The 60,948-nt window shown below is 43.0% G+C and overlaps 1 protein-coding gene across 1 annotated transcript; it reads right to left on the bottom strand.

Annotated features, from left to right (window-relative positions):
- Window positions 1–7,692: 7,692 nt before the first annotated feature.
- KDR (kinase insert domain receptor) lies at window positions 7,693–55,744 on the bottom strand. The gene is made up of 30 exons (XM_025921387.2): window positions 55,391–55,744; window positions 51,066–51,159; window positions 48,338–48,534; window positions 44,714–44,844; window positions 44,315–44,483; window positions 43,587–43,726; window positions 42,727–42,904; window positions 41,185–41,299; window positions 40,929–41,092; window positions 38,401–38,557; window positions 37,404–37,527; window positions 36,752–36,860; window positions 35,305–35,646; window positions 33,074–33,220; window positions 32,616–32,747; window positions 28,316–28,422; window positions 27,747–27,882; window positions 27,271–27,375; window positions 25,836–25,949; window positions 25,183–25,271; window positions 23,990–24,143; window positions 21,992–22,089; window positions 19,461–19,583; window positions 19,198–19,309; window positions 18,906–19,005; window positions 18,412–18,517; window positions 17,159–17,310; window positions 12,010–12,109; window positions 11,189–11,274; window positions 7,693–9,373 (listed from the first exon to the last, which is right to left on the bottom strand). Exons 1-30 carry the CDS (start codon window positions 55,455–55,457, stop codon window positions 9,151–9,153), a joined length of 4,071 nt encoding a protein of 1,356 aa, XP_025777172.2. The 5' UTR covers window positions 55,458–55,744; the 3' UTR covers window positions 7,693–9,150.
- Window positions 55,745–60,948: the final 5,204 nt, after the last annotated feature.

The raw sequence follows: 60,948 nt of genomic DNA, 5'->3' as shown, positions 1-60,948 counted from the left end.
TAAATGTGGTTACACGAATGGAGCATCAGCATCCAAGTGGATCTGACCAGCTTGGAGACAGCGGGATGACTCCCTCCCTTGGTCTCCACGTATTTGCTTAGTTACACAGCTTAAAATTTTCCTCACCTCTTTGAAAATCCCAACATACCCTGAAAACACAGTCAATAAAAAGCCCTGCATGTTTTTGCCCCTGCTGGTGCCTAGGTGTGTGAGCTAAAGTGCTAAAAATCAATTTGCTGAGGACCAGTTGGCTGAAATTCTATTTACCAAATGACTGATGTTATCTTTGCATTCCAAATATTGAACCTACTATTGTCAGGCACTTTTCAAGGCCCTGGAGATAAAGCCGTGAAGAAAAAAGACAAAAATGTCTGTCTGGATGGAAGTAACATTCTTAATATAATGGAATCACGCCAGCCACTTTTGAGTTCTTCTGGTTCCTTTTGAATGTCATTTCAACAATGCTTCAACTGGCATATAAACCTTAATTTGGCATTTCTAGCAATTGGTAAGAAAATCTCATCACTTCCTACCGATATGATTAGCTTGGATCCCTTCACAGAATTTTCATATTAATGGCAATATATAATAGAATCCTTGCTGAAATCGGTGAGTTTGAATGAATAATTGAAAAACAGTTAAATATATCCATGGGAAATTTAAGCCTATGCCCATCAACTTTTCAAAAATTGAGCATTCTACAAAATTCTGCTATGAAGACAGAGTAACAACCAGTCCATTACAGCGTCACAGAAATCACCTATACAAATCTTCCATATAAATTGTTGTCAACTTTATAAGTAACACTGAAAGATTTGCGTTTAATGGTACATATAGCTTGATGAGTTAATCATTGGGCAAACCGATCATTTGACAAACTGAGTTTTAGCATATTGGTCATTCATTGTCTAACCAATTTTGCCAAACTGATACTTGTTAACCAATTTAAAGCTGTCACTGAGCTATGGTGCCCCAGCCCAAACATGGTGCAGAAAAATCAAATTGACTTATTTGACTCAGCCTTTCAATTCTGACCGGTGACTTCTTTCCGAATCCTGACTCTATCACATTACAGTCTTCCCAGGCACTTGTCATCCAGCGATTTGTTCGTCATGCTATGAGAATCCTTATGCAAGCTTTAAAACATAACGTACCAGGGAGAGCAGTGAGTACCATTAGACCCTCGTCGAGTTTGTCGATGGCAAATTAACTAAAAGTTTTTGAGAAACGTCATTCGGCAAGTTATCAATCTACCTAACTTACCTATCACCAGCATCATCGTAAGAATAAAATAATGGTAACCTTTATTGAATGCCTTCCACCTATCAGGTAGGGTGATAGGTGCTTTGCACACATATCTCCTTCAAGCTTCATCCAGATGAGGAAAGTAAGGCTAAAGAGGTGAAGTAAATCACCCAAGGCCATACAGCTACTAAGTAACACACTTTCTTTCCTCGTCCTCTGGCAGTTAGAAGTTTATTGCAACACGAAGCTTTTACATTTAGTCATTGTCTCCTGGATTTATCTTATAGATAAGGCTGCCTAAAAGATGGGAATATTGAAGTCAGCACATATTAACTAAGACATTTAAAGGTACCATGTCACCTTAACATGTACCTTTCGTTTGGTCAGTTGATTTATCAGAGGATGGGTCAGCTCACCGCCTTCCATCAAGATAGAAGATTCCATCCTAGTTTCTATCTCAAATGTGAACATGTCCCCAAGGTATAAGTAGCCTGGATTTAATCCTGGCATGACCTTGCCTGCTGGGGCGTCACATCTTAACTGCCAATCTTCGATTGTGACATGTTGATAATAGCACCTAACACAAGGGCCTATGGCAAGGATTTAATGAGGTAATATCTGAGGAGTGTATTGCTTCATGCTGGGCCCACGGTAGATGATAAAGGTTGGTTCTCTGTTCTTCCAGCTACTCGGGTCTGAGCGACTGCAGGGCTACTTGAAATATCTATCACCATGAAGCAGAGAAGCATAATGAGAGTTAAATCCATTAATATATATTTATCTAGAAATTCTGTTCCGTCATGACTAAACTTACTGTAATACCTATGTCATCCAAAATTAATTCTCACTGTACTTTAAGTTAACATTAGTAACTAATTCTGTCAGATCTGACTCAGGAATGTTTTCTGGCATGACATCCTGGTGCCTTGGTCTTCAGTCAAAGAAGAAAAGCTCTCCTCTGGTGCAAACGACTACGAGAACGAAAGCTGGGCAGAACACAGAAATTCACTGATGAATAAGGTGATAAGAGAAGAATGAGGATCTTTTTTTCTGTCTTCGTGACAGATCCTCAAGGCAATTTGCCAACCATACCACACAGGAGAGAGGGGGGGAAAGGCACAATCATCTATTCGATGATTGAATAAAAAGAAAATTCACTTCTATGGACTTCAAGCACAGGCTACTTAAAAGCTTCTCGGGGCAGTTTATCCAGGAGTACACTTTGATCTGTGAAACAGATGTGCTTATGAAATGTTGCATGTTACCTGATAATAGTTTGAAATGCCCAAGAAGAAGTCATTATATAAAATAATCCCTCTTGAAGAATTCCTAGTAAAACTAACAACAGTGATGGAATGTATTCTCTCTGTACTTTGCATTTTCACCTACTGGAAAAGTTTATAATGTAGAGCGGTAGTATAAAGGACAATGCAATGTTACTTATGATGAAACCAAAGATTCCTTCTGTGTTGCTATACAATGCCTGCCAACATGGAATTCTGGAGCCCTATCAGAATCTCATCTCGCTTTACAAGCCAAATGCAAATTTTGCAACATGAGGCGAACCAGACAAATATAAACCTAATTTCTTCAGCCTTCTGTGATGGCTTCTTACCTGGTTTTTCTCTTGCGTACCCTGACTCTAAAGTCAGGTTGAGTTCCCCCTCCCCCACCATGGTGGAATCAATGTATTATAATACCTAAAAAGGTTTTTGAACTCAGGTCTTTACTCAAGAAGGACTGAATAAAGAATGTGCCAATAATGAGAACTGTACTCAATTTAAGGCGAGATCATAGGGATATGCAGAGAGCTGTGGAGTAAGATTGGGGTTCCTCCTCTCAATGGTCCTGTTGATAACTCTTGACCCATGTAGCTAAGGGAATAGTTCGGACCACTGCCTGCTTAGGTGATCTGCACATCACAAATGCCTACCAAATGTTCCTGGAAACCATCAGTGAGGATCCCTTTATGTATCCTACCCGGTCTCCCTTGTGATGCCTCCATCTTTCTTTAAGGTCCTTTTGAAATACACGAGTTAATATTAATAAACTTTTAAAAAAAGAGTATCGGACGCATTGTAAGCTTCTTGTAAGTATAGTTAAATACAAACAAGTAAATAAAATATTACTCGCTTTAAAAATTTAGTAGCAAGGTACTTGAATCTTGGTACTTGATTTCTATGCAAGGGTTCGATTTGCTTGCCCCCAACATGTGCTGCAAGATACCATCTGCTAATTTTCTTGTCAGTGAGAGGGGACAAAGGTGAGATATCATCGCTCACCCTATATCTAGTCAGAATTCCCTATTTTGCATCTGGGTTTTCATTTCCATTCAAGTTCTCTCTGTGGCAACGAATGGAATGTTTTCAACCTCCTTTGTCGGGATAAGGCATGTCAGCTTCAGAGATGCTCCATGATAGCACAGAGGGTTCTGGATGAGTCCTTCTGTGCCCCATATCCTGTGAGCTCCACATGGGCTCAGGCAGTTGAGAGAACCTGTAACGCTGAAGAAGCCACCCACGTTCCTGAGGTTATTCTCCCTAAATGTCACTTCCTGAAGAAGGGAGAGGACGAACACAGCAAAGAATGGAACAATACTGGAGCAAAGTCCGGTTTTCTTCTTCCCTGCCCTTTTTCTGCTGCAATGTATCTAAAAGTTGAGCTTCAAACAATTAAGGTATGAGGGTACGCGCTCATTGGTGTTAGTAAGCACGTCTGTTATCGGTTAAGTACTCTGGTCCTAGGTTCTAAAGTCCTTGAAATAAACCAATGAAGTCAAAGTTAAAAAAACCAAATCACAGATTTTCATTCCTTTTTTTAACCAAACACATTTGAGTGAAACTACTCAATTTAATGGTGCCAAGAAGTTACCCAGAGGTCACCCGTAGTATTGTGAAGAAAATAAAATCTAAGGCACAATTTGATGTCTTCTCACTAATATTTGTTTGATATGAATCACAGTTTACCATAATAGTTGCCTTCTCCGTGGTCGTCCCTAGACTACTTTTTTCTAACTCAGAGCCCTTATTTCTGAGCAGACCTCTGCTGGGACTGGTATGTTCTACTAGGGTCGCTCCAGAGCTTCTGGCCACCCTGGCTGTTGACTTCTCTCTGGGTCCTCCTCCTAGATTCTTCCACTTCTCTGTATGCTCATCAAACCCAGAGTAAATGACTTTTTTTTTTTTTTTGCCTTTTTAAATTTCTTTATCACCTAAGAGAATTCTGTAACATATTCCAAAACAACTGGACTTAAAACTGCTTTCAAAAAGACTGCCCAGGGGGCGCCTGGGTGGCGCAGTCGGTTAAGCGTCCGACTTCAGCCGGGTCACGATCTCGCGGTCCGTGAGTTCGAGCCCCGCGTCGGGCTCTGGGCTGATGGCTCGGAGCCTGGAGCCTGTTTCCGATTCTGTGTCTCCCTCTCTCTCTGCCCCTCCCCCGTTCATGCGCTGTCTCTCTCTGTCCCAAAAATAAATAAACGTTGAAAAAAAAAATTAAAAAAAAAAAAAAAAAGACTGCCCAGGGGTGCCTGGGTGGCTGTCAGTTAAGCATCCGACTTCGGCTCAGGTCATGATCTCACAGTTCATGAGTTCAAGACCCGCTTTGGGCTCTGTGCTGACAGCTCAGAGCCTGGAGACTGCTTTGGATTATGTCTCTCTCTCTCTCTCTCTCTCTCTCTCTCTCTCTCTTTCTCTGCCCCTCCCCCGCTCCCACTCTGTTCCTCTCTCTCTCAAAATTAAATAAACATTAAAAAATTAAAAAAAAAAGGACTGCCCAGATTTTCACTTATGTATAAGCCCTTATGTGGAAGAAATTCATGTAGAAAATGCAATGTTTCCCTCCCTCTCTGTTTTTCTTATTTTTCCTTTCCTTCCCCTGTGTTCATCTGTTATATTTCTCAAATTCCACATATGAGTGAAATCATATAAGAGACTCTTAAATACTGAGAACAAACTCAGGGTTGCTGGAAGGAGGGTGGGTGGGGGGGTGGGTTAAATAGGTGATAGGCATTAAGAAGGGCACTTTTCAGGATGAGCACTGGGTGTCATATGTAAGAGATGAATCACCGGGTTCTACTCCTGAAGCCAAGACTGCACTGCATGTTAAATAACTTGAATTTAAATTTTAAAAAAAGAGAGGGAAAAAAAAGAAAATGCAATGTTATAAAAACAGATTAGAACCCCCTTTGAGTGGTGCTTACTACGTATGGGAGAAAGCATAGACATTATATGCCTACTGCCCCTACAGGAAAAGGGCATGCAAACGTGCAAAGATGTATCTGAAAAGCCAGTCTCTCAAAGGCTTTAATTTTCTGGGTTTGCCTACATTGTATCATCTTGGAGACTGATACGTGAGCGAGAGGTAAAAAGACTTGCTGGGGGAAACAGGAAAATAGGGTTAACTACGAAGTTGTGGGTTTGGGACTTTTACTTTTCTTTCATTGAAGAAGACAAAGGAATGTGCCTTCATAGGAAAACTTAGTGGGGTAATGAACTTAAATCCCCCACAGCTCTCTCTGTCCTGCCATGATGTAAGAGAAAGGCTGCAGGGGGTGGAGCCAGAGGGAGCAGAGCAGAGGAAGGTTAGTGGAAAGAGAGAAACAGAAGGTGAAGGGCCAGAGGAGTTTGAAAGGAGGCAGAAGAACAAAGCAAGAAAAGGGAGAGAAGGCGAGGGGCCAGAAGCCAAGCGGGGACGGAGCCGCACCTAAAATACACCAAATGTCTCCAATTCAAGCTCTGAAAATAAGACCATGAAGGAAGCACTTTAAAAGGCAACAAGGGGGGGCGCCTGGGGGGCGCCTGGGTGGCGCAGTCGGTTGAGCGTCCGACTTCAGCCAGGTCACGATCTCGCGGTCCGTGAGTTCGAGCCCCGCGTCGGGCTCTGGGCTGGTGGCTCAGAGCCTGGAGCCTGTTTCCGATTCTGTGTCTCCCTCTCTCTCTGCCCCTCCCCCGTTCATGCTCTGTCTCTCTCTGTCCCAAAAATAAATAAATGTTGAAAAAAAAATTAAGAAAAAAAAAAGGCAACAAGGTTCTCTTCAATACAGGGGCAAATGAGGAGAGAAAAGGAGCTGAGAACAAGGGTCTTGGAAGACAGAGAGAGGAAGGAGAGCGCCAAACCTCACCTCCTAATCATTCTGCCTGAGGTGCTGAAAGCATTTCTTTATAAAGTGTGAAGTTTCAGCTGAATCCAAATTCCAGGCATTGGAGACAGCGCCAGGGGCTGCTTATGAGAAACAGAATCTCTTTTTTTCCTAAAATGAAGAAAATTCTCTTTTCCTATGAGGTCGTCTCTATCTTGAACCGCCTAGACTCTTCTTCCATTCCATTACTGGATGACACCGTCCTAACGGGAAAGATGAGGTCAGGCCTGATGGATAGCGAAACAAAGTCTGTCAGAGACCCTAACCCACTAATCCCGGCCAACAGCCCACATCTGTAAGCTCTGCCCCGGGAGTCACAGACACCCATGGCCACCCTCTTCTCCACCATAAAGCTGTACAGAATGCCTCCATGAGATGATAGGGTTTGAAAATGGTACAACGTGTATTTCCCCAACCATGGAGGAAAAGAGGTTATTTAATCAAGAGGTATATTTAATGTGGTCCTGCCATGATTGATGACCGCTTGAAGAAAACAGAGCTAGATTCCTACCTCACTCCATATACAAAAATGAATGCCACACGGACATAAGTGTGATAGGAGGACATTGAGAACTTATTTTAGCATTGAGAAAAACTTCTGCACTAAGATTAAAAAACCCAGAAGCCACAAAAAATGATAGGTGTATTTGACTATCTAAACATTACAACTCTTGTATTAAAAAATACCTCAAAGAGTAGGGACACTCATGGATGCCAGTGATTTTTAGATAATCACACAATGAATTCAGGTAAAATAATCACTCAAAATGGCGGCATTGGGTCTGATGTCCGGACACTTTAAGTATAGAGTAAAACACCATTGAAAACGACAAGTAGGCTCCATACTTCCCGCCAGTGCCTGGGTCTGGCCACCTGTCTCAGGATCTCTCACTCTCTGATTTTCATGGTTGGCTTTAGTGACAGGCACAGGGTTTACTGGAAGGCCACAAATACTGTTAGAGTGCTTAGAACATATCTCTCCATCCATGTTTTAAGAATCTCGAAAATGCTCAGAATATAATGAGAGTTCACATGTGCGTGAATTATTTGTGCAATGAAAGAGGAAGGGGTAAAGGCAGAAGTACTTTCCCTCCAAACAGCTGCGATCATATTACACTGTTGTGTTATTTTTTTACTGAGAATACATTTATTGGTTTCAAAAATATAAACTACTTTACGAAAATATCCTTTATAAGAATAAGGAAATAAGCAAAAATGAAAAACCACACGGCAACTATCTCTGACGCCCCCTCCTCCACTTTAGAAGTGAGCAAAATGAGAAGAACAGAAACACAACCTTGCAAAGGGACTCATTGGAGTTTTTCAGTTTTTTTTTTTTTAATAAAATGGCATCTATTGCCGAAAGCATTATGGCCTTTGTTATGCTACATAATACTGATATAAAATGTGAATAGTACAAAGTTCCTCATATATAATATACGGTTTTAATATATTACATTTGTTTCTACATAAACAGACTATAAATATATGTGCCACAGCATGTTTTACAGTCATGGTTCCAGCATCTCACACTATGATACCAAATGAAAAATACATTTTCTTTTTTAAAAAGGAAAGAACAAGGGCAGAAACCAGTAGAAATAGCTTTACATGTTAGAAGCCTAAATAATACAAGAGATGGGGTTAAACCTTTGGTGATAAAATAATTTTGAAATCTGGCTAACAGTCATTCAGAGAGTGAACAAACCAAATCAGCTTTGACTAGAGTGTAGAGGCCAAATTACTAAAATGCTGACCGATCAGGGGTGCGAAGAGAGGGAAGGGTCAGGGAGGGGAGAAGGAACAAAAGAGTAAAATCCTTCCTGAAGCTTTGACACCACAGCTTGATACGGAACCTACTGCATTCAGGCTCAGACATATCGCATCAGGACAGATAGGTGGGTATTCATCCAGAAGAAACCAGAAGCTGGTTTATACAGTCAGAACGCTTCCACACGACAGGGAGCCTCCGTCTGAATGTCCTTTCTTTGTGGCATTCTGAATAAAGGATCGGCCTGGGAGACAAGGAGCCAGAGCTGCGTCATTTCCTTCCTGGAGCTCGGCCAGGAGACACGTAAGAGTCCGGAAGGAACTCTCATTAGGAGTCGGAAACAGCCCAAGGAGCTCTCATTTAGCCCAACGGGGAAGAGCACGCAACCTTCTAAAACCAGTAACCTCGTCTGAAGCCTTTACATTTCCTAACAGACCCCGTGCCCACCTCCACCAGGGCCGACACAATGCATCTGAAAGCTCCGGTCCGCTCTCAGAGCAAGCCAACATCTTCCTTTCTGCCAACCCAAACCCCACACGTAAGACTTGGCTGAGGACCCATACGTGTCCCAAACAGAGCTTCTCGGACAGACTCAGCCCTCAAGATCTTTCCCATCTTCAACACCTAAAGCACTCACATCACCTGGTTTATCTTCTGGTTTTACAGAGACGGGTCCTGCCACTTCATGAAAGATGCAGCCACTCCTTGAACTCCTTTTGTTATAACCCACGGAGAGACCCAGAGTAAGAGGCATCAGACATGCTTTCTCAACGCATAAACAGAAAGTCAACACTGGGAGAAAACACAAACACATTCTTGAGTCACAAACATCTTCTTAGGAAATGCCTAGGGGACTGGCTCCCTGCAGTCTGAGGTCCTTTTTTAGGAAATGAAAATCAAATGTGGCTACTTCCTGGTGGTGGAAAGAACAACACTTGAAGATCTGAGCAGCACCTCTCATGTGATTTCCAGGAGTGGGGGACGTGGGTGCCTCCTTTTAAACAGGAGGAGAGCCCAACGCGGGTCCAGAGTCAGGCTGGAGAATCTGGGCTGCACTGCCAGCTTGTGGTCCAATCTCCACCAGCTTTAAAAGTTCTGCCTCCTCGCTGGAGTACACAGTGGTGTCTGTGTCGTCCGAGTGATACCCGGACTGGTAGCCACTCGTGTGGTTTGAGCCTTCGGATGCCACGGACTCCTTGCTTTTGCTGGGCATCAGTCCACTGTGGAAGACATGGAAACCAAATGAGTTGGCGGAGAGAAGGCAGTCCTTGCCCCTCGCATCCTAACCCCGTTCTCGACCCCGGGGGGGGGCTGTAATCTCCCTGGAGACACCGACCCCTATCTTTCCCACTTGCTAATCAGCGTATCAGGTTCACTCGGACAATGTCTATTTTCAGGTACTAGCATGAGCTAGTAGTTTCAGATAAGTCCTCCTATTCAGGTCCAAGTCTTTCAAGGCTGCGAGGAGATGAAAGGCAGTTCTCCTGAGTTATGCAAAGGCTCCAACCAACGGAACGTTTTTATGGCCTTGCAGATTGACAGGTTTGTATACAATGATAGGAGCCAAAGGGACTCTTTCATGATGGGAAAGGAAATTGGGAGGTTCTGAAAGTCCACTTCTGTTTTCCTCACACTGTCAATTAGGGATTACAAGGCATGTGCACGGTGTTAATAAAGTTCTTGAGCAACTTTAAACTTGAATACGTCGAAGCGTGTGTGTGCAATCAAGCCAGACTGTCAAAACCTGCTTTTTACTCCTCAAAACCACATTCTTTGGAAGGACTGGGGGCCTGGATCACTCAGCAGCAACTAGAGAATGTTTTCAGTGGCATGGCATCACGACAAACCATAATCATGTCCAAGCCTAAAAGCGTAAAACTTCAGGATTTACATTTTCTCAAACCATTCTGAGGTACGGGTCTTTTCCCCCCTGAATACGTGTTTTACCAAATTATCCGTGTTAAAAACTACCAAAAAAATATTTCATTCACTCTATGTTCATATATGGTTTGAAAGTTATTTCAAATAACTAGAAATACAATTTCTCTTTCAATCCAACCTCAGTCAAATGAGGTTAATGCCTCAAACAATGGCATCGTAGCTGGCACACAGTCACTGCTGAATAAACACATTTTAAATCAATGAGTGAAACACATGATTGGCTCGAACAATTTCTTACCTTGGGCCTAAATCCAACAAAAAATTGCACAGTGGCTCATTTTATTTTTGTTTTCTTTAAGTGAACATCCCTCATAACCCGTAGGTATTCCCATTTTATAAAATGGTTCTATTACAAGTAGATCAAAGTCTTCTCTACTCTTACCTAGAGTGAGCTCATTCACAAATAGGTAACTGCTCTTCATCTCGCTATTTTTACACAGATTTTCATTGATTTGTTAGGTTAAAAGCAGATACGTCTATTCAAAACAACTACAAATTCCTACAAAACCACACGGGGAAAATCATATTCAAAATGAAATTTTGTATTTTCCCCACAAATTAGCCAATAATAACAATAAGCCAAATAAGCCAGCCAATAATATTTAAGTATCTCAAACAAATAGATACTGGCTTATTTTTTATACATACTTTTTTTTTTTTAATTTAATTTAATTTTTTTTTCTTTTTTATATACATCATACTTCTAAAGACAGATGCACTCACTTATGTACAGGTTTGAAAATTCTTCGGAGTCCACAAAGATTTTTATCATCTCAATTTGATGGATTGCATCCAATGATCTTTGTTATTTAGCCAGTACCATACAAACCACTGACCACATAAATATAAAAATACCCTGGTATTCATAAATTCTCATAAAAACTGACCAAATACCCTAATGAATTTCAGATTCTTTTTTAGGTATGCCAGGTAATTTATTTGTTTGATTAGTTTCAGTTCTTTATTGGTTCAGCTGATGCAAATCTGACTACCTACCAAAGACACAAAAAGGGAAAACTGTCTCTACAAAAAGTCCTAAGTTCCTTCCAAAAATTCCTGTTGAGCTTTGTCTTTTCTATGTGGCTGAGCCTTACCTAAAAGATGGAGCTAATTTGGTTCTGTCTTCCAAGGTTTTCAGCTCTTCTGATGCAAGAACCATACCACTGTCCGTCTGGTTGTCCTTTTTAAGAGACAATGAGATGGCACAATTGATGAGTGTGCACACTGACCAATTAATTAAACTGATTTATTTATTTTTTTTTAATATTTATTTATTTTTGGAAGACAGAGAGACAGAGTGCAAGCAGGGGTGGGGCAGGGAGAGAGGGAGACACAGAATCTGAAGCAGGCTCCAGGCTCTGAGCTGTCAGCACAGAGCCCGATGCGAGGCTCGAACCCACGAAGCGTGGGACCATGACCTGGGCCGAAGTCAGACGCTTAACCGACTGAGCCACCCAGGAGCTCCAATTAAATTGATTTCTTAACCCATCTATCAGACAATACTCTCCAGGGTTCAACAGAGGGAGGTGAAGATATCATAGCCCAAAACTGTACAAGCTACAAGGAGCACAACCACTTCCTAGTAGAGTAAACCCAGGCCCGGAAGAAAAGAATTTAGGAAGAAGCAGCTGAGGAAACCTGTTTCCATCCCTCTTTTCTCAACGATACTATTTACACTTGAGTGGAATTGTGCATGGCACTAGACTGTCTAGAAACTTGGGCCAGGGACTGTACTTAGGTAAAAAGCAAGGGGGGCGCTGATCAGTGCCACCTCCATAATGAGCCCATGACACATACCCTCAAGGACAGCCTTATAATGAGGCCCCAAGACTCTTAACGCTTAGGCTAATATTTATCTAGCTAACATTTCATCCTTTGTATTGTTTTTAAGACTATTTTTAAAAGATGTACTTACATCTGGGATTACTTTTACTTCTGGTTCTTCCAACGGGATATCTTCAAATGTTTTTACACTCACGGGCCGGCTCTTTCGCTTACTGTTCTGCAGATACTGACTGCAAAAGAACAAATATTTATATTTTAGTGGTGGTATATTTGGCTGCAGATACCAAAAGTGATACCTAAGTTCATTATCTTTCAACCACAAGTTTAATAGCAACCTTCAAAACATCCTTTGGAAAAAGAAACACAAAACAAAACAAAAATCTTTCTCTGCTAGCGCACATTGAAGGCTTAATTTCCTGTAAAAGCCTATTTAAAAGTATAATATAAGTGAGGGGCCTAGATGAGCTCCCGTTCCTTTGAATCATATTTCTAAGGACCAGGGCTGGACTAAAGACAACATCAGCAAAGCAAGTGATCAACTGCCTTCTGCTTGGCTTCCTGATGGCCTGAGGTTCCTCCACCGGGCTCTCAACACACTGCCGAGCGTTACACATCTTTCTGGCCATCTCCAGAAACGTTTTTCTAGGTAACGCTCACAGAGCAACCATTCAGTGAAAGATGGGCAGAGGAGACACCTGAAGATCTTACTGAATCTCACCTGGGTTCCGGAAAGGACACTGAACCCAGCAGGATCTGGAGTCAACCTCCTCCTTCTGCATGTAATTGAGGCTTAGTGCGTAGATGGGATGGCGGGCTGTCTCACAATCCCCTATTTTCAGCCCACAGAACTGTTGGTCTTGGGAAAAGGCAGTGTGGTTTAAGAGTCATGAGATATTGTGTCTATTTCAAAGTCTACCACTGACTACACATACTTGGGAAAGTCGTGAATATTTCTCTGCCTCGGTGGCTCTGCCTCTAAAATGTGTTGGTAATAGCTTTCTCTCCCTCACTCACAAAGATATCTGGAGGACTGATGAGGTGGGTGGCAAATGTTCTCAGAAGGAACGACGCCCTATCAGCCAAAGCTTGTTTTCCTCCTTGAATTCCAAAGGATAACAGCTTCCTTCAGGAGTTCAAAGAATGGGACTTGTCAGACACCATATCACCTGTTTTCTGGGGGTGCTCCTTCCCTACCATGTGGCTTTGGGTGAGTCTTGAGTGATCCTGTTAAGATCACCGACAGCCCAAGTGGAGAGAAAGGAAGTCCGTCTGTTTCACAGCAAGGGACAGCAAATTCACTCTTCACGCTTGTCCCTGCATACTGCCCACCCCCCCGCCCACCAGGCAGGCTCCTGGACATGTTACGTATTCTTTGTGTCTTCTGTGACCAAGTGGAGTGAGGACTTGCTTGAGCCAAAGGAGGAGAATGGAAATCGAGTCTCCCTCCCCTGCCCCAGGAGGCTGGTTCCTCCCCTTACGGAGAGAAGAGAATGAGGTTCACCAGTGACATCTTCCCTCAGGAAACTCCACCTAAAGGAGGACCTAATAAATAAGGAGAGAGAGAAAAGCCCACCTCTCCTGAGTCCAGTCCGGACTATTGCCAAAAACTATTGGTACCATATAGTTAATCATTCATTTGCTCATTCCCTGATCCAGGAATCCTTTACTGAGAATCTACCACATGCCAGGCACTGTGCTAAAATGCTCCTCAACTGTTATCTCATAGCACCTTCATAAATGGTACCTGTCAGGGGTGGGTATTATTATCCCAAGTTCTGATGAGGAAACCGAAGCATCAAAAGGTTAAGGAACTTGTTCAAAATCACAAAACTAAAATATCTGGATTATTATTTTGAGGGTTATAAGCAGCCACTGAAAGATTTGAAGCCTGAGACTAACAAAGTCAGATGCGCCCTTTAGAAAGATGGCTCTGGGTACAGGAAGGTGAAAACAGAGGCCATGAGACCAATTAGGGGGCTCTTTTCCACGTATCTAGGAGAAAGTAGGGCAGCCTAAGAAAGGTGATGCCGACAGGGTTTGGAGAAGTAGACATATCCCAGAGATATTCAGGATATAGAATCAACTAGAGAGGGTAAGCTTGGGCAATAATGCAGCTGTCTTGGAAAAAAGTCGAGGAAGCTGAGACTTAGGGAGGAAATGGCTAGAATTGGGATATGAAATTGGCCTTCAGATTCTAAAGCCCATTGTTTCGTTTTGTTTTGCTACCCTACTCCACACTGACTCCCTTGGAAAAGTAGCAGGAAGGAAAAAGTAGAAAAGAACAATGGACGTGATTGTTCGAGTCTTTGTTGAGCACCTACTATGTGCACAGCACTGCTCTCTCCCACGCACCCACTGACCACGCGGTGGGAACAGGGCGGGGGAGCGGACAGAGAGAAGGTGGAGAAAGGACAGTTTCATTTCAAGCAATTTGATCTCACAGCCAAATTCAGGAACATCTAGCCAGGAGGCAGTCCCAGACATCAATCCACAGGAGCGCTTAATCATCACCAGCAATTAACCAAAATGAAGAAAAATGGTATGTGCCAAAACCTTTCTCTGGGAGAGAAAAGAAATCTTTGATAAGCTGCTTGGAGTAGGAGGTGAAACTCCCTGGGGAAATGATGGAGCAAGCACAGATGGTCCCCAAACTGCCCTCATGGAAAGATGAGTCCAATTAATATGTGTTTTCTTGCAGAAGGCATGCAAACTTGGGGCCAGAGCTGATCCACACGGGAAATTAGAGGCAAAGCTGAGTCTAGACACCAGCGATCCGTCCCGCTCCCCCCTCCCCCACACACCTCTCAGCCTCTTCCCCAAATAAATGTTGAACAAATATTTTTAAATAATTTAAAGGGGCCACGGATCAGGAGGTCGGTGCCCACAGCAGTGCCTCTGTCCAGCTCTATTCATAATGCAAGGAGGCTGAAAACTATAAAGAGGAAACGAATGAGAAAGACTCCTCAGCTTTCCGACCTGACTGGAAATGTGAAAAAGGAGAGAGAACAAGTCCGCCGAGAAGCACCCCAGCCTCATCTCTGGTCTTCCCCCGGGGAAGCAGAACCCAAAGAGAGCCTCAGCATGAGGTGTGCCATGTGCAGATGCCTCCATTCTGGGTTTCTTTTAACCCCGATGATTCGACTGTGACTGTGGAGTCTTGTTTTTACAAAAGGAAAAAAGGTGGAGGCAGCTGAGAGGGGGTGCCGACAAAAGATTCCAATTTCCATTTTATTTTTCAAATTATGGCTGGCTAAAAGAGAAACTGGACTGGAAAAGACCAATTCGAAAATCACAGACAGAAAATAGGAGCCAGGCCTATGCTCAGAGTGTGGTGTCACATTTGTCCATGCTTCTGGGGATAAGTGTTAGCAGCCCTGACTTAGATCCGGCATTGCGTTCGGCACTTCCATTACACCAACATGACCTCATCGACTCTTGGCACCATATGCAAAGCGTCCAAGCGAGCCAAGAGGCTGCCGGCTCAGGTCCTCACTCCACCTGGTCACAAAAAACCCAAGGAATATGGCTGATGATCAAATGGCTTTCTGATCGGGCAGAAGGCAGTGATGTTGCAGGAATAACTACCACCCCCAGAAGGCCAGCCAAGCTTGAACTAGAGGGTTTTGGTGTTGTTTTGTTTTGTTTTTTAAGTTTATTTATTTTGGGGGGGGGGGAGGCAGGAGGGGCAGAGAGACAGGGAGAAACAGACGGTCTCTCCACGTTGTCAGCACAGAGGGCTCGATCCCATCACCTGTGAGATCGTGACCTGGGCTGAAACCAAGAGTCAGACGCTTAATCGACTGAGCCACCCAAGCTCTTTGAACTAAAGGTTTTTAAGCGTGAGAGTGGAATTACTGGTTTTCAGTTCATTAATTTTTCTCTCTGAGGGTCCCACTGGGTGTGGCAGACAATAGGACTCAGACAGGTATCAGAGGAACTGGATTTGTCTGGGAGATGCGATTTTAAGCAGCTTGCTTAATCGCTATCGTGCACTGAGTGCTCTGAGTGCCAGCCACTTAGAAATACAATATACCATGTAATTCTCAAAATAATAATTTTTGAACACCAGTGTCTTCACCTGGGTCCCAGTGAAGATGTGCGCCAGGTCACTAAGAGACATACTTGGGGTCCAACCAGTTCTACCTGCCTCTAAAATCTGGATCTTTAACCACCAAGTTTTCTTTCCACCAAGCGATTGCCCTGAGCCTCACATTCAACATCTACATCAAGAAAAGATCATAGTTTCTACCTTGCCTAACGCTGAGAGTCATCCCGTGAGCAAAATCTGATAATGTAAGGAAAAGTTCTTCGAGAAATGCTGAAAGTTCTTGACACAGATTCAACGGGCAGCTCTCCTGTCAGCTTCTACCCACTCCGGCAGTGTTCCCACCACGCTGTGGGATCCCACGGGTCAAGGGGTCCAGGGGGCCTCCTCCCCCACCCCCTGGCAGCCTGGCGGACCTAGAGCTCCGCGCCCCCTCCCTGCAGCCACAGCACACTCAAGAGGGCAGGCTGGACTGTGCTGTCAGGGGGTCCAGTGACAGGAAGAAAACACCCACAAGAGTGGGAAAAGAAACAAAGCAAAGACACGACGTCCCAGGCTTAGGAAAAGACAATTTGACTATTATATGGCAGAAACCATACCGACTCTTGCCTCATGCACAGGTGCTGGGAGAGAGAAGAAAGGAAGCTGCCTTCAGAACCCCTTTACAAATCAGGCGAGGACTGCAGTGCATGTGTTTCAAATAAGCCCGGAAGTCCCATTATGCAAATAAAATGCTGAAAATCAGACTAGGGAGGGGCTTCGGAAGATGTGCTGTCCAGTCAAATTCAGGACACATCCCCCTGGCAGACTGCACCCTAGCCAGAGAGGCACAAGCGTGTTTTCATATATGCATAAAACTCTTCCTTCCTGAATCTTTCCTAAGCCGTTTAATTCACATTAATAAAAGAGTACATGGGGATAATTTAAATACAGATGTCTATATAAAACTGGCCTCTTTTTCTGGAGATTAACAAACTATGGCATTCCAGCTATTTGCAGCTGCAGGGCTTAGAATTCTAACGGAACAGCTATGGCAGCAATGTGGACCACAGATGGGAAGAAACTCACCTACCCCGGCCCTCTTCAAGGAGCACTTCCCTTTATAGCAGACTTGGGGCTAAGGTTAAATGTGGAAGTGGGGTGCAGCAGCTTTAGAAAACGCCTTCCTTCCATCCCCTCCCCAAAGAACCTTGACATGCCAGCTCCCCTAGGGGATGTTGACCATATACAGTACCTGATTCCTGCTGTGTTGTCATAATGGAATTTGGGGTCACACACTTCCTCTTCCTCCATACAGGAAACAGGTGAGGTAGGCAGAGAGAGTCCAGAATCCTCTTCCATGCTCAAAGTCTCTGATATCGGGAGAACAATATAGTCTTTGCCATCCTGAAACAACAAACACAGCGATGCTATTGTTATGTCTTCAGCCCCTCAAGAGCCTTTTCATGAGAAACAAAGGCCAAGGGGGCTTCTCGGTTAGCGGGCAGGTCGCTTTCATACCTGAATGCAGAACTTTAAGACAACATTCAAAATGGTTTGTCAAAAACAAAAGGGCACTTGAAAGGGACACGTATATGAAAGTACGGTGAAAGAGATAACGTAAAAACAAGATGAGTAAGGGAGCCACAGAGGACTGTGGTTACAAGGAAGACAAAGCAGGCTGGGGCCATACGCGTAGCGGCAAAGCACGGAGAGCTGAGGAATCATTTCTTCACAAAGCCCTACCTACGCGAGCCAGGTCTTTTAAAGGGCAGATCATCCAATTTTAGCCTCTACATTTCAAGGCAATGGAAAATCTGATGACAGGCTAGAGAAAAGCAATAAATGTGCAGGAAAATGGGTCTTCTGAGAAAAGGTTGCACAATTTAACATTATTTCATCAAGAGAAAGAAATAAAGGGCAATTTGATACCTTTAAACGTTCAAAAGGTTTACTGATAAAAACAGATTTGACCCATTGTTCCCTACCTGTTCAAAAGAAAAGCAGGAGGAAATTGGCTTCCATTCCTGGTGGTAAGAGGCACTGACTGGAGATTAAATAACTTTCTAATGGTAAAGGTTAACAATTCTAAAATCCTCCAATGAAAGTTATGGGGGCCTGGGATTTTACTAAGAAAAATGCCTTGTATTTTGCAGGGTTCAGATGCAGTTTTGCCTGCACAGTGTATTAAATTCCTTGAAATCCCACCCATTGTTGATATTCTGTGGGTCAACGATTTTTTTTTTTTTTTTTAACTTTAGGAGAGCATCTGAAGACAACAAAAAGATACATCAGGAGAAACGAGTGGTCTGCTCCCAGGTTATGGATTAGGACCTCATTAGGATCTCATCTATCTAAAAGAGAAATTATAGATTTTAAAAAAGCATTGCTGCTCAGATCTGCAAGAATATGGCTCCTTTTTCAGTGGCTGAGAGGACAGCGTGGTGGCCGTGAGATCTAGGGAGGAGAGGAACCCTTGTATACGCTTCTTGGGTGGAGGTCACGAACCTGCTGAGCATTAGCTTGTAACAGATTTCCCAAATGTTCCACCAACTCTGAAAACGTGGGTCTCTGACTGGGCTCCCCATGCCAGCAGTCAAGCATGGTCTGGTACCTAGAGAAGCAAAACACTAATGTCATTAACTGCCTCCGTCTTCCCCATCTGATGTTGAAAATAAACACTTGAACGAGTAAACATCTATGAAACGTCCACCATGAGCCCAGATGCTAAACAGTAACACCGCACTGTATAAAACACAGAGTCCTACACTTGGAGTATCATGTACAGAAAATGCTATAAATCAACATCTAATAGGAGCTAACTGGTTGGTATTGATATAGGGTTGTTGTTTCAAGAAGAGATGACTCTCTACTTCAGATTATCAAGGAAGACTTCCAGAGAGAAGTAGGACACAGACTGGGTCATAAAAGAGGTCTGTATCATGAAAAGTCTTCTGGGCAGGGAGAATTTTTATAAGAAAAGAAAGGAGAGAAAGTCTTACATTTCTGGTGTGGTATAATCAGGGGCCCTCATTCTAGTGCCTTCTTTCAATCGCCTACAAAATTCCTCATCAATCTTTACTCCAGGATATGGAGAAGCACCTAGAATAAAATAGGAATAGGACATTACTTGATTTGATTTTCTTTTATAGAAAGCCCTCAGCCTAATTCTTGAACATCATATATATATATATATATATATATATATATATATATATATATATATGTGTCAGGCCACTGACTTATATCATTCTATTTGGAATATGGATGGAGGGACAAAACGAAGTGACTTACCTAAGGAAAATATTTCCCAGAGCAAAACACCAAAAGACCACACATCACTCTGAATTGTGTACACTCGGTCAAAAATTGTTTCTGGGGCCATCCATTTCAAAGGGAGGCGAGCCTAAGAGGGTAGAAGACAAGGAATCAGAACCCAACTTAGCACATATCTGAAGAAAAAACTTCCTTTGTTCCCAACACAGGTCCTGAAGCTTGCAAAGAGGAATTTGGATCCTGCAATTTAACAGATCAATCGGTTCATCTTTGAAACTTACATCTCCTTTTCTGACATAATCTGGATCTTTATAAATATCCCGGGCCAAGCCAAAGTCACAGATTTTAACCACGTTCTTCTCCGACAAGAGGATATTTCGTGCCGCCAGGTCCCTGTGGATACACTGCAAAAAGAATCGTGTGTGTGTGTTAGGTTTCAGAACAGCTGATCTCTTCTGCATCTGTTGTGACCTCATGCTCAAAAAAATCCACATCAGAAAACTAACTGATTAACAAGCACTGGGCTAATGTCTTTCATCAACACTTCAGGAAAAAAGTCTGACTTTCGCTGAGACACACACATCTGCTTATTCCATAAACAGCCCCAGACTCTGGAATTAAATAATTAAGTTATAGTATGATCATGGAGTCATAAATAGACTTCTCTTGGACACAATTAAGAATGTGTTTCTGGTCACATCCACATATCCCTTTGGCCTGGCACCATATACGGTTAAAACCTGTTATTCTAAGGAGGCCCTAGAATGGAAGTTATTTCGAATGAATGCACGGAAACCAGGAACAAGGGGCTCTCATCGGTTTGGTGCCCTTTGTTGGTTTCCCCATTCTACACGGAACTGAAGCTGAGCAGCTCTGATAAACCATGCCCCGTGGGGCTCATCCTGTTTTCAAATTGTTGGATCATCATAAAGGTCTACAAAAGACATTTCAGCCTCTCGATGGTCAAGTTAGCTCTCAGGCGCACCAAAGAAGAAAAGTGAGTTCCTCTTGCTTTCTCTCTACTCTTTTCCTTTGCTCAGTTTCTCCCTTCCCGATATCCCACATCGTCATGTGGCCTCCTACTACTGAGCAACTTTAGCTCCACCTGGTAGATTCATGAGGAAATAGAGTCTCAGGGAACACTTATAAATGAATGAAAGGCTCAGAGGATTCTGAAGTCCATGCAGGAGTGACCATGGGAGCCAGGCATTGCTGAACACCCACACCTTGAGTCTGTATAGTACTTCCCTCTGAAAAGGGCATATTCAGGGGCACCTGGGTGACTCAATCGGTCACCGGATTGTAAATTTGAGCCCCACATTGGGCTCTGTGCTGACCCTCTTAGAGCCTGGAGCCTGCTTTGGATTCTGTGTCTCCCTTGCTCTCTGCCCCTCCCCCGCTTGTGCACTCACTCACACTCACTCTCTCTCTCTCTCTCTCTCTCTCTCAAAAACTGATAATTAAAAAAAAATTTTTTTTAATGAAAGAGGCATATTCAAAAGCACACTGGCAAGCATGACCGAGCAAGACAGGAGATTCCAAAAAAACAGGCAGTCCTCCCTACTTTTCCCCCAACCAAAGAGCTTCCTTTTTTTAGTCTAACAACCAGGTGGTGTTCAAGAAACCAGCCGACAGATGTGAGAAAAGTTAAAGGTCCCCTGCCCGATTCCCTTCCCAGTCGAAAGATATCCTGACCAAATGGCAGGCTCTGGTCTTTAAAAAAAAAAAAATAGTGAAATAAAATCAGAATCTCCAAGAAAGGCAAAGGGCCTTTCTCCATAGGAAAATCCTTCCCTTTGGGAAAAAGGAGACGAGACCTCCCCCCACAGAAACATCTGAGGTCTGGAGGCTGGAAAAGCTGTGACAAGCTTTCAGATTCAGAGAAAAATGGGTTAGAGATTTCACTCTAATTTAGAAACAAAAGCAAAAACGTTAAGTCTTTCTTCCCCCACCAGGAGGGTGCAGCAAATGCATTTTGTCAACTGATCCCTTTTCCTGAAACTTAATTTGAATTTTTCTTGCTTAATATAAAACCATCCATTCTACCCTTTCCAGAGGCTGGAATCCGTGGTGTTTACAACCTTTGGAATATTTGTAACTTGTCACGTCCCCACCTCAGTCTTTGTTTGGCCTACTTTTCTAATTTTAGCTTTTTTAATCGCTCACATCTAAGGCCTGTCCTTCCTGGTTTCTAATTATACCACTAACAAATACTTTTTGATGGATGGTGATGAATGTAAAATAAATTAAAAATACACTCTCCTATGCTAAGATATCTGCAAGGCTCAGTCCCTCACCTCTTCCAGGTCACTGCTCAGATGTCACGTTCTTATAAAGCCTTCCTTGTTCACTTTGTTTAAAATTGATGTACACAAACACAGAAGCCTATGCACACACAAACATACCAGTCCTGTATACTCTATAGCCCTTTCCTGCTTATTTTTCCCCACAGTGCTTATTCCCATCCAACCTACTATGTATTTGACTTGTTTACATTGTTCACCGTTTGCTCCACCCGATAGGACGTGAACTCCTATCTTGCCTGTTTGTTCACACAGTCTTCTTAGTACCTACAAGACCGCCTGCCCTTCGTAGATGTTCAGTAAGTGTTGATCACATGAACTGATGTCATGAAATCCCTACACCTCCTGAAGTTAGCAGAAGTGGGGTCTCCCCAACAGAACTCATCCAATAGGCCCAGGAGTGGATGATGAATTACAGTTTGAAACACACACCAGCGGCTGGCACTGAACACCTTACTTCCGAATCTGTGATCTGAAGACACGCTTTGCTTCCCCCTGAGCAGTCTTACCTTCCGTGACGCCAAAAACTCCATGCCCTTAGCCACTTGGAAGCTGTAACAGATGAGATGCTCCAAGGTCAGGAAGTTCTTGTACAGATCTTCAGAAACTGTTGGAAGATGCAGAAGGACAGAGATCAGTATTGCCACCAGAAACTATGCGTTTCTAAGTTTGTGAGAATAATCTTCATTTGAAAACTTGGGAGTTAAGCTTCTGGAAACAGAAGCAGACAGAAAATGCCTGTATCTTCTGCAAGGTTGCTGAATCCCAGTATTATTAGCTTGCATCATACTCCTTAGCAAAAAAATGTTGGTTTTTCCATCTTAGTCAAATGGAACCAGCAAATCCAGGAGGCAGAAGGGAGGTAAATTTGGCAAAGATAGAAGGGGGTGAGAGAGGACTTTTTCAAGTTTGCTGTTTCAAACTGTTGTTTTTTTTTCATGTACCCAGAGGGATAAACAATAGTTTCCTATCAAGAACTCTAAAAATAAAACAACAATATTCAGGGTCATTGAATCTGTTCTCTCCAGGCTTTGTCCTGGGACAAAGGCCAAAGGTCGGATTATAATCGACAACAGATAACTAAAAATACCAGAAATATATTTACTTCTCTCACTTTCAAGCTGAGAAAGTGCTGTAAACACTTTAAAACAGGGCTGAGAGGATGCTTTTTCTCCCTCCAAGGATATGAATGAGAGATGACAGGAACTTCGAGGGAAAGATGGATTTGCGTAAACTGGTGGTATTTACTTCCGTGCAACTGGTACAAATAAACACGAAGACATTAATGGGTGTTTCGACATGATCTCTTGACTTTGGTCAGATAAGATAAGACATGGTTTCTCTCCTAGAGACAAATACCGGAGTTAATGAAAACTCCGTGAAATAATATTCTTGTAAGTATTAAAAAGACTGTGAACCATTTTCTCAAGGATTTCTTTATGCTTAGGGCTAGAGGGCGCTCAGTGAACAATTAGTGAAACCCTTCCATTTTCCAAATGAAGAAATGGGAGGACACATTCCAGGCCATCACCCTTTCTACTCCAACTTAATTCCTCAATCCTTTGGGTTTCCTGTGCCCTGACCACCATTTTGTGAGAAAGATGGGACAGAGGTTGCATGAGGTCCAGATAGCCTCTCCACATTCCTCTAGGCCAAGTTCCAGCTTGGCACAGCCCATTTGGCTTCTAAGAGGAAGAAGCCAGATTTAAGGTCTATCTGTAGCCTCGCGTCAAGGGAAATGGAAGCAGGTTTCTTCCACTATTTCACGACTGGGTTCTTTTAAGCTCGTGCCTCAAGAGGAGCCAGATGTCAGGAAGCCCCATCTCTATATCTATGGAGATGTCTCTGCTCCTTCTGAGGGAAGCAGATAGTGTATCCTGGAGCTGAAAGAAGTCTTGGAAGTTTGGAAATATAGCTCTACTCCCAGAGAGCACTAAAATATCATTGGAAGCATAACTGGATAAAGAAAAATATGTTTACCAAGACTCCTCTGAGGAAGTATGGTTGATAAGTCACCTGGACTGGGGTAGAAACAGCAGGTGACCCCTACACCACCTCAGAGAGGTTGGGTATACTTAATGGAAAGTCTTGTGTTGTGCTGGTGACTTAGGCAGGATGGGGCTGAACTGCTGAGGGTAATGGGGAGGCTAATCAACCACCAGAGAGCCTCCTTTGTCCCTCAGGAACAGAGCGCTGAGCCCCTCCCACTACTCCATGTTGAACCAATAGTTTCAAAGCACTGGTTTAATGGTCGACTGCTTAGCCCTCGTGGGGTCCTGAGATTTCTCAGGCTCTCTGTGCTTTGCCTCACAACCTAGTCAGCTGCTTATTCAAGGCTTCCACACTTCACTTTTGAAAGACTGAATGGTGGGAGTCTCAAAATTCAGGTCTCTTTCAAGTTTTAGGGAGTATTGAACTTTTCCCATGACAAAATTCCTCATAACACCTATCACCTTCTCTTTTCTGCAAAAGCATGCGTTACGTATGAAGAAAGCAATGACAGGTACCTTCCTCTTCCTCCACATCACTGAGGGATTTCTCCTCAACAAATCCAGAGCTGGCTGAGCTCTGACTACTCGTGATACTATCCAAACGGCGTTTCGGATCCATAGTGATTTCCCCAACGTATTCCTTCCCTTGACGAAATCGTGCCCCTTTGGTCTACAATGAAGCAAATGAACAAATTCTTTGAATACAAACAAGATGTCTAAAATGTAGTAAACTATAAAAATAATTGTAACTATTAAAAGCAGACAAGAAGGACATCAATTGCAAGAATATGGAATCTCTGGGCTGAAATTTTGGGCAAATGTTCTGCATAATAAATTTTCTTCCATGAAGCCTAGCTCCTTCTTTGTTTTATTTTTTAAGTTTATTTTTTACCTGTCTTGAAAGAGAGAGCAAGCAGGGAGGGACAGAGAGGAAGACAGAATCCCAAGCAGGCTCTGCGCCATCAGGGCAGAGCACAACACGTGGCTCGAACTTACGGACTACGAGACCATGACCAGAACCAAAATCAATAGTCAGACGCTTAACCGACTAAGCCACCCAGGCACCCTGCTCCTTCTTTAGCTTAGAGATAAATGCCTGTTTCAAGTCTATCCCAGATACACTTCCAACATTAGGGTGCTCTTTACAGAGGGGCTGACATTCCATGGGGCCAAATACTGCTAGGAGAGAGAGAAAATAATCCAAAGCCATCCTTCTCTCCATCCTTCCCTTTCCTCCTCCTCCTGCCCCCTCAAGCACCATCTATAATGGCTCAGTAAATTAGAGTCACAAAAAAATAAAACATGAGAAGATATGTTCCCCAGTAGGTAAAAGAGGTTACAACAGCCAAGAAGATTCCTCACAAGTTCTTCTTTTTTTTAAGTTTATTTATTTATTTATTTTGAGAGAGAGAGAGAGAGAGAGAGAGAGAGTGAGAGAGCGCAAAGAGGGGAGGGGCAGAGAGAGAGAGAAAAAATCCTAAGCAGGTTCCATGCTATCAACCCAGAGCCCGAGTCAGGGCTCGATCTTATGAACTGTTGAGATCATGACCTGAACCAAAATCAAGAGTCGGACACTTAATTGACTGAACCACCCAGGCGCCCCCTCACAAGTTCTTCATGGGGTTTTAACAAAAGAAGATTAACCTGTATCACTTTGTGTTTTCTTCCGTTTTACAATGTGACCAGAGCTGAGTTAAGAAATGACATACCTTGTAGGGGACAAACTCATTTCTCTTGCTCCTTAAGTAAGTTGACAGGTTTCCAAACTTGCAAAATTCCACAATCACCATGAGTGGCCCTGCAGACAGCACAGCATGTCAGAGAGGAAAATGTTTCCGCTCATGTATCTCAACAAGTGATGAACAAGAGAATACCATAGAAGATGCTACAACCTTTCACTGGGGACAGGATCACAGAAATCAGTGGGTCACAATGCCCTTATAGCGTAGCTTTTCTTTTTCCAAAAGGCAATCCCACAACCTGATCAACCAAAATTTCAGAAGAAAATCCACCCTCTTGCTTTTCAACACAATCACCTAAGAGGACTCCATTTCAGGGGGAACTACTCTTAAGGTCTTTGCTTTCAAGTTTTTTGAGAGGTTTACTTTTTTCATCTGAACATCTATTACACAAGTAGCAAACTGCAGTAGAGTGAGGCAGCATTTTTTAACTCACAGGAAGTTCCAGAAGAACTTATAGAGCCCATTAAACCTCCATGAAATATATTCGTATCTAGGAATCTGGCATAGTATCCTAAGTTAAGGAAATCAAGGCCATGGGAGTTGAGTGGTTTCCCTGAAACACCAGCAGAGAACTAAATGCTAGAATCATCAGGCAACCAAAACTCTCCACAGATACTCACCTCCTGGCTTGGTACAGGCACCTAGGAGATTGACCACATTGAGATGGTGGCCAATATGAATGAGGATCTTGAGTTCAGACATGAGGGCTCGGTGTTCACTGTGTGTGGCTCCTTCTACAAATACACAGCAAACAGGGAAATCGTAAATGTGGGCATTAGCTTAAGAGGATCAGTGCCCCACTGCATGCATGTGTACAACTTACCCTCCAGGGACAACACAGCTGTAACCAACCCAATTTACAGATTAAGTGCATTAAAAGTCAAATATAAATTATATTTTCCAATTCTAAATCAAATTCTTACTGTAAGTGCACCCAGAATGTTTGATATTTAAAGGAATCCATTGTGAAGTCTTTTGCAAAGCATAGAATACATCTGCAAATGGAATCACGCCCAGATTTTCTTTCCTTTACAAAATTGGATTTTCATGTATCAGGTTGACTATGCTTCTTAGGGCCTGATTATTTCAGTGCTTCCTGGTAAGGAAGCAACACCATGTATTAAATATCCTTATGTGTTAGGGGCTATGCTGAAGTTCCCGCCAATCGGTGCCAAGCAGGAAATTTAACAAGGGCCAGCTGGCAAGGCCAGTTGGCCCATGAGGCCGATGAGGCTAAAACTGCGAGAGTGATCCTGTACACTTCCCTCTAATTCACAGACGCGATCCACACCTCAGACCCTGATGAGCCACCTCAGAATGGCACACTCCCTTAGCCACAAGGGCGACGAGGCGGAGGGAGAGAGAGAGAGAGAGATGGCTTTGCAATGCACAAGACCTATGGGCCAAGGGTCAGTGTGCCTCATCAACGAAAGCACATCACAACTGGAGCTAAGAGCTTTACATGCACCATCTCCCCAAATTAAAACGACAAGGCCAGAACACCATTACCATTAGGATTAACAATTGTTTACAAGGCTTTTAATGTTTAAAATGTCACCCATGGTCCTTTTGTCCCTAGTGCAACCATTATCTTTTACAGGAGAAAATCTTTTACATACTCCAATCCTAGGAGTCATGCTATTTTTGCACTCTACTATTTTTACTTATTATATTAAGTTTCTTTCCATGTCTCTACATGGTCTATAATTATCTTACCAATGCATCATAAGAGATTAAAGAACAATTTTTACATAATCAAGGTATTTTTTTTTCCTACAGTCAGGCCACAAAGTACAGCTGTGCATGGGCTCCTAGGCAAAGTGGGGAAGTGGATGAAGCTGAAACCCATCCTCAACTTTGCCTGGAAGGCCATGTACCCTGGCAGGACGCTATGAAAGAGGAACTTGTCCCCAATTTGCACAAAGGCATAAGCTGGCTACATGCTTGGATAGTGGGCTCACCTAACTGCAGGGCTGCTGATACAAGCCTTGCATTACGTCTGCAGACCAGATGAAACAGATAGAGAGATACATCACCATGTAATTTTGCTTTTACCTTTTAACATTTTGACAGCCACTGTCTTGCAAGTCGCTGTCTTGTCAATTCCAAAGGCATCTGCTTCGATCACTTGGCCAAAGGCACCACGGCCAAGGGGCTTACCTATAGTCAACAACGAGAGCAAACCAAACAGACTTGGACTATTACAGCATCAAAGTGACACAGAGATTCCGACTAGATCGGATCACCTGCACACCCCAGTTTAACTCGGAGATTCCAGCTCACTCCCTTGTCTTGGCTTAATCATTGAATAATATCTCCCCCGCTTCACTCTCCAAATGCCCTATTTTGGATTATTGTACAGGGACCCTACTTCTAAGTGACCAAAAGGATGATGACTCAAATTCCACAGACAGAATGAATATTCTGAACCTGAATCCAACATGTGAATAGACTATATCTGTGATTGTCCAAAAGGAGGAAGAAATGGCTTGGTAAACCCAACACCAAATTAACATCACTTGAAAACACACCTAGTTTCAGCCGGTCTCTGGGAAATTCCCACTTGCTGGCATCATAAGGCAAACGTTCACAGTGTTCATCCAAGGGCAGTTCATCTGGATCCATGACGATGGACAAGTAGCCTGTCTTCAGTTCCCCTCCATTGGCCTGGAAATCATTATTCCTTCCAGTCACATACACTCTGTTGTCTGGCTGTTGTTTTTTTGTGTGCTTATTATTATTGTTTATGGAAGCCCCATTCCTGATGTCTCATTTTCAAATAAAATTCATGGAGTTTGAGAGTCAGTCCTATTATAATCCTGCATCCAGTGTCCCCTCAACCCCCAAATGAGCTCCAAATGAAGTACTTAAATCTTAATTACACTGGACAGTCCAAGCCCTTTTCTCCTCTAGTGGCTTCTATCAATTAAAGCCCAGTGGTCCAGCCAAAAGAAAGTGGGAAAGAATGTTATTGTATTGAAATAAAATTGTGCCCATTGAGCCAATAACAATGGGAAGAAACAACTCAAAGAGCCCCAGTCAGCTTTCATTAATCATGAAAACCAACGTACATGGGATGGAAGGGAAATGATTTTGTTACCCGCTTAACGGTCCGTAGAACGATGACAAGTAATAACCAGAAGAACATGGCAATCACTGCTGTGCCTACTAGAATAATGACCTCCAAGTTCGTCTTCTCCTGGGCACCTAGAAAGACACAACGGAATGCTGAAAACTCATACCTTTTGATATAAGAAGACAAAGTTCAACAATAAAGCAAGATCTCAAGTTTACCAACTTGGAAAAAATCCTAGATAATAATAGTCACAAGCATCTAACTTAAAGGGATCTATAACATTCTTTTTTTTTTTTAATTTTTTTAATGTTTATTTTTTTTTTGAGAGACAGAGAGAAAAAGAGAAAGAGAAAGAGAGAAAGAGAGAGAGAGAGATAGAGAGAGCATGGAAGGGAGAGGGGCAGAGAGTGAGGGAGACACAGAATCTGAAGCAGGCTCCAGGATCTGAGCTGTCAGCACAGAGCCCGATGTGGGGTTCAAACTCACAAATGGGAGGATCATGACCAAGCTGAAGTTGGATGCTTAACTGACTGAGCTACCCAGGTGCCCCGAGTCTATAACATTCTTTTTTTTTTTTTTTTTTTTTAATTTTTTTTTTCAACGTTTATTTTTGGGACAGAGAGAGACAGAGCATGAACGGGGGAGGGGCAGAGAGAGAGGGAGACACAGAATCAGAAACAGGCTCCAGGCTCTGAGCCATCAGCCCAGAGCCCGACGCGGGGCTCGAACTCACGGACCGCGAGATCGTGACCTGGCTGAAGTCAGACGCTTAACCGACTGCGCCACCTAGGCGCCCCAGTCTATAACATTCTTAATGGATAATTTAAAGTTTGCAAAACACTGCTCATGAAAACCTCCAATGGTAAAATTCTTTTTTTTTAAATTTTTTTAACATTTATTTATTATTGAGAGACAGAGCATGAGCGTGGAAGGGGTAGAGAGAGGGGGAGACACAGAATCTGAAGCAGGCTCCAGGCTCTGAGCTATCAGCACAGGGTCCAACACAGGGCTTGAACTCACAAACCGTGAGATCATGACCTGAGCCAAAATCAGACGCTTAACCGACTGAGCCACCCAGGCGCCCCTCCAACGATAAAATTCTAAAGTTAAAGACAGGAATTAAGGATATCAAGGATAGAAATGTTGATGTCTTAAAAGAAAAAAATCATAAGAAGGGTTGAAGGAAGAGCAGTCTTTGATGGAAAGAAAGCAGATTCCATTCTACAGGGGAGAAAAGTAGTTATTTGGCGGGGGGTGGAATAAATACCCGGTTTTGCATGGAGAGTCTCAGTTTTCATCTGAATGGAGTTTGAGAAAGGATTATATAAGAAAACAAGTGGTCAGCAAGTTACTGGCTACCATGCACCTCCTAGGTGCTCAGTCCTTTAAATATGTCATCCCTCTTGATGTTCTCAGCAACTCTCAGTCTTCAGATGGAGAAACAAGCACAAAGAGGTTAAGCTACTTCGTCAAGGGCACACAGCAAGTGGGTGGAATGGCGAAGAATTAAACAAGTCTGTCCAACACCAGCTAACCATTACACTACCCTGCCCTTGAATGGCAGGAGTCTGAGTGAAGAAAAGAGAGAAATCCAAGATGAGGGCGTCCTGTATGGCCTGGCAAGATGAGTTGAAACCACCCATGAAAGGAAAGGTAGAGGTCAGCAAGGAAGCGGCAGATGCTCGGGGCTCCAGAGGATGCTCTGAGTGGGAGAAATTAAATGCCAGAGCTTTTCAGCTAGGAGTGATTAGCAGAGAGGTGATAAGGAAGCAATTAGCACATGGGACTTCCCGCTGGATGAGTGCAGAATGAATCAAATACGCCGTTCAAGTGGCCCAAGGCAGCCTGAAAAAGGCAGAAGTCCAAGTAAGTAACTAGTTAGCCGAATAAGAGTTAACAGTCTGGGGACAAGTACCAACTATGCCTGGAAGTAGATTTTGTTTCTCTGGTGGTTCTATTGAAGAAACTTTCTTCTTTAATTTAATTTTTTCTATTAATTTTTTTTTTTTTTTTTGAGAAACAGAGTGTAAGCACAAGCAGGGAAGGGGGAGGGGGAGAGGGAGGAAGAGAGAATCTCAAGCAGGCTCCATGCCCAGCACGGAGCCTGACGTGGAGCCCAGTGTGGGGACCAATACAGGGCCCAACCTGGGCTCAGTCTCACAACTGTGAGATCATGACCTGAGCCAAAATCAAGTGTCAGACCCTTAACTGACTCAGCAAACAGGCACCTCGTGGCTTTCTTTTTATACACACGGATTTTTTTTTTAATTTTTTTTAATGTTTACTTATTTCTGAGACAGAGAGAGACAGAGCATGAACAGGGGAGGGGCAGAGAGAGAGGGAGACACAGAATCAGAAGCAGGCTCCAGGCTCTGAGCTGTCAGCACAGAGCCCGACACAGGGCTCGAACTCACAGACTGTGAGATCATGACCTGAGCTGAAGTCGGTCGCTCAACCGACTGAGCCACCCAGACGCCCCATACACACAGATTTTAAAGTCCATTACACCTAGTAAAAAGTTCAAAGATTCAATTGTCTATATAATTAATATTAATATAATTAATAATTAATACACTGTAAAACCTTGGTTTGCAAGCATAATTCATTCCAGAAACATGCTTGTAATCCAAAGCATGCGTATCTCAAAGAGAATTTCAAGAACCATTGGTTCAGTTGTGATCATGTGACACTCATATTGCAAGACATCATTCGTTTATCAAGTTAAACAATAACTTATTGAATAACTTATTAGAAATGTTTGTTCACCTTGCAGGACACTCGCAGAACAAGTTACTCGCAATTCAAGGTTTTACTGTAATTATAACTTCCTGTTAATATTATCTCCATGTTAACATTAGGAAGACTAACCGACACAGTAAATATCTACTTCTCTCTTCTTAGTATTATTCTTTTTGGGAACTAAGTAAATGTAAGTTCTGTGCCAATGTTTCCTACTTAGGCAGGGGTAACCCGCTGCAAACAGCTCAGGGAGATGCGGCAGGGCATGAGAAAGAGCTGGAAGCCCCCACTAGGACCTGCCCTTAACATGAAGCCCTCTGGAAGTGACAAAAGCACCATGCCACTTGAAATTTTTATTTATTTCACACACTTGAAATCTTTATTTGCAAGTGCAATCTATAAAATGGTGATAAGCCTACAAATGTGAAAACAAGTCATCAAGATGCAAGATTTGATAGATTGAGGGAACTAAAATCTAGACTTTGAGAGACAAGTGAGGACGAGTTCATAAAAATCCATCCGTTTTTCCTTCTGTCACCATCCTTCTTTCTTCCTCTTTCTGTCACAAATTACCTTTCCCATCTGGGAAAATGCCAGATTTCACATCACTCCTGCACACACATAGGAGTTTCCTTTCACATTTAGACACCCTAAAATTTCCATGCCATTGGAGCAATGGTCTATTGTTCACAATTTTAATTATCTGCAGTCCAATGAAAACTATGAACCCTTGTGATTGTCTGGATAGCACTGATTTTGACGATTAAGCAGTAATTCCAGTGTTTTCCCAAGAAAATATAGAGGTATCACTTCTACAACAAGTTAATCGATCCATTCAAATGAAGAAAAGAAACAAGGGAAAGGAGGATATTCTACCTGCCTGGCTAAGAATTTTCCCATAGTGAGTACTGCCAGGATGGGAAATACGATGCAAGTAGAATTAAAATAACACGATTATTTTTTCTAGTTGAAATAATATATACTTAGAGCAGAAAATTTACAAAGTACAAAGAATATAAAAAATCACCAAAATACTCCCACTGGGTGGCTCAGTTGGTTGAACATCTGACTCTTGATTTCGGCTCAGGTCATGATCTCACGGTTCATGGGATCAAGCCCCAAGTCAGGTTCATGTTAATAGCGAAGAACCTGCTTGGGATTCTCTCTCTTCCCCTCCCCCACTCATACGTGTGTGCACTCTCTCTCTCAAAAAAAATAAATAAATAGGGGCGCCTGGGTGGCACAGTCGGTTAAGCGTCCGACTTCAGCCAGGTCACGATCTCGCGGTCCGTGAGTTCGAGCCCCGCGTCGGGCTCTGGGCTGATGGCTCAGAGCCTGGAGCCTGTTTCCGATTCTGTGTCTCCCTCTCTCTCTCTCCCCCTCCTCTGTTCATGCTCTGTCTCTCTCTGTCCCCCCAAAAATAAATAAACGTTGAAAAAAAAAATTAAAAAAAAAATAATAAAGAAATAAATAAATAAACATTAAAAAAATCACCTATAATCCTCCCACCCAAAGTGTATGAGTATATATACAACACAAGCTAATTTTCTAAAAACACCCGATGTGTCCATGAGTTTCCACTGACCTTCTACGATGAAAAATGCCTCCACTTTTGCACACCCAAGAACACTGCATGCCTGGCAGGTATACAGGCCTTCATCTTCCTTCCTCACCCTGCGGATGGTTAGGTTCCGGTTCCCATCTTTCAGTACAATACCTAAAAGAAAAGAAAAATGGTTGTTTTCATTTATGATGTGATGTGGTGGAGTTGTTTAGGAAAAAATTTAAAAATATAAATGATGTCTTTTTTTGGATGAGTATCTAATTCTAAAGAGTGATACAGGATGCATTGCTGACTCATCACCAGTCCCAGCTTCCATGAGAATTCAACAAGGCTCTGAATTCTGAGTCTATGAAATGAGCCAGACCATGGACACTAATATTGCTTTTTTCCTACCTAAAACAAATCAAGGCATAAGGTGGGTTTTAGATCCTATCTCTGAGAATTCTGCAACCAACCAGAGATAGACATAGTCTATTCACCTGAGTCTTCAACAAGTGTTTCATTATCTTTAAACCACGTAATCTGTGGAGGGGGATTCCCAGACGTGGTGCACGAAACTTCGATGGTTTCACCAATACTTGTTGTTTGATTCTCCAGGTTTCCTGTGATCATGGGTGCCACACGCTCTGTGCACACACACACACACACACAAAAATCATACGACATGTAGTTAAAACTTCTGAAATGGTTTTAGCATCAGTAAACTTATAGTTTAAACTTAATAAACAGTAAACCACTGATTTACTAAGCTGAAAATACATAGAAGCTAATAACATTACTCTTGGCCACTGAATAAAGTTAATGGAAGAAATAAGTCAGGACAGTTGAGAGAGATCACTTTGGACATCCTTATTAGTGATTCTAGCTGGTCGTCACATCACAAAATAAAGGTTGCCACCTTTATGGGGTTTTCTTCTAACTAGACACAGCTTCCCCAAGGGGAAACTTTCCCTCCCGTGAAAGTTCTAGACAGTGACACCCTTGAATTCTGCATGTTTCTCTTGGTAAGTGCGAACCTTCAGTGTAATTCAACAAAGAATGCCTTATGTATATTTGGCACTTTTTACAAAACTCACTTATACTATTTCTGTTGCTCATTATCAATCATACGATGGACAAGAATATTAACCTTCTTTTGCAGACGAAATAACTGTAGTTAAGGGGGTTAAACAACTTCTCCAAGTCCCTATAACTCAGTGAACATTTGAACTAATGAGCTTATAAGACTAGTCCAGTGCCATTTCCACTAAAACACAAACAAGCAAGACAATAATCCCTAAAGAAAGTCAAAGATTTCAAAAATTAAGCTCATGGGTATTTGTTTCAATGTACAGCAAAACTTCAGATGTACCCTTTCATCAAAGCATTATAGAAATATCTTGTCCAAAGCAATTGAAAGCAATCTTGCTGAAAGAATCCACTGCAACATTTAGCAAAATGGGATCACCTCAGTGGTGAACTACACTGGGATTTAAGCAAATGTCCTGGGCTCTATTCTATTTCTAAGAATAATTTTAGGAAAACGACTTAGGAGTCCTTAGAGAAGCAAACCAGGTCATTGTGAGCACATATTTCCTGGGCATGGTCTCTTTCATATCTCTTTCTGAATTCTTCCTTTAATTTGAAACAGGACCGGTCCCCAAGATGGCCATATATGTGATAAGATACAAAGGGCCCTGGGAATGACTTCACCCCAAAAAATTCCTTCTTTTGACACCTAAGTCTTAACACTAGCAAACACTACCCTAGTGTCTATCTGAGGATACCTCTTAAAATATGCCAAGGCCTCTGAAGAAGACATTATTCCTCCAAAACCTTAGTATAGGTTCATTCACCTGGGCAGTTCCCCATCTTAACAGTAAAATCAGAGAACGCACACATCCCAGAAACTGGAAAGTGACACTAAAGAGAGGAGAAAATGGAGGGAGTCGGCACAAAGAGACTTTCCCAAGTTTGTCTGATTTCCCCAGAGACAGAGGCATGGCTGCATAGCTTTTGCGCAAGACACAAGGTTAGATAAGGTGTGGAGAGTGGCTCCATGCGGAATTTACAAAGCTATCTGCTCACTAAAATTATCATCCCGTTGATCTTATGCTGGACTACACGGGACGACCCAGAGGGACAAGCAGTGAGTGGTGCACCCCTCCCATGGGCTCTCACAGGCCCTAAACAACCCCATTGTCACACTCTTCATGTAGTAGGTATCTTACTGAGCACCTAGCACGTGCCACTGTGCTCTCTGACGCGAGCTACTACAAGGAGTAAAACAAAACAATTCCTCTCCTCATGGACACCGAGACCTCAATGTGCTACGACCGCCTGGTGGTTGCCTGTGTTCTTATCTTATCTACCTCCTCACCACTCTGAATTTCTGGAACCTTCTTAGCTCACAGTAGGCATTCCATGAACATGTGTCTACTAAAATAAATAAATGTCCAAGAATAAAGTAGAAATTTCCCCAGTTTAGGCTCATCCCTCGGAAATCCTAATGAAATCCTATCATTAGAGCTGGCAGGAACCATGTTATTTTCTCTTTTTAATACATCATTTCACCACTATCCGCCTCTTTCTGCCTCAAGGACTTTCAGTGAATAAGCTGAGTGTGTACCCGTCTACTTCATAGGCTCTTATACGATATTTTCTCACAGTCCCCAAAAGCCCTACACTAAAGGCATTCCAACTCTTTGATGATCCAGAGTTGCCTCCCTACCTAAAACCGTGAGCTGTCGGACCACACAATGTCTTTTCTTGGTCTTCCTGTCCTGAGCAAAGCACACATAATCTCCTTGGTCCTGCAAGGATGCATTCTGGAGCTCCAGGATCAAAGTGTCGCTTGTGCCATTAGAGAACGTGGTGGCATTCATTTTCCAAAGGGCATCCAAGTTCTTGCAGATGGGTGTAGGCAGCTCTCCCACGTGGACTGGCAGAGCCTGAGAGCCAGCCTTGTACCACGTGAGGTTCTCAAACGTAGTTCTGTCTGCAGTGCACCACAAAGACACCCGTTCCTGTTCGGTCGGCTGGGTGCCGGGCTGCAAAGTGATTTCAGGGCCCCCTGAAATACAAAATCCATGGCTAGAAAGTGGCGATTTAATTTGGGCACTTTTGTCTTCCTGCCACCCCTAGACTGCTATAAAGCACCAAGAATAGTGAGGCCCTCGCAATCCCAGACAATGTCACACAGGGAAACAACCGCACGAGACAGCTCGGGCCTCAAAATAGATTCTTTTACCAAGGTGTAGTCCTCAGATATGTATCAAATCTCCACTTTGAGCCCTAAACACAGTTTTGGAGATGAAAATAAAAAATCCAAGACATATTTACAGCAGATAATTATAACACGGAATTTTAAAAATGAGTTCCTCATCGACACATCACACTCAATGACATTAAGGCTATAATTACGACAACGAATTAGCCCACGTTGAACTAGTTCACCCAGTCCAGTCTGCTAAAGCTTATCCATAAAGCGAAGATGAACAGGCAGAATCAGCAGCATTGGGAGGAAACTGTCCCTATGTCATTACAATTACCTCCAGTCAATGCTGTCAACTGCTCAGCAGCAGGCCCACCAACACCGACTGAACCCCAAGAAGCCACACACTACGCTAGACTCAGATGGTGGAGACATAACTAGTACCCAGGACTAGTGGCTAAAAATATGTGAAACAGGGGCACCTGGGGGCTCAGTCGGTTGAGCATCGACACTTGATTTCAGGATCCCTGGGTTGTGGGATCAAGCCCCGTGTTGGGTTCTGTGCTGAGCATGGAGCCTGCTTGGGATTCTCTCTCTCTCTCTCTCTCTCTCTCTCTCTCGCTCTCTCTCTCTCTCTCTCTCTCCCTCCCTCTCCCTCTGTCCCTCTCCCCTACTCTCTCTCTCACTCGCACTCTAAAATAAGTTTTTTAAAAATTAAAAAAACATACGTAAAACCATTCTCTCCCCTGAGCGAACGGGAGTCAGTTGTACTGATTTCACATGAGCCCAGGAGCTCCCTGAGAAGTCTTCATTTACGAACAAAAGCATCCCCAGTGTCAGTCCAAGGCCTTTTCCAAAACCACCATGCCACTCAAGAATGGCAAGGACCACAGACTATCAGACAGCTTAGCACCCCCTTGGCAAGAGATCCAACGCCCCCTCCCCCCCAGAGAGCAGTACTCACTGGTCACGTGGAAGGAGATAACCCTCTCTCCTCTCCCAGCTTTGTTGACGGCTTCACATTTGTACAAAGCTGACACATTTGCCGCTTGGATAACAAGGGTACTTACAGTCTATGAAAAAAACAAATCCCAGGCCGTAAACGATGGAGGCTGTGTTCATGCGCATGCATTCAGACTCAAATTCAACCTGTAAGACCCGCCTACTCCATTCATACTCCCGCACTGCCCTCTCTCAAATCCACACAATTATCATTATGCTGGTGTGGCTCACACATTACACAAAACAGACTTTGGAAACCAAAAGGGAAATCATGTATTTTAGCCTAACACTGCACACATTTTCTCATTTCCATATTTGTAAAATCAGAATCACCTTACAAGCGATGTACAGAGCTAACAGCATATGTGTTTTATCTTCCTCTGATAAGATACTAATAAGGCGATGGTGCTTCTAACGGTCAATGGTGTTTTCAAACTGACTTAATATGTTAGTATTTTATCGTACAATTAATGTGACTATCAATCTCTAATATCCCTCACATATGATTACACCATGCTTCCACTCCATCCTCCCACCCTTCCATCAAAGAGAGAGAGAGAGAGAGAGAGAGAGAGAGAGAGAGAGATTTTCAGTTTAAAGAACTTCAAACTCACTTTGTTTTTTCCTTCAATTAGGGCAAATTGATTTTTGTTGACTTCAATTTTATTTCCCCCCTGGAAGTCATCCACATTTCTCCATTCTTTACAAGTGTATGGGTTTGTCATTAAGACAGCTTGGCTATAAGGAAGAAATAACAGCTCTTATTAGGACTTAACTTTCCTTTAGGTCAAATCCATAGCAAGGAAAGGAGTCAGACTTTGGTTACTACGTTCTTAGAAATAACTTTCAGCGCACCCTGCCATGTTACAAGACTTGGCGCCAAATAAAAATAGGCCTCAGCAAAGAAGGAAAAGGTTCTAGGTAGATTCATTCAGGATACAGGAGGGAAACAGCTATTCTGGGAACAAACCTCCATTCATAAATTGAATCGACAAGACAATTCAAGTTAATTTAGTTCAAAGGAAGACAAGGAAACTAAGAAGTCATTGGGCTTCTTAAAGCAATCTCCCTGGGACTGTGGCCTTTGTGTAGGAAATGGTCAGCATCTGAGGAAGAAACTAGTAGAGGCCGTCTCAAAAACAACAACAGGAAGTGAACGGCTCAGGGTGATAGTGGGTGGCCTGTGTTTTTTTTCCTAAGGATGTCTGGACTCGTGTTAGAACCTGATAAGCTGGGCCTGAGAAGCCAAAGGCTCTCATCCATCAGCTCTTCCTCTGAGATGGACCTTCTCTCTCCCAGATAAGGAGAGATGTGGTATTCACCAGTTGCTTGGCGTAAGGGAAAGAAACAAAGATTGGCGATCGGCAATGTGAGGGAAGGGCTTGCATTTGGAGAGGTGTGCCAACCTAGGAACAGAGAGCTAGCTGATCTCAAAGTGGGACACCAACGAAAGACATCTCCTAAAATGTTAAGATGTGGACAAAGATGGAAAGCACCGCTTGGGGCAGAACTTTCTTAGGAAGGGCCTTCTCTGGGGGAATGGAATCACACCGCAGCGTGGCTGCATGAAATGCAGAACAGCAGGGCAAAAGAGGACGGGGTCCTACTCACGCAGGCCTGTAGGCACACTCCTCCTCCAGCTGCCAGTACCAGCGGATGTGATGTGGCGGAGGGACCGCGTAGACCGTGCACGTCAGCGTCTGCGTGGTGCCGTACTGGTACGAATCCACCGGAGAGATCAGGGATTTCTCGCCGATCTGGGGTGGGACTGGAGACGGGAAAAGTCACTTTTGAATTGTCAATCGGCTTGGAGGAGCAGAAGGGGGAAGCTTTCATCAACCAAGGCCTATGTTTCTATAAGCATATGATTCCACTCCCATTTTCTCTCTCAGAGAACAGCTAGACTTGGAAACAGGACACGGAACTTCTAGCAACAGTCATCCTCCTCGCCAGCGGAGGACTTTGCACAAGTCTGGCCACCCTCTCTCTGCCTTGTTATCCCTACACGTTATCCCTACATGTTGGGAATAGCTCTCCCTGTGCTCCCAGTCTCAAGAGATCAGGACAGGAAAGGCATAAAATCATTGTGACTAGCGCAGTAAATACGCTTATTATGTGCCAGGCATCGTTCTAAGTGCTCTAGCCAGAATAATCCATTCGATCCTCATAGCCACTATCATTGTCCCTTTTACACATAAGAATGAAACAGAAAAGTCGAATGACTCGCCCAAGATCACCTACCTCTCGTCCTCCTCCCTCCCCGTCTCCTTCTTCCACTTCTTTCCCTCCTTCCTTCCTCCCTCTCTCCCTCCTTTCCTTCCTTTTCTTCCCTCCCCCTCTTCCTTTTTCTCACCCTTTTTTTTTCTTTCCTTTTTTTGGCTCCAAAGTCATTGATGCAAAACTATTCTCCCATCATCATCAACTTAAAGATCCGGATTATACTCTCAAATTTTGACTTTTTATGTTCATTTTATCTGGCAGGGTAAATGCTAAGGTGAATCAAATGGTTAGTGGCTTCATGAATTCTCGAGATGGGTTTATACACTATCCATTTTTACATCTTTGTTTTGTGCCCATTTGCTTCTCCCTACCCTACTTATGAGCTTTCTAGCTTCTCACCTTTCCCAAATCCCCTCCTCCTGAGTGGCTTCTAAATGACATTTCTGCAACCTATTTTCTTTAAAACACTCCCTGAAGCTGATGTTCCAGCAAAGAAATGAAGTCAAGCTCAGCAGACATACAGAGCAGCGGCAGGATATGTGGGGAAGCACCCTAACGTTACAAGAGAAGATCCTGAAGTTGTAATGTGCTGCGCCCATAGGGAGAACAAAGAATGCCAACAGAGAAGCATTTCCCAAACTGCGTCTAGAGCAAGAGATGAGTGGATTTCTCGGGTTGGAGGGGGATGCTCGGCTCAAATAATTTTGTTAAGCCCTCAATACTCTATGTCTCTCCCCCTGGAGAATGGCAACATACATAAGCATATTAAAGGTCCTGATAAGTCCTGCTATATAGACACCTATTGTCCATCGACTTAGCACCTCAAACACTTCCTTGACCAGAATACCATTTTATTCCCCATCCAGGACACTTTCAGCTTGAAAGAACAAAGTTCAAATCATCCTTAGATCAAAAACTTTTTATCTTCCCTTTAGAGCCTCAGAGTCAGATAGATCTTAGACTCCTGTTTTTTAAAAAAAAAAATTTTTTTTAACTTCCAGCCAACCAATGTCAACCTGCAAAAGCCTTCTGAGCTGGGATCTGCCTGTGCCTCAAAGTAGCAGCTTCCCACAAAATTCAAAAATGCTCTTAAACATTTGCACGCCAGGTGCACACTTCCATGAGACAAGGTCAAAGGCAACAAAACAAATGTTCCCGGAGGGGTGCTTATTTCACAGCATACAGCCATTGAATGTATCATCTACATCAATGCTGCATGTGACTGCTGAACAGTTCAGTTGCGTGGCCTCTTAAGCACGTATGTCCAGAGTGTGCTGTCCTACACCTCATCTCAACTCTACTGCTCTGGATCATTTCTATAAAAAAAATTTTTTTTTTTTAATTTTTTTTTTCAACGTTTATTTATTTTTGGGACATAGAGAGACAGAGCATGAACGGGCGAGGGGCAGAGAGAGAGGGAGACACAGAATCAGAAACAGGCTCCAGGCTCTGAGCCATCAGCCCAGAGCCCGACGCGGGGCTCGAACTCACGGACCACGAGATCGTGACCTGGCTGAAGTCGGACGCTTAACCGACTGCGCCACCCACGCGCCCCAAAAAATTTTTTTAATGTTTATTTTTTTTTTTGAGAGACAGAGAGAGAGAGAGAGTGAGCAGGGGAGGGCAGAGAGAGGGAGACACAGAATCCGAAGCAGGCTCCAAGCTCCGAGCTGTCAGCACAGAGCCCAACGCGGGGCTTGAACTCACGAACTGTGAGATCCTGACCTGAGCTGAAGTTGGACGCTTAACCCACTGAGCCACCCAGGCGCCCCTGGATCATTTTTATACGTAGAAGCCTGTTCCTGATGTGAGTGAAGCAGCAGGTGTGACAAAGGACTCGTGGCCTGGCTGTGTAGGAAGCCGTAATCGCACCCTTTATAATCGGTTTGGGGCCGAGAAGGAAAGCGGAACAAACTCACCATTCACGACCAGAGATACCACGTGGCTCTGTTTCTCCTTCGAAATGGGGTTGGTAAGGATGACAGTGTAATTTCCTGTATCTTTTTCACTCACTTCCATAATAGTCAATACATGCCCCACTTTTATTGTGTGATTGGACTCAATGGGTCTTCCATTTTTATACCTGTGGAGGAAAAAAATATTCTCGGGAATTAGTATAATTTAAGGGTTTGCTTTCAGGGGGAACAATGCTTTGCCTTTATTTCTAGTAGTTACCATTTTATTTCCGGGGGAGGGTAACCAAGGTACTTCACAGGCACTCTGACACGGTCTCCCACGATGGCTTCCACCAAAGATTCCATGCCACTACCAAAAGCGACAAAAGGTTTTTCTGGAAAACAGTAAAAATAATTACTCCTACGAATGTCAACTTCTTCAGTGAATGGTCATTTGGTTTAGTTTCTCACTTCAAATGAAGAGTCCGTGATCTAGGGAGTGTGAGTTGCCACAATTCAGGGATTCCCCACACTGCCTTTCCTTGGTCACAGTCCAGCTTCTCCCCATCAACTGGCCTCTGGGTTTACCTTTCTCTCTCTCTGAGGGGCCACTGCAAGCCTACTGGTTGCTCCAGTCTCAGTCCAAGCGTTTGCTCCCCTGGGAAGTTTTCTCTAAGTCCTCCAGGAATCTCGGGTGCGCCTTCTCCTCCGTCCCCCTTGCACCCAATACCTACCCACCATCTGCCCCGGGACTCAGTCCTCGGACCCCTTCTCTTTATCTGCACCTTCCTCCAGGCTCAGCCATAAAGTGCCTTTGACCCCTGACTTCTCCAGGTTCCAGACTTATATATCAAATATCTCCACTCGGACGTTTGATGGGCCTGTCCAAATAAACACACCCAACACCGTCGCCCCAAATCTTACTTCCCTCCCAGTCTTCCCCATCTCGGTCGATAAAACCACCACTCATTCACCTCCTCACGCTAACGATTCAAGTCAGCTTGCATTCTGTTTCTCTTAGGCCCCTCAGCCGTTGAGTCAATGGGTAGGTCCTGTTGGCTCTATCTTCAAAACCATATCCAGAACCAGATCACTTCTCCCCACTTCTGCCTCTACCACTCAGTCCAAGCCACTCACCAGCTCTCACCGGGATAAATGCAATTAAGCCTCCTATCTGGTCTCCCTACTTCTGCCCTTTCTTCCCTAAAGTATTTCACATAAAAGACGCAGCAGTCCTACGGAAACGTCAACCAGAGCGTGGCTCTCTCGGCTCGAGCCCTTCTATGAATGCCCGTATTATAAAATCCAAAATCATTACCCGGGCCCAAGGTTGAGTGCCAAATGAATTACCACCTAACCGGGGACGCTGACGTGTTATTATGTGACATGATTATCAGCGAAGGCGAATAAAAAAGAAACGAAGTTATTTTGCTCAAAGCCCCACAGATAGTAATTAAACCCAGGTTTCCTCAATTGCAAAGCCCTTGCTTATTCACACAGGCCCCTCAGCCTCGAAATAAAACGAAAATGTAAAAACTATCGTAGATAACAACACTCTGCTTAGTATACTGTAGTAACGGCAGCCACAAAAACTGTAACAAGTAAAAGTTAGTGAGCACTTGCTGCCTCGGCTCATCTCATTATTAAAGTTGGGATTTGAACCCAAGCCGTGCTCTTGATCTCTAGGGCATGCGGCCTCCCTAGCAAGAGCTCAGCCATGTCTTTTGAATGAACAAAATAGGAATCTCTAGCTGACCTAATGTCATTTAGATGATCTCGCTTTTCAAGGCATGGCATGATTCCAAAGGACAGCGTCGCTTACCGTGGACCCTGACGAACGTGCTGTTCCGCTTGGTCATCAGCCCACTGGAAGCCGCACAGGTATACCACCCTTGGTCACTCCGGGTTACACCATCTATGGTCAAGGTGCTCAAAAATTTCTTCATCTCACTCCCAGATTGAGTTTTTAGGTCCCGGTTAACAAGCTTTTTATGCTGATGCTGAAAAAGAGTTTACTGAACTTTCAAAGTCCAGCGTAACATCCCCTGGTAGCTTCTAGATACCCACAGGACCAAGTCTTGGCCCTTGGTGAATGCGATTCGTGCTAATAAGAGGTACTTCAGAACTTTTAACACCATCTAGGCTACCAATATATTTGGTTTCAAGAGAAATAAATGCAACCAACTGAATTAAGATTTTGAAAGCCTCACATAGTGGGAATGAGATGGACAGGTACCACAGAAACACAAGCAAGTATGATCACTGTTTAAGGAGAAGTATGTCTCATGCCACCTCTTAAAGACAAATTCCCTTAAAGGGAAAATAGATCAAAGACTCTGGAGCACAGAGAAATAATGCAACCTGGAAAGATGTAATCACCTAGAAAAAACTAATCTTCACTGCCTGATTATAGCATAGTGGAACCGAGTTTTTGGCATTGCATCTGTTTTCCATGGGTGCTATGCGTTCTGTAGTTCTTTTAAAGTAAGTGTGTGTGTGTGTGTGTGTGTGTGAGAGAGAGAGAGAGGGGGGGGGGGGGAGAGACAGACAGACAGACAGAAAGAGAGAGTTAAGGCCCTTACATTTTATCTGGCCAGACAAGTCCCTATCTCTCTCAAGCAAACTCCATTGGAGCTTATTATCAAAGTATTTAGAGGTCTGGCTTTGAACTGTTAGTGTTACCTTCAAAGAAGGGTATTCCCAGTTGAAGTCAATCCCCACATTTAGTTCAGTCCTCGCTGTACAGTTTAAGATGAGCCTCTCTCCAACAGACAGCTCAACTCCATGAGGGGGGCTCAGAACCACATCATAAATCTTGTACCCTGGAGCAAGTAAATTGAAAACACAGAGAAAGAGGGGGAAAACAAATATAACTTTGCATGGATTTTTTTTCAAAATGATGCAGCTTCAAAACGTGCCACATCATTTTTCCCTGGGGCCTCAGCAATACTTGGTAACTCCCAGCAAAATCACCCACAGAGGCTTACAAAGCAGACTTGCAGGAATCTCAAAGATGTTGCCCAGTGGATAGAAAAGCAGTAAAATTTGAGTAGTCAAAAGCCAATGAAGCCAGCTTTAGTAAATTACTGAATTTTCCGTAAAATAGGTATAATTAAAAGAACGGATGCCAAGCAATGCTTTGAACATTGAATTTTCCATAAAATACGCTCCGATAATAACACTCTTTTCCATCCTTGGTCTTGGCAAGAGAGGCGAAAAACTCAATTGCACAGAGGTTTATTTGGTAGAGAAGAGCAGATATAATGAATTGCGCCATACCAGATCTTGAATTAATATCTTTTTCAATATCCCTTGTCCTTCCCCCTATACTTTAATCTTCAGGATCTTAATATAGGAAGCCAATCTTTAATGTCTAATATTAATGGTACAGAAAGAAACTGTCCACTTACCTACAACCACAACTATGTACATAATAGACTGGTAACTTTCATCATTAATTTTTGCTTCACAGAAGACCATGCCAGCATAGCTGATCATGTAGCTGGGGATAGTAAAGCCTTTCTTACTGTCCCAGGAAATTCTGTTACCATCAGGGACAAACCTCTTTTCTGGATACCTCTGGGTAGAGAAAGAAATGCCAAATATTGAATGAAGCACTACCCAAAAGTGAAAACCATGTAAAATGATCACTAAAGAATTCATCAGTAAAGAATACAAATCGGCTTTATTTATTATCATGTTGGCCCTTCCCAAAGGATCTTTAACACACATGATTGATAATATATTATATAGAGGCTGCCCTTCTTATTATGACAATATGAGAGATGATTGAAGAAGACGTAACTTACTGCACAAAGTGACACATTGAGGTTGGAAATGGACCCAAGACATGGAATCACGACAGTTTTGTTTTTGTTCTCAGTGATGTACACAACGCCATGTTGGTCGCTAACAGAAGCAATAAATGGAGACCTGTAATCTAAAAGAAAATCGAATTCCATTAGTTAATGGTACTTACTAGAAAAGTTGGTCTTGTTTCAAGTTCATAAACTCTAACCGGGGAAGTGAACGATTAAGAATGACATTTCACACCAGGCAAAGGAATCCACAGGTTGGTATGCTGGCAACTAGCCAGCTCCAGGGACATGTGGCTATCGGAGTGTGTGTGTGCGTGTGTGTGTGTGTGTGTGTGTGTGTGTGTGTGTGTGTGTGTGTGAAATCTGAAAGAAAAATCCCAGAATAAAATTGACTCCTCTCCCTAGGATCGTCAACAAGTGGAGTATATTTTATAGGCTCCACATTTAAACAGATTGATCATTACCATGTTTTTCAAAATGAAGAAGCATACTTCATTTTTCATAAATACTTTCATATACACATATGCATTCCTCATATACACTAAACATTTTTCAAGTACATAAATCTTTTTTTTTTTTTTTAATTTTTTTTCAACGTTTATTTATTTTTGGGACAGAGAGAGACAGAGCATGAACGGGGGAGGGGCAGAGAGAGAGGGAGACACAGAATCGGAAACAGGCTCCAGGCTCTGAGCCATCAGCCCAGAGCCTGATGCGGGGCTCGAACTCACGGACCGCGAGATCGTGACCTGGCTGAAGTCGGACGCTTAACCGACTGCGCCACCCAGGCGCCCCTCAAGTACATAAATCTTAAAGTAATTTTTTTTTAATTTTAAAGTAATTTTAAAGTTAAATGTGTACACTTTACCTACTGAGTTTTACTGATGTTAAAAAGAATTCATAGTCTCTCTTTAGGCGAATAATGTCTAAGTACCATGAAAATAAACTAATGGCTTCCAAAGGATCTTTAAAATAAGCAGAAAATAACTAACCATTTTTGGATTCAATTACTCAAGAGAAAAATTTATGTGAGTATTTTAAGACTGTGAAGACTAGATATAAGATTAGTTATAAAATAATGTTCAGTGGTTATTGAATTTAGCTTAGATTTCAGCAGTCATTAATATCTTCAATGACAAAAACTCAAAAAGCCACCGTGGCAAAAAGTGGGAAGAAAACAAAGGAGATTTTCATGTCATTCAAACATTGTTCATACAATGGGGGTCTTTTCTTGATTTTTTTTAATGTTTATTCATTTTTGAGAGAGACAGAGAAACAGAGCACAAGTGGGGGAGGGGCATAGAGCGATGGAGACACAGAATCTGAAGCAGGCTCCAGGCTCTGAGCTGTCAGCACAGAGCCTGACGCGGGGTTTGAACTCCAAACTGCAAGATCATGGCCTGAGCCGAAGTCAGATACTTAACCAACTGGGCCACCCAGGCGCCCCGGTCCATACAATGTTAATACACTGCTGGGAAACTACTCTGTTCCCCAGAGATAGAGTCACTGTGGTGTGAAACTGCACTTGAAATCTCACAGAGATAATGGTTCATACTGCTATGCCCAACAAACGTGATCAAGCATTGACAGGGCCCTTCAGGGTGGTTGGTCCAAGTAGAGAAAGAGTTAATTAAACCAAGGAGAGAAAGGCAGCTAATTCCCTGCAACAGCAGAAGTTTGATTTCCTTCCCAGCTGGAAAGCACAGAAAGGCAGCCAATCCAGCCCACCACATGCCATACCCATTATCTTATGAGGCCAAGACCCACTTCCTGGCTCCATCCATTGCTGGAGGGAATGGGGTCAGAAGACTAAGGAAGTAAGGTAGGGACCGGGGCGGGGGGGGGGGGGGGACATTAAATAAAGGGCTTTCCATAGGGAATACTTCAATCCTTTCTCTCTCATTGTTAAACCTCATGACCAAAATCTTGGACCGCTCACCTCCTAGAACATTAGACTTAGACAGGAAGCAGAATTTAATGGTATACTCAAAGACAGGCAGTGCACAAATAAACAGTGCCAGAGATTGCTACTTCTTAATATTACCTACCTTTTAGCCACATGCTATGAAATATTACCAAGCTTGCTTACAGAACAAGTCTTTGGAAGCTAAGTTAACCCCTTACGTAAGAATAAAGCTATTCAGTAAATCAACTCTATTTCAGTATTCCAAAAAAAGGAAATAAACAAAAGAAACCCAAACAACCACCCATCCTCTCAAAATAAAATATTTACTGTAACTCATGAAATGAATTTTCACATGTCTCCAGGTTTCCTGACTCGGGGAGAAGGAAATAACGAGATATTATGGGAGAGGTTCATCTTGTAGTACTTCCAGACAGGCTAAAAGCAGGAAATCCTTGCAATCTTCTGAGAAAGCCTGATCTCCCAAGACTGCCAGATCAAAAGGAGCCAGAAATTCTCGAAGATCTGAGCCTTGTCTCTCTCAAATTCTGCAAAGGAAGGAGGAGGTCACAGAAATCTACTTTGGACTGTGCCTACACTGGGCAAAAATAATTCTCAAATATTGTGCAGTCCAGGAGTGACATACGTTATTTTGATGTAGTCTCCGGTCTTCCATTGCACTGACCATATTGAACTATGGAAATGTAAATGGAGAGACATAAGTGTGTTTCCCAAAGCTAATGAAATTCCTGTTCTGTAAAAGATGCTTCTGAAAATAAGTCTAAACCATCTTCACCTGCCTCAAATCCTCTGGGATATAAAAAATATATATAAATGTATAAATAAAATGTCTTAACAGCTCTTTTCACTGTAAATACTTAGTATATCCAAGCAAAATACTACATAACACTTACCTTCCCCAAAATTATCTGACAGGATTATAACTAGGTTTGCATAGGAAAATTAAGGTAGTGTAAGATTTTTGAAACACAAAAGAAAAAAATCATTTATATCATAAATACTTAATACATGTAACATTGTGTTTTATTCTACATGGATGTTAAACTGACCTTCATGATGTCAATCCCAAATTGCAAACTCTAGAAAGATGTGGCACATCATCCAAGATCTCAGACCACACAAGTGAAGGAAAGAAACACTGTCCTCGAAACGCTCTTTGAGGTAGTGTCTTCATTTGCACAAGAGGATGAAAATTGTTTTTCACAAAGTAGAAGTGGGAAAAGAAAAGTTCTTAGGTAGAAAAAAAGCTTCAGTGCCCTTGGCTGTTTCCCGGTGCATTCTTGGGAAAATCTCCTACCCTGTTTTAGATAACCTATCTCTCCATTGAAACCTCTCCATAACTCACTCCTGAATCTTCCTTTTCAAGGATTGCAGGTTCTTTTTCTCAAACATCAGAAGGCTTTGTATAAATCCCCGTAGCCAATTGTGAACACAGATTTCCCTCAGAAACAAAGATCAGAACCACACCAAGTGGGGAGCAGATAGGTCAACAGGGCCCAAGTTCCAGAACAAATCAATGAGTCTTATCCTCGGGGGAAGCCTTGAGAGAGAATTTTGTGTATTCCTGTTGGCAGACAGCCTTTGGAGCGAGCCTTTTGTTGTACTCCATTGTACTCAATTCTGCTTTGCGCCTCTTGTGTTTTATAACTGGCAAATCAAACTTGGGAAATGAATTCCATTTACCCACTTACCTTGAACATAGACATAAATGACCGAGGCTACGTCAGTGTCCTGGTAGAAGCACTTGTAGGCTCCAGTATCATTTCCGATCACTTTTGGAATCGTGAGCGTCTTACAGAAGAAGCTGTCACTGCAGTCCGTCACCTCCACTCTCTTCTCAGAGCCACTCTGATTGTTGGGCCAGAGCCAGTCCAAGTCCCTCTGTCCCCTGAAAAATTAATTCCAGGGAAGTATTCATGTGAAATGCCACACTAGGAGACTGTTTCTAAGAAAACAGAAGGTTTTGGTTCTCAAACATCTATAAACTCAACAGACAGATTCACAGCCTTTTTTTACCAACAATGACAGGCTGGAGCCACCAATGACAAAAAGCCATGAACTCAGCTTCAGACATCACTTATAAGAATTCCTGGGTTTCCTATTAATTAACTCATTCACTCAACAAATATTCATTCAACATGTGCTACGTGCCAAATGTTGACAAAGTCTGGGGATACAGCAGTGAACAAATCAGACAAAAATCTATGCCGTTATGGAACTTTAGTGTAGTTAGAAGAAACAGGCAATGACTTAGTGAGTAAACCTCTTTAAAGCCGAAATTCTTTAAAAGTAAGTACAATATATGGCGTAAATAAAATGTAAGGCGGTGATAAGTACTATGGAGCAAATATAGAATATGCAAAGAGTAAAGAGTTCTGGAGGGATAGGGCTTGATGAAGCCATTTGAATGTAAGGAGGGGCAGTGTTCCAGGCAGAGGGAACAGAAAATGTAAAGACCCTGGGGCAGGAGTATCTGGAGTATCAGGGGAATGGCAAGGAAGCCAGAGTGGTCAGATAAGAGTGGGCACACAGGACGGTAAGAAGTGAGGCTCTGGAGGGTGCAACTTTCTAAGAGCCTCGTAGATCTTTTTTTTTTTTTTTTTTTTTTTTAAATTTTTTTTTCAACGTTTTTTTATTTATTCTTGGGACAGAGAGAGACAGAGCATGAACGGGGGAGGGGCAGAGAAAGAGGGAGACACAGAATCGGAAACAGGCTCCAGGCTCCGAGCCATCAGCCCAGAGCCTGACGCGGGGCTCGAACTCACGGACCGTGAGATCGCGACCTGGCTGAAGTCGGCCGCTTAACCGACTGCGCCACCCAGGCGCCCCGAGCCTCGAGCCTCGAGCCTCGTAGATCTTATGCAGGCTGCATTCAAACAAAGGTTATTTTCACTGCAGCACTTCCCGGCAAAGCCCTATGAAAGACAGTCCACATAAAGAAGAATGCAACATCAATGATTCTTCTTTCAAAGAATCTGAAATTTCCATGAAGTTGCAGCTACATTAATGAAGTTACTTTAACACACTCCATAGCTTTTTTAGGACACAAGAAAAATTTTTTGAATGACTTTTAAAAGGGAATGTGGGATCTGTGGGGATTTTAAATAACCTCTGTTATTGAGGATGGTTGCGAGGAAAATCTACTAAGAAATATGTCTTCAAATAGCAAAGGTAGAGAAATAGCACTGTTACCGTGTTTTTTCCTCGAGGGCTGGGTATTGGTGACCCACCCTTGATAAGGGGACAAGGGTATCCTTTACACCTCTGCAGTCTAAAATAGATCTGTGTCATTGTGGTGAACACCTGGTGTTCATCAAGCATTCTCAATGGCGGTAAGCTGCCCAAGATTCTTTGTGGATCCCCAGCTCTCTTCTCAGAGGAAAACATCACCTCCAGCCATCTCTCCACCTGTTTGTCTCTGCCAAAGACACACTGAGAGGTTCCTGCAAAGCCTCCGGGTCGCTACATTAAACACCAAAGTCTTCTACCTTTCCTTCTGGGGTAGGGGCTGTAAGACAAACTTAAATGCTTCTTCTTCTTTTCAAAGAAGCCTGCTTCCCCAGTTAGCAAAAATCAAGCGCAAGACTTCTTGCTACCAAATGAGAAGAGAGGCATTCCACAACATCAAGTCAAAGCATGAAGTCCATTACTTGTGCAGAACACATACTCAGTAATATTAATGGCTGAATATTAAATTGCTACCCCAGTCATAATTTTATCATAAAATAAAATTCTCGGAAAACCATAAAATAAAATGTCCAAGAGCCATCCTGAATATAATAAATAGGGCCCAAATTCCTTCAACTGCATCCCTTAAGGATAAGTCCTCAATTCCACTTGTTTATCCAATATTTAATGAACATCTATTTTTTTTTTAATTTTTTTTTCAACGTTTTTATTTATTTACTTTTGGGACAGAGAGAGACAGAGCATGAACGGGGGAGGGGCAGAGAGAGAGGGAGACACAGAATCGGAAACAGGCTCCAGGCTCCGAGCCATCAGCCCAGAGCCCGACGCGGGGCTCGAACTCCCGGACCGCGAGATCGTGACCTGGCTGAAGGCGGACGCTTAACCGACTGCGCCACCCAGGCGCCCCTAATGAACATCTATTATATACTATATTCCAGGTGCTATTCTGTGTGTGTGTGTGTGTGTGTGTGTGTGTGTGTGTGTGTGTGTGTGCGCGCGCGCGCGCGCGCGCGTGTGTGTTGGCAGAAGGCAGCAGAAAAAAATGCCAGCAAAATCATACAAAAATTTTGGGAGAAGTGCGTTCTCATTTTTTCATTATTAAATCATTTATTAGAGACCTCATCATGTATAATTACATCTCTATTATAATTCTGCTTAAGGAAATTATTTTCCCTCAATAAACACTGAGTTACTTAACACAGGAAATCTGAATCTAAAATTAATCCTTACCTGCAAGTAATCTGAAGAGTTGTATTAGCCATAATTGTAAGTATGTCTTTTTGTATGCTGAGTCTGGGTGGATCAAGGGAAACACTAGGCAAACCTAGAAACAAATTAAATAAATGAATGTAGTTGCCATTGAGTCAGACCCAATAGGAAACACCTTCTATAAACAATGCACACTCTATACTTTAAAAGGCCTCTTCAGCAATTCATTGTGTAAAACTGTGAATTTACTTTTCACCATTCCCAGTAAAAGTTCACAAGCTGTGTCATAACAGGAAGAATGGGCAGATGGTCATAAACCAACACAAAAGTTCTGCAATTCACGGAGCTAGGGTGGAGTTCCTGTTTTCCTGCATTGCCAACTTCAAGGTCTTACAAAAGGATATAGGACATTGAAACCAAATGAACCTTCATCTGATGATCTCACTCCCTTGGGAAAGGACCCACTGACATTTCTTATAAAGCATAGGATGCACACATTTGACTAAATTGCTGATTAATGAATACTACTTGGAGAGATTTCTATACAGTTCGTCTATGTACCCTGGAGGGGGGAGGAGTGCCCCTGACATTGTCTCATTTTCCTTTATCAATTTTCTAGTGCACTTCCTCTGGTAAATGAACTGCCAGAGTTGGAAGATGGTAGGTACATTAAAACTAGATGAGAAGAACTGAGGAAAAGAAAACATTTGCCAGTGTCCATGTAATATGCCCATTAATATACTTTTCCTCAGAGAATGAGACTAAAAAAGTATGATGCTAATGAATTACAATTGAGGAATCTCAACTTATTAAACAAAACTTTGAGCTTTCTGATACCAAGCTTGTAACACAAGAAAGCTGTCTTTACCTACAAATACAACGGGACAGATTCTCACCATGGGTCACTCCACAACAAGAAAAAACAGAGTTCTCTGTGAACAAAATGCAAAGAGCTAGTAAGTATTGAAAAACTGGCAGAGAAAGAAAAACCGTCCACCATGATAGGGCCTTAACTAATATCCAGATCTCCAAAACACCACCTTAAAAAGTGATGGATGCTGGGTAAGCACCAATCTTAATATGGTCCTTAAGTCATATCAACTAAGAACAAATGACTCTCTACCCAAAGAAAATGAAAACACTAATTCAACAAGATCCATGCACCCTTATGCTTATTGCAGCATTATTGACACTAGCCAAGATATGGAAATAACCCAAGTGTCCATCAATAGATGAATGGACAAAGAAGATGTGGTATATATACAAAGGAATATTACTCAGCCATAAAAAAAGAATGAAATCTTGCCATGCGCAAGGACATGGATGGAGTTACAGAGTATTATTCTAAGTGAACTAAGTCAGAGAAAGACAAGTACCAAAGATTTCACCCATATGTAGAATTTAAGAAACAAAACAAATGAACAAGGAAAATCAAAAGAGACAAATAAACATACACTCTTAAATATGGAGAACAAACTGATGGTTGGTAGGGGGTAGATGAAATAGGCAAAGGGGATTAAGAATACACTTATCATGATGAGCACTGAGTAATGTATAGAATTACTGAATCACTATATTGTACACCTGAAATTAATATCTCACTGTATGTTAATTACACTAGAATTTTCAAAATAAATAAATAAATAATTTTCAAAAGAGAACCAGTGATTCTCTAAGCCTAAACTGGCACTGATCTCGTTGGGTAAATAAGACAGTATTAGCAAATATGAAAAAGTATGAGTAAACAGAATGAGCACATACTGAGTGCAAATACCCAATATACTGAATCTGCGGACCCCAGTGTGAACAGCTACAGGTAAAATGAACAACTGATCACACATATTTCTACACACTCACCCAGATGTGCAAAATAGTTGCTGATATAATTGTAGATTTGTTGATCAATATCCTTGTTTTAAAAAAAAAAACAAACCAGAAATTAAGTTATATCAATAAATCTCAGAAACTAATTGGTATTGGTACTGACTTGTGTTTGGGGTAGTAATTCTTAAACTTTAGGATGTGTAAGATATCCCTAGCCCTACAAATCGGCATTTTAACAAGTATTTCAGGTGACTTGATCATACATGGTCTACGGGACACTCTTGGACAGCTATTGATCTGGGATATCAGGATCAGTTAATCAGCACAGCATTTTCCAATATGGAAGGAAATAATTGCCCCAAAGTAGACAAACAGTAAAGCAACGTGTTTAAAAGCAACAGAAAAGCCTCCCAACAATGGAGTCTCACTTTGTTTAAGAAAAGGAAAATGAAAACAACTTAGTTGGATGCGTACAAATATCAAACATGACTGGGAAGCACTAGGTTGAGAAACGTGTTGAAAACAGTAACTTAAGACAATTTGTACAATGATCCAAATGAGAAAGAGCCCATTATTTGGACACATTTATGTGAGGGAAAAAAAATGGTAGTAAAGGCAAAGTTCTACATAGTTATGTTCACCCTACAGCCAAAACAAGAGTTCTTGGAGATCTCTCATAAATTATCGTCCCAGATTATCTCACACTCTAGCCACACTTTCTTATGTTAAAAAAATTCATTAAAGATATGTTCTCCATTCATAGGAAGCTAAGACAACACCACACTATTCTAGAGACGTGCACACAACAACAATCTTTTTCAGCAAGACTGTATCAATAATGATAATTTCAAATTCATATCCGTAGACCGACCAACATTCAATTTTGTTTTGCTCCTTTAAGCTTCATTCATTTTCATTGGCAGGTTTAAGTTCCACTCTTCAGAAATTCTGAAGAAATAACTATAAGAAGCGCATATGTTGCTAGTCCATAAAAAGCCCTTCTATGTTCAAATCCCCTAACCAAAATTAATTCATGTGTGTGCTATTACCCTTCCAGCTCAAAGACAGGAAGGAAAAACAACAGTGCCTCTGTCTCTAGAATTTGATGGCACCAATTATAGTCCAATCCAATTAAGTAAGTCACACACTCCAAAAGGGCAACCTCATCATTATATTCAGGGCAACCCGATTACAGTTACACTGCTGCGCTATGAAACACCCCAGGCTTAGAAGCAACTCACTTCTTTGTGGGATACAGAACAACCACATGTTCCACACTGTAAAGGGGGAGAGAGACGTCTTGTCAGGGACAAATGAGTGTCCACGGCGAAGCTGGCCCTGATGAACCAAGTCATTATCAAGAAAATTCAATAACTATAGACAGATGATCTTAACAGTGTACGAGTGTGTCTTTTTTAAGACTCTTTTATTTCAATATAAGGAACTTTCCCTGAATCATTTGACCTTTTTCTTTTTTTTTTTTTTTTTTCCTTTTCTCCACCCTCTCTCCTTTCTCACCCTCCAAAGAGTGGAAATCTGGAAATCCGCAAACTGTGGCTACAGAAAAGAGATACGAGAAGAGAGCGGGCAGGGGTGACGAGGAGCGCGAAGAGAGAAAGACAGACATTCACTGCACCAAGAGCATGTGTGTTCCTAATCCTGAAGGGGACTGAAATTGTAGGTGGCAAGGAAAGTGTTTGAGTGGCGATGTATCCAGGTACGGAGTCCCGCAGAGTAAGTTTTCAGATCGTGAACTTCTGATCATGCGCTTATCCCAAAGACCAAAGCTTTAAAAGATGTCACTCTTTTACATAAGAAGGTGAGTGTTTCTTGAAGACATTTTGGGAAGCTGTCACAATCCCGAGTCCGAGCCCAATTTCACCTTCTCTCTGCAAGGAGAGCGGCATCCCGCACCAAGCAAGGAAAAAAAGTTTCCCTCCCCGAAATGCAGCTCATACAGTGGGTGTGTTTGTGGGTTCCAGCCAGAAGGGAACGGCACACCGGGGTCCCTGCTCGACTCCTACAGAGGCAGAGCCTAGTGCACGATTAGATCCGAGCGAACCGGCTTGCGCTCCCTGCAAGGCTTCCTTCCCCGAGTCCGGGCTAGTGCGGTGCGCCTAGCCGGACAGCGTTCCAGCGCCTGCTCCCGCCTGCGGGAACACCTCTCCCCTGCCAGCCCCGGGCGCCCGCCTTCCCACGCCCGCCTTCCCACCCCCGCCTCCCGAAAGCCCGAGGGTGTGTCGGCTCCGCAGGACTTGCTCCAGCCGAGGCCCCTGTCGCAGACCAAAGTCGTGGAAAAGGAACTGCGCTCCGGAGACTACCGGCTCTCTGGATCATCTTGGGCCCACCAAAGAGCCTCAGTTTCCTCACTGGTAAATGAAACACCACAAAGTGTCAAGTCACTTCCAACTCTCCAGCTCTCTGAGTCTGAGTTAGATCCGGCCTCCAGGACCTCTCCGCATCCCCATCTCTCCGCCCGCACCCGACCTCTCCGTCTTCCTTCTGGGGAGTGGGCTCCTTACCCACAGAGGCAGCCCCGGTCTCCACGCAGAACCACAGAACGACGGCCAGCAGCGCCTTGCTCTCCATCCCGCACCTCGCGCCGGGCGCCCTGCCCAGAACTCGGGCGCCGGTTCTTTCTCCCCGGGCCTGCCGGGCGAAGAAGGCGCGGAGGTGGAACGCGCGCCGCAGCGCAGGACTGTGAGGCGCAAAGGGGAGGGTGCTCTGGCTCCGGCCACGACTTGCAGGGGCGTCTGCGGGTGCCAGGAGGAGAGGAAATCCCGGCTGCGCTACAGCTCTGGGCTTTCTGCGCGCAAGTGATGCCCCGCGCGGGCAGAGGAAACACAACCATCCACCGCCTGCTCTCCCGGGGTCCCGGGACTCAGTGCCGGGTGGGAGCGGAGGCCGAAACTCTAGAGCTTGGGGGCGGGGTCTTGAGGGGCGGGGCCGGGGCGGGGCTCCCCTCTGCCGCAGGTCCCGCCTCTCAGCCGGGTACCGGGCCTGGATCCCCCGCTCCCCTTGCCCACTGCATCTCCCCGTCTCCCCGCTGGCCTGGGACTGCATCTGCCCCCGGGTCGCCCGAGGCAGAACGTCCCAGGTGCAACAACCCCGTTGTTTATCTCCGTAGAGATAAAATGTAGCCCGTAACGGCTTCTGAGAAACTCCAAGCTTCAGTAGGTTGAGGCCCTCCGAGATGAGGGTAGGGGTGCAGACGGAGGGGACAGCGCCGTGAGCGCAGGCGAGGGACACCGAGCTTCAGGAGGCGCGCCAGAATTTGGGACCGTCTTCAGCGCCCGCGCGTTCCCGTAGTGACTGGGCGACAGGCTGTGGATCAGCAGCAGCAGGTTGAAGCAACCAGGGAAAAGCAGATCCAGAACCCAGGCGAATGCAGGATCGCAAACCGGCAGGCAGTGACTCCAGCCAGTACTGAGTGTTTTGCTTGGCCAGCAAAATTGTAGTTTAAAAATCTGAATCTGAATGTCTGTAGTCAGAATATACACATGCTCAGTTCTCCAAAGTTCCCCCTATTTCCTCTTATACCTGGCAGCTTCAAATGTTTTTAAGTTACCAGCCTAGCCTCCAAAGGCATTTAAATTTGAGACCCTGGCTTTCACCAAAAACCTGCATCAGGGCTCCAGGGAGCTGTCAGTAGCCAGGGCCCTAGCATCGTGGCATGAGAGCCACCCATCCGTGAGTGAGTGAGTGACGTTCTCCTTGAGAAAGGGCTTTTGTCCGCCGTGTTACCTGACAAGGACTACATGACTCTTCCTGGGCTTTTAAGCAGGCCCCTTTCCAGAACAGAGCTCCTAGCCAAGATACCCATAGGCCCAGGAGAAGAAGGCCAGCTTCACTGAAGCAATGAAGAGAATGCTCCCTGGTCCCAGACCCGGGGCATCCAGAACAGCTTACCAAACCTCTCCTCACACGACTCTCTCTGCATGTGTCGACTCCTTGTGGAGCTGTTTGGAGAAGGCAGATTCCTTTAGACATTTTTTTTCCTTCTTTTCTCTCCATGCCTCCCCATACTTAGCAAGTGACATCGAACAACCCCTAACTTCATTAAATAGGGATCTTGCAGATCCCTCTGTCTTAAGGCACCATCCTTCAGGAGAGATGGAGAGGTAGAATTATTATTTCTGCATCTAGGCCAAACCCTGCTTCCTGAAATATACACCGTGAAGTATTGCTTTTCTTCTTCTATGTTTATATTTGCTGTAGTTACTCTTCTGCTTTGCGGGCTCAACAACTGAAACACTTTAACTCTGAAATACAATGAATGTCTATGCTTAAGATTTCTTATCATATGAAAAAGTTGAGACTGAAAAGCCCTTCTTCAGCAGAGGCAAGCCTTTCACCTTTTTATTTTTCCCAAGCAAATGTTATGCACACATAGGTATAGGTGTATCGCCAAGGGTGGCCCTGGTGTAAATACCATGTTGGCATCTTTCACTTTAAATTAGAACTTGAAGCTCACTCTACGTTGACCCATAAGGTTCCATTTTATTCTTTTTAATAGTGACACGATGCTCCACTGTAGAGATGTACTCATATTTAATCTAGGAGGTAATTATATTTGTCAGAGTCAGGAGTATCCTTAAAGAATCCCCTCCCTTCCTGCTAGTAAACTTAGCAAATAAAGCAGGACCAGCCCTGACAAAGCTGGATGGGGGTGGGGGGGAGGGCAAGGGGAGGGGGGGGTGGAACCTGGTTTGAAGGAGGCCATTTCTTTCCATTTCTATCTCCAAACAATTCTTTAGGCTCAGGCTTATTTACAATTCATGACACTTCCTCTTCCAGGTCTCACTTAGGAAGATAGTGTCTCCTCCCAATGCAAACCAGAACCTGCAGGCCCATGGTAATAGCCCCCTTTAGCAGTCTTGGAGGAAATGATGCGTCTTTGATGGTCACAAGACCAGAATTTGGCAGGGTTGCAATGAAATCAGTCTACCACATTCCCTCCCACACAGTACTTAGAAGTGCCTTATGTTCATGAAAAATGACAAAGTCTGTTTTTTTGTTTCTCTCTCTTTTTTTTTTTTTTTGAAAAAGGTCTAGTCGTTGGGCAACACCCTCCCATTATGTGGTACCACTGGAGTGATTTTGTGAGTTAATCCTGCAGTACAGGTACACCCACCCCCTATCAAAGTGCCCAAGTGTATTCAGTGCTCCTAGATGGGATTCAGACACATTTGGGAGTGAGGCAGCAGAGCGTCACTAAGTGCAGACCCTGGGGCCACGCTAACTGGACTTAAGCCCCCTTACTATCCATGTGATCTTGACCCACTGACTGGTTGCCTACCTATGAAACATGAAGGATGATAATAGTACCTTCTTTGTTGGGTTTTTTTGTAAGAATTCAATGAGTTACTGCATGTAAGACACTTAGAATAGGACCTAACAGCTGGTGAGCCCAGACCTAGCACATAGTCAGCATCTGATACAGTGGGAAGCAGTCTGTGAAGGTCAGTCATACCACACTGTGTGGCGTCCATCCTGCTACAGAGCTCTACACTGCAAATAAGGCTCATTAATCTGCAATGGCCATTTTTGAGCACCTACTATGTGCTAGCACTGTAATAGAGACTAGAGTGACAATGGTGAAAATAAAGGCAATATGAGCATAAATGAGTGGTCATCACGTAGCTCCATCCAGGGCAAATTTAACTTAATCACAGAGTGCTCTGTATTCCAGCCACTTCTTTGGGTTTTGTGTACACAGAATATACATTGTTCATATCACCAGAGCACCCTACATAAATTATACTCTGTGACGCCAAATTTGGTTCTGGCACCACAAGTATTTTGGACTTCATATGTTAAAAAGTAAGACTACCAAAGTTTAATAATTGTGGAAGTTGGATGCCAAGTATGTATGGGTTCATTTTACTATTCCCTTTACTTTTACATATTTACAATTTGCTGTGATAAAAAAAATTTGTTTTAAGTAGCTATAACCAAATTGATGTCTGATCTATTACATTATCACTAACTTTTCCACTGTCGGTGTCTTGACATTACTTCTAGGAAACGGTGGAGGCAAAGAGGCAGATGGATGAGAATTTGCACTTTTTACTTCGTATGTTTCTATAACACTTTGTCAGAAGGAGAAAGTGTTACTTTTGCAGATAAAAAATATAAATCAAGATCAACTCTATGTTCTATTTTCAAATACTGCCATTTGTTGATTACATATTTGCATAACACTTTCTCATGTTTACTTCATTTAATTTGTTTCCAATATTCATTTATGCTGTAACTTACCAGAGCCTGTGACGACCTTGCCAGATGTTGGCTTGATTTCATAGCTTGTCAGTACTCATGACTATCATACCCTTCATCTCTCATTCACCTTCCTTACACACTTATATGTATTTCACCGTCTGTGTGACTTATATTTTTAACTTAAACTCAAAATAAATTTGTATGTTCGAGGGAAAAAGGCTATGGCACCACAAAGCAGGCTCACCTTGCATATTCCTATCAGTGGTTGGCTTTATTCGTAAAGTCTTATATCCTAATAAAATAAAGCAAACTCCTCATCCTTTTTGTGAAACATGAAACAGAATTTCATTAGTTGTCACCTGCAAAGGAAAAATCCCAGTTAAATATAGATGTCTATGTGCACTCCTGAAACTATCCCATATAGTTTTTTATTAGATCTTACATAAGGATTAATACAACACTTTTTTTACATGTAGAAGGCATGCAGGGAATTCAAATAATTAACTGAAAATTCACACAGCACAGAGACGGAAGTTAGAAAATAACAAAAGCAGACAACACTCATTGAGCACATCCTTTGAGCAGGCACTTTTCTGAATACTTCATCCCTTGCTTTATCCTTACAACTTCCCAAGAGGGCGGCAAGCACTATTAGCAATTCTTAGTGAAGAAGAAAAGTAAAAACAAGAAATCATTTATTTTTAACTACTTGAGTATTCCTTTGCCTTCCTAAAAGTCTTGCCAAAAAAGTTGTCTTATTTGTTTGCAAACAATTGATGCATAGTTTGCTCACCATTAGTTAATGACCTGATAAAAGTCAAGATGTTTTTTGGGCTTTTAAAGAAGGAGGGGCGCCTGGGTGGTTCAGTCAATTACATGTCCAACTTCAGTTCAGGTCATGAGTTCGAGCCCCACATCAGGCTCTATGTCGACAGCTCAGAGCCTAAAGCCTGCTTCAGATTCTGTGTCCCCCTCTCTCTCTGCCTCTCCCGCACTCTTGCCATGTCTGTCTCTTAAGGGTGAACAAACGTAAAAAAAAAAATTTTTTTTTAAAGAAGAGAAGGAGAAAGAGATTTGGGGAACACTTATTATGTGCCAGGTACTTTCCTTGGATTATCTTACTTTAATGTTCACAGTAAGAAGGCCATCTCAATGTAGAAGATGCTGTAATTATTCTCATAGTGGCTTGTGGCAGGGGCGAGGAGTGAGATCACGAGGTTTAACTCTTCTATAATTTGACAACAAATGGTAGAATCAGAACTGAAAGGCAGAGAGGTATTAAACATTCAAGGCAGACCCCTCCAAGCACATAGATACAGCTTCTTATTGAGGGCAGGTCCCTTCCAAGGGATGACGCTGAGTCAGTCAACACCAGTGGCTTCCTCAGCCTCTCTAGGATGATCACTTCCATTTTCCTGAGCAGATGGAAAGCCAAGGGTGACTTAGAGAATCACTCTCAGACAAATGAAAGAAAGAATGAAAGGTGGGTAATTAGATCTCCCCATCACCCACACCAGGAGTCCCAGCTTGACTGATCTTCACTTTCTACCCAACCTCTGTACCACTGATCTTTTCCTCTAAAGAAAGGTAGCTATTCCTATATACATAACCATTTGTGCATTTGGGGCATTTCTTTTCCATCATGGATTTTTTTTATCCTTTAGTCTCCTAGGAAACCTTTATTCAACCTTCATTACGCAGCTCAAATGTCCTTCCCAAGTGGTATGTTTTAGTATTTTGTTCAGCTGTTTTCTTCAATTGAAATCTTCCCAGAAGAAATAGGCAGGGTTTAAATCTTACCTGAGCAGGTAGTTGAGTTTAAAAGGATGGTTGTTAAGAAGCTCCTGGGTGGCTCAGC

The sequence above is a fragment of the Puma concolor genome, chromosome B1 (genome assembly GCF_028749965.1).
Source record: "Puma concolor isolate L17-30 chromosome B1, mPumCon1.1.hap2, whole genome shotgun sequence".
Taxonomy (NCBI): Eukaryota; Metazoa; Chordata; class Mammalia; order Carnivora; family Felidae; genus Puma; species Puma concolor.
The sequence above is the reverse complement of the archived record's forward strand: the minus strand, read 5'-3'. Positions and strand labels throughout refer to the sequence as shown.

What these genes read in the sequence shown, in the direction of transcription:
- KDR (XM_025921387.2), bottom strand. Translation starts at nt 55,457, where the DNA reads ATGGAGAGCAAGGCGCTGCTGGCCGTCGTTCTGTGGTTCTGCGTGGAG. An exon ending in GTACATAGTTGTGGTTGTAG is followed by an intron (nt 43,727 to 44,314) that starts GTAAGTGGACAG and finishes TACTTGCTCCAG; the next exon opens with GGTACAAGATTTATGATGTG. An exon ending in AGTTTTTGGCGTCACGGAAG is followed by an intron (nt 19,584 to 21,991) that starts GTAAGACTGCTC and finishes TTCTTTTTGCAG; the next exon opens with TGTATCCACAGGGACCTGGC.